This window comes from Cervus canadensis, chromosome 3, assembly GCF_019320065.1.
Source record: "Cervus canadensis isolate Bull #8, Minnesota chromosome 3, ASM1932006v1, whole genome shotgun sequence".
In the NCBI taxonomy this organism is placed as follows: Eukaryota; Metazoa; Chordata; class Mammalia; order Artiodactyla; family Cervidae; genus Cervus; species Cervus canadensis.
In genome coordinates, this window is record NC_057388.1 from 17,018,824 (window position 1) to 17,090,912 (window position 72,089).

Below are 72,089 nucleotides of genomic sequence, written 5' to 3' on the forward strand. Positions count from 1 at the left end.
AGGGCAGACAGAATGAAAAGCACAATCACAGAAAACTAACCAAACTTATTACCTGGATTACAGCCATGACTAACTCAATGAAGCTATGAGCCATGTGATATAGGGCCACACAAGACAGATAGGTCATGGTGAAGTATTCTGACAAAATGTGGTGCACTGGAGAAGGGAATGGCAAAGCACTTCAGCATTCTTGCCTTGAGAACCACATGAATAGTATGAAAAGTAAAAAGAAATGACATTTAAAGAGGAAATCCCCAGGTCAGTAGTTGCCCAACATGCTACTGGAAAACAGTGGAGAAATAGCTTCAGAAGGAATGAAGAGGTTGAGCCAAGGCAGAAACAACACCTGGTTGTGGATGTGTCTGGTGGTGAAAGTAAAGTCTGATGTTGTAAAGAACAATACTGCATAGGAACCTGGAATGTTAGGTCCGAATCAGGGTAATGGAAGTAGTCAAATAGGAGATGGCAAGAGTGAGCATCAACATTTTAGTAATCAGTGAACTTGAGTTTGAGCAAGTTCTAGGAGTTAGTGACAGACAGGGAACCCTGTTGTGCTGCAGTCCATGGGCTCTCAAAGAGTTGGACACGACTGAGTGAACTGAACTGGACCAGAATGGGCTAATTTAATTAAGATGATCATTGCATCTACTACTGTGGGCAAGAATCCTTTAGAAGAAATGGAGTAGCCCTCCTAGTTGACAAGAGAGTCCAAAATGCAGTACTTGGGTGCAATCTCAAAAATGACAGAATGATCTCGTTTTACTTCCAAGGCAAACCACTCAATATCATAGTAATCTAAGTCTATGCCCAACCACTAATGCCAAAGAAGCTGAAGTTAAACGGTTCTATGAAGACCTACAAGACCTTCTAGAACTAACAACCAAAAAAAAAAAAAAAAAATCATTTTCATTATAGGGGACTGGAATGCAAAAGTAGAAAGTCAAAAGATACCTGGAGTAACAGGCAAGTTTGGCCTTGGAGTACAAAATGAAGCAGGGCAAAGGCTAACAGAGCTTTGCCAAAAGAACATACTAGTCATAGCAAACAACACAAGAGACAGCTCTACACATGGAATCCCCAGATGGTCAGTACCAAAATGAGATTGATTCTATTCTTTGCAGCTGAAGATGGAGAAGCTCTATACAGTCAGCAAAAACAAGACTGGGAGCTGACTGTGGCTCAGATTATGAACTCTTTATTGCCAAATTCAGACATAAATTGAAGAAAGTAGGGAAAATGACTAGGCCATTCAGGTATGACCTAAATCAAATCCCTTATAATTACATGGTGGCAGTAACAAATAGATTCAAGGGGTTAGATCTGATGGACAGACTGCCTGATAAAATATAGAGGGAGGTTTATAAAACTGTACAGGAGGTGGTGATCATAACCATTCCCAAGGGGGAAAAAAATGCAAAATGGCAAAATGGTTGTCTGAGAAGTCCTTACAAATAGCTGAGAAAATCAGAGAAGTGAAAGGCAAAGGAGAAAAGGAAAGATATACCCATTTGAATGCAGAGTTCCAAAGAATAGCAAGAAGTGATAAGAAAGCCTTCTGCAATGAACAATGCAAAGAAGTAGAGGAAAATGATAGAATAGTAAAGACTGAGATCTCTTCAAGAAAATTAGGAATACCAAGGAAACATTTTATGCAAAGATGGGCACAATAAAGGACAGAAGTGGCATGGACCTAACAGAAGCAGAAGATATTAAGAAGAGGTGGCAAGAAACAGAAGAATTATACAAAAAAAATAACTTAATGATCTAGATAAACATGATGGTGTGATCAATCACCTAGAGCCAGACAGCTTGGAGTGAAAAGTCAAGTGGGCCTTAGGAAGCATCACTACAAACAAAGCTAGTGGAGGTGATGGAATTCCAGCTGAGCTATTTCAAATCCTGAAAGATGATGCTGTGAAAGTGCTGCACCCAATATGCCAGCAAATTTGGAAAATTCACCAGTGGTCACAGGACTGGAAAAGGCCAGTTTTCATTCCAATCCCAACGATGGGCAATGCCAAAGATTGTTCAAACTACCACACAATTGAACTCCTTTCACATGCTGGCAAAATAATGCTCAAAATTCTCCAAGCCAGGCTTCAACAGTGTGGGAACTGAGAGCTTTCAGATGTTCGAGCTGGATTTAGAAAAGGCAGAGGGCCAGAGATCAAATTGCCAACATCCACTGGATCATTGAAAAAGCAAGATAATTCCAGAAAAACATCTACTTCTGCTTTATTGACTATGCCAAATCCTTTGACTGGGTGGATCACAACAAACTGTCAAAAATTCTTAAAGAGGTGGGAATACCAGAACACCTGACCTGCCTTCTGTGAAACCTGTATGCAGGTCAAGAATCAACAGTTAGAACTTAACATGGAACAACAGACTGGTTCAAATTGGGAAATGAGTACCCCAAGGCTGTATATAGGCACCATGCTTATTTAACTTATATGCAGAGTACATCATATCAAATGCCGGGCTGGAGGAAGCACAAGCCAGAATCAAGGTTACCAGGAGAAATATAAATAACCTCAGGTATGTAAAGACACCAACCTTATGGCAGAAAGTGAAGAGGAACTGAAGAGCCTCCTGATGATGGTGAAAGAGGAGAGTAAAAAAGCTGGCTAAAAACTCAACATTCTAAGTTCATTTCTTGGCAAATAGATGGGGAAACAATGGAAACAGTGACAGACTTTATTTTCTTGGGCTCCAAAATCATAGTAAATGGTGACTGTAGCTATGAAATTAAAAGACACTTACTCCCCGGAAGAAATGCTATGACAAATCAAGACAGCATATTAAAAAGCAGAGACATTACTATGTTGACAAAGGTCCATCTAGTCAAAGCTATGGTTTTTCCAGTAGTCATGTATGAATGTGAGAATTGGATCATAAAGAAGGCTGAGCACCGATGAATAGATGCTATTTAACTGTGGTGCTGGAGAAGACTCTCGAGAGTCCCTTGGACTGCAAGGAGATTGACTGTCAGTCAATCTTAAAGGAAATCAATCCTGAATATTCATTGGAGGGACTGATGTTGAAGCTGAAGCTCCAATACTTTGACGACCTGATGTGAATAGTTGATTCACTGGAAAAGGCCCTGATCCTGGGAAAGATTGAAGGCAGGAAGAGAAGGGGATGACAGATGGTGAGATGGTTGGATGGCATCACCAACTCAATGGACATGAGTTTGAGCAAGCTCCGGGAGATGATGATGAAGAACAGGGTAGCCTGGCATGCTACAGTCCATGGGGTTGCAAAGAGTTGGACTTGACTGAGCTACTCAACAAGAACAACAATATTCCATTATAGGGGTTTCCCTGGTGGTTCATCAGTTAAGAATCTCCTTGCAATGCAGGATTCTTGGGTTTGATCCCTGGCTTAAGAAGATCCCCTGGAAAAGGACATGGCAACCCTCTCCAGGATTCCTGCCTAGGAAATTCCATGGACAGAGAAGCCTTGCAGGCTTCAGTCCATGGGTCATAAAAGAGTTGGATAGAACTTAGTGACTAAAGAGCAACAATAACAACAATTTTCTATTGTATGTATTGACCACATTTTCTTTATCCATTCATCTATCCATGAAAATGTAGGTGGCTTTCATATCTTATATATTGTAAATAATGCTGCAATCACCATTGGTGTCCATATATCATTTCTAATTGGTGTTGTTTTCTTCAGTTAAATACCCAGAATGGAAGTTACTGGGTCTATGGAAGTCCCATTTTTAATCTTTGAGGAAATTTCATACTCTTTTTCACAGTTGTTGCACCAATTACAAGCATTTCACAAGGATTTCCTTTTTCCCACATTGTTGTGAACACTTTTTATTTGTTGTCTTTTTAATGATAGCCATTTATGGTAAGTATTTTATAATAGTAGTTCTTACTATTTAAAATATGTACTATTCAATACAGAAAAGGATAGGTTTTAATAAAATAAAGTGGGTAAATCACTTATAACCAAGGTAGTTATATGCCCTGGCACTCATGGCTTTTAAAAGCAATGCTCTGCCATTCTTTCTGGCCACCTGAAAAGGAGATGGAAATTGATCTCTATCACTTAGGAAAGGATCAGAGTGACCATACGTGACCTTCCTTAATAAGAAAAGAAAAACAATTCTTAGCTTAGTGTGTTTTTGTTTGTCTTTTATGGGAAGAGGGCGTTCCAATTCGCAATGTGACAGGGAGAGTGACTGAGCTCTTTGATGAAATGAAGGAGGCTTCATTGGACATTCTTTAGTTCTCACTTCATTCTGAGCACACAGATTACATTTCCTAGATCCTTTGCATTTAGAGCGGATATGTGGGTTCTTGTAACCAGTGGTATTATCCATGAACTAAAGAATAAAAGAGAATATGCAAGATTCCTATGTGCTTATTATTTCTTTTGATGGCAATTGAAGAAGGCATGTGATTCCATGGTGTACAAATGTCATGGTGGTGACTGCAACAGCCTTGCATTTTGTGATTTCTGAAAAACAGGTATTTTCACACTAGCAGTGAATGATTGATGTAAACTCGAAGCAAATTATTTCTCTCTAAAAATAAAATAAAAGTAATGTTCTGGGTTGTAAGAGAAAGAGATTAGTCGTGCATGAACCAAACACATAAAATTTCATAGCACATGGAATTTTTATTGCTTCAGAGACTTTTTCCTGGGATTTTCATTGATCTATTTCAAGGAAAGGTCTTTTAAAAACAACATAGCATAGTGCTTGAAAACTTGGACTGTGGAATCGGAGAGCCTGAGTTCAAGTCTCAGCTCTGCCATTACTAGTCTGTCTTTCAGCTAGTTAATTTATCCTCACTTTACTTTCTTCATATTTAAAGTGGGGTTAATAGTAGTACCTACCCATAGTCTTATTGTATGAATTAATATTAATGTTTGTAAAAGACTTTTAATAGATCTAGGCACCCTCAGAGTGCTTGATTAATAAATAAATCTGATTCTAATGAATTTCTCTATATATATATGCGAGTATACAAGAAAACATTTTTTGAAGATGGTGGAGGATTAGGACAGGGAGACAACTTTCTCCCCCACTAATTAATCAAAAGATCACTTGAATGCTGAGCAACGTCCACAAAACAACTTCTGAATGCTGGCAGAGGACACCAGGCACCCAGAAAGGCAGCCCATTCTCTTTGAAAGGAGGTAGGACAAAATATAAAAGACAAAAAGAGAGACAAAAGATTTAGGAACAGAGACCTGTCCTGGGGAGGGAGTCGTGAAGCAGGAGAAGTTTCCAAACAGCAGGAAACCCTATCATCAGCAGGTCTGTGGGGAGTTTTGGAATCTCAAAAGGCAACATAACCAGGAAGGAAAAAAAAAAAAAAAAAACGCACAGAATACACTCCTAAATGCAACTCCCAGCAGAGAAGTAGCCCAGACACTCACGTCTGCCACCAGTGAGCAGGGGCTGGATAAGGAGAGGTGGGTTGCAATGCTTAGGGTAAGGACTAGTCCTGAATTCCCTGAGGACAATCTGAGGGCACTATTGTGAGATAACAACCCAAACTGTGGGATAGCCAGAGAGATTTAAAAAAGAGAGAGAGAGAGTATCACATTTGCTTCTAAATAACCAACAAAACACAGAAGAAATCAAAAAAGAAATCAAAATAGAAACAAATGAAAATGAAAGCATGACAATGCAAAATCTATGGGATTCATGAAAAGCAGTGCTAAGGGAAGGGTTCGTAGCAATACAAGCTGACCTCAAGAAACAAGAGAAAAATCAAATAAATAATGTAACTTTACACCTAAAGTAACTAGAAAAACAAGAAATGAAGAACCCCAGGGTTAGTGGAAGAAATCATAAAAATTAGGGCAGAAATAAATGAAAACAAAGGCCACTATAGCAAAAATCAACAAAACTAAAACTTGCTCTTTGAGAAGATAAATAAAATAAACAAACCATTAGCCAGACTCATCAAGAAAAAAAGGGAGAAGAATCAAATCAACAAAATTAGAAATGAAAATGAAGAAATCACAACAGACAACAGAGAAATACAAAGGATCATAAGATACTACTATCAGCAGCTGTATGACAATAAATTGGACAACTTGGAAAAAATGGACGAAATCTTAGAAAAGTATAACCTTCCAAAACTGAACCAGGAATAAATAGAATATCTTAACAGACCTATCACAAGCATGGAAATCAGAACTGTAATCAAAAATTTTCCAACAAACAAAACCCCAGGACCAGATGAATTCACATGTGAATTCTACAAAAAATTTAGAGAAGAGCTAACATTTATCCAGTCAAACTCTTCCAGAAAATTGTAGAGGAACTTAAACTGCCAAACTCATTCCATAAGGCCACATCACCCTAATACCAAAACCAGACAAAGATGCCACAAGAAAAGAAAATTACAGGCCAATAACACTGACGAACATAGATGCAAAAATCCTCAACAAAATTCTAGCAAACAGAATCTAACAACTTATTAAAAAGTTTATACATCATGACTAAGTGGGGTTTTTTTTTCTTTCTTCTTTTCATTTATTTTTATTAGTTGGAGGCTAATTACTTTACAATATGACTAAGTGGGTTTTATCCCAGGGTTGCAAGGATTCTTCAATATTTGCAAATCAATCAATGTGATACACCACATTAACAAATTGAAAGATAAAAACCATATGATTATCTAAATAGATACAGAGAAAGCCTTTGACAAAATTCAACACCCATTTATGATAAAAACCCTCAAAAAAGCAGGAATAGAAGGAACATAATAAAAGGCATATATGATAAACCCACAGCAAACATTATCCTCAATGGTGAAAAACTGAAAGCACTTCCCCCAAAGTCAGGAACAAGACAAGGGTGCCTACTCTCACCACTACTATTCAACATAGTTTTGGAAGTTTTAGCCACAGCAAACAGAGAAGAGAAAGAAATAAAGGGAATCCAGATTGGAAAAGAAGTAAAACTATCACTGTTTGGAGATGACACAATCCTCTACATAGAAAACCTTAAAGACAACACCAGAAAATTACTAGAGCTAATAAATGAATATAGTAAAGTTGTAGCATATGAAATTAACACAGAGAAATCCCTTGCATTCCTATACACTAACAATGAGAAAACAGAAAGAGAAATTAAGGAAACAATTATATTCACCATTGCAATGAAAAGAATAAAATACTTATGAATAAATCTACCTAAAGAAATAAAAGATCTATATGTAGAAAACTATAAAACACTGATGAGAGAAATCAAAGATGACACTAATAGATGGAGAAATATACCATGTTCATAGATAAGGAGAATCAATATAGTGAAAGTGAGTATACTACCCAAAGCAATCTATAGATTCAATGCAATCCATATCAAGCTACCAGTGGTATTTTTCACAGAACTAGAACAAGTAATTTCACTATGTGCATGGAAATGCAAAAAAAAAAAAAAACTCAAATAGCCAAAGCAATCTTGAGAAAGAAGAACTGAACTGGAGGAATTCCCCCTGTCTGACTTCAGACTATACTACAAAGCTACAGTCATCAGGACAGAATGGTACTGGCACAAAAACAGAAACATAGATCAATGGAACAAAATAGAAAGCCCAGAGATAAATCCGTGCACCTATGGACACCTTATCTTTGACAAAGGAGGCAACAATACATAATGGAGAAAAGACAATCTCTTTAACAAGTGGTACTGGGAAACCTGGTCAAACACTTGTAAAAGAATGAAACTAGAACACTTTCTAACACCATACACATAAATAAACTCAAAATGGATTAAAGATTTAAATGTAAGACAAGAAACTATAAAACTCTTAGAGGAAAGCATAGGCAAAACACTATCTGACATAAATCACATCAGGATCCTCTATGACCCACCTCCCAGAGTAACAGAAACAAAAACAAAAATAAATAAATAAATGGGACCTAATTAAACTTAAAAGCTTTTGCACAGTGAAGGAAATTATAAGCAAGGTGAAAAGACAGCCTTCAGAATGGGAGAAAATAATAACAAATGAAGAAACTGACAAAGAATTAATCTCAAAAATATACAAGCAGCTCATGCAGCTCAATTCCAGAAAAATAAATGACCCAATCATAAAATGGGCCAAAGAATTAAACAAACATTTCTCCAAAGAAGACATATAGATGGCTAACAAACACATGAAAAAAGGCTCAACATCACTTATTATCAAAGAAATGCAAATCAAAACCACAATGAGATGCCATCTTATGCCAGTCAGAATGGATGCTATCCAAAAGTCTACAAGCAATAAATGCTGGAGAGGGTGCAGAGGAAAGAGAACCCTCTTATACTGTTGGTGGGAATGCAAACTAATACAGCCACTATGGAGAACAGTGTGGAGATTCCTTAAAAGGGTAGAAATGGAACTGCCATATGACCCAGCAATCCCACTGCTGGGCTTACACACTGAGGAAACCAGAATTGAAAGAGACATGTGTACCCCAATGTTCATCTCAGCACTGTTTACAATAGCTAGGACATGGAAGCAACCTAGATGTCCATCAGCAGATGAATGGATAAGAAAGCTGTGGTACATATACACAATGGAATATTACTCAGCTATTAAAAAATGTATTTGAATCAGTTCTAATGAGATGGATGAAACTGGAGCCTATTATACAGAATGAAGCATGTCAAAAAGAAGAACACCAATACAGTGTATTAACACATATATATAGAATTTAGAAAGATGGTAATGACCCTATATGCAAGATAGCAAAAGAGACACAGATATAAAGAACAGATTTTTTAACTCTGTGGGAGAAGGTGAGGATGGAATGATTTGAGAGAATAGCATTGAAACATGTATGCTACCATATGTGAAACAGATCACCAGTCCAGATTAGAGCATGAGACAGGGTGCTCAGGGCCAGTGCACTGGGACAACCCTGAGGGATGGGATGGGGAGGGAGGTGAGAAGAGGATTCAGGATGGGGGACACACGTACACCCATGGCTGATTCATGTGAATGTATGGCAAAAACCACGACAATATTGTAAATTAATTAGCCTCCAATTAAAATAAACAAATTAATTAAAAAAAAATTTTTCAATCTATAACAGAAGCTAAAGCAATTATATATAATAAAGATAAAGAAGGATGGCCAGGTGGCTAAACCAATGGCGGATGATGAAATCTACACAGACAAAAACCTGAAGAAGGAAGATGGAGACAACAAATCAATTCTGTATCCTATATGCAGCTAATGTGCAAAATGTGTAAGCACAATCTTCTAACTTTCTTTAGTATGCATGAGCAGCAGTGGATGTTTGCAACTTATTTTAAAGTGTAAAATTTTAAACTGCTTTAGGATCTATAGGATCCTTTTTGAAAAGGAAAATTAATGAGCTGTTCCCATTCCAAGTGAAATATCAAATAAAATGTTGAAAAGGCTTCCTATCAAAGAAATGGTTTGTGCTATATTTTATACCTGGGTTAAAAAATAAAGAAGCATTTTCATGTTTGGAACACTAAGAAATTTAGATTTGCATTGAAGTAGGATAATTTTATAACAAAGTACAAAATGGCAAGCTTCAAGAGTTTGCCACCTACTATAATTACTTTTAAAAGAACACACTAAAAGAACATTTTGATAAACAAAATTCCATACAAAAGACCATAAACATAGACACAGTATTTAAAAATAAAATGAAGGGAGAATCACATTGAACAGAGAGGCATAATCATGAGTTCTACTAGCACGTTTGGTAGAAAATAGATGAAGAAGAGTGAGGATAAATCCAGGGAAGCCTGTGGAAAAGGGTGGCCTCAGTTTCCAGAAGGAAGAAGAAAAAGAAAAAAGGTTTGAATGGACATTAAGATTGCAAAGCTATGCATAATAGGGAGAAGTTGAGAAAAGGGATGTGTGTGTGTGTGCGTGTATGTGTGTGTGTTAAGTCGCTTCAGTTGTGTCTCTTTCCCACCCTATGGACTGTATACCACCAGGCTCCTCTGTTCATGAGATTCTCCAGGCAAGAACTAGAGTGGGTTGCCATACCCTCCTCCAGGGGATCTTCCCAACCCAGGGATCAAAACTGCATCTTTTATGTCTCCTGCAGGTGGGTTCTTTACCACTAGTTCTTTGGCAGACAGGTTCTTTACCACTAGTACCATCTGCAAGGCCCAAGAGAAAGGATATATATATATATTTATACATATAAATATACACATATCATGGATATGAGGCATTCATATGTAATTTAAAAGGCATAATTAATAAATGGAAGAATGCCCAGGATAGAATTCACACTAAATTTTAGATATAGGTTTTAATTATTTTTGAAAAAGATACAAATATACCAGCAAAGAAGATTAAATATAGGAGCTTAAAACCAAAAGAAACTTCATCATTTCCCAGTCAATCTTATCATTTTGGAGATTAGGGAAATGAGGTTCAGAAAAATGTTATGACTTGCTTCAATCCACAGAACTGGTTAGTAATGGAATCAGAGCTTGGATCCCATGTCTTGATTTACTGAGTCAGTGCTCTTCACAATATACCCACCCAACATACCACGGCAGAGGGCTGAATTTTTCCTCACCCAATTAACCTGAACAATGTTATTCCCAATAATTCAGACAAACAAGTAGATTCAAAATCGCCATGAATGTATATCAAAAAAAACAAAAAAAAATAATTCTCTGTGGTACATAGTACTAAACATACTTAAAAAGTAAGGAAAACATTTTTAAGTATAAATACTGTGACTGTTTATTGGTATGAAAATTAAGAGTCATTGAATTTGCTAAATGAGATTCCTAGAATCTAAGTATACATGTTGTAGCCGAAAATAATTGTAACCCCTCAATTTTCTGTGCATTCATTCAATTATATTTATTGAGCATTGCTACATGCCAGCCACTGTGCTGGAACCCAAGACTCAGTAATCAATACAGACCTTTTCCTTACCAGCCATGCACTGATTAATGACTAATAATTAACTTTCTAGGGAAACAAAATTTTGCTGTGTAGCACCTGCTAATCTCCATGGTATAAATACTCCACCATGACATGCTAAATTTTGTTAATTATCTAGCTCTCCCAACAGAAGATATACCAGGCAGTTCCATTGGTATGCTGGAGCCACTCATATTTGCTTATGTAAATGGCTGACCTTAAGCTACCAAAGTAACATCACTGAATATAAAATTAAAAAGAGATGTGCTGTAACAAACTATTATTTGGTGTTTACAGTATAACTGTCATCCTTTACAAGTAAATATGAGTTGGCTTTAGCATACCACTGGAACTTCATGGAGTATCTCCTGTTGGGAGAACCAGACAATCGACAAGCAAACCAAAAATTACATAAGATATTCCATACTGTAGTATAAGTATTGTGAAGGACAGACAAAGGGTAATGGCTCAGTGGGAGAGGATAGTTAAGGTGGAGTGGACGTGACTTTCTAAAGTGATGACATAAGCATTAACAGATAAAAATGATCTGAGGAATGAGCTTTCCATGTAGAAGGAAAGCTGGGGAATGCACAGGACAAGTATATTCTGGAAAGCAACCAGATTTCCTGTGAGTTAATCACTAATACACGCAGATTCCAGTAGATGGTTCAAAACATTTTACTCTGTTTATTCACCATTTAATTCCAAATTCATTGAGCTTGAACTCTTCCCCCAGCCCCAGGAACATCATTGATCTCTTTCTACTTTTCTGCCTTCTTTATGAGGGTTCTGAAGAAGTGGCACAATGTTCTTAATATTCTGAGTTCCCTCCAGATTCTTTTCCAGTAGACAGGGCAGAGCCCCACAGTGTATTTTAGAAGGAAGCTTGAAGTCTTTTGGACTACTCAGAACAGAATATCTACAAATCAAACCATTCTTTGTAATATACCATTACACCCAGGTGGCTCAGTGGTAAAGGACTCACCTGCCAATGCAGGATACACCAGAGATGTAGGTCCTATCCCTGGGTTGGGAAGATTCCCTGGAGCAAGAACTGGGAATCTGCTCAAATATTCTTGCCTGGAAAATCCCATGAACAGAGGAACCTGGTGGGCTACAGGCTATAGTCCATGGGGTCATAAAGAATCAGACACAACTGAGAGACTGAGCACATAGACAAACCACAAATACAACTTACATTTTACTCTTCTTTATCAAAGACCTCCCCCTGCCCAGCAATAATCTGTAGACAGGGGAGGAAAATAGGAAATATAAGAAAATTCTTTGCCTCCACATAATTTTTTAAAATTATTTCAAATTCATCATTTTAAGTAATTAAATAAGAACTTTATACTCTGTTGGCAGTCATTCACTTTCCTGTCTATGGTGCGAGATCAGGAAAAACTGAGACTGTATTAATAAAAAAGCAATAGAATTTATAGTACTGAATATCTCAAATCCTTTCAAGATGCCTTGTTTAATATTGCCACTGAAATGCACACATTGGTAATGCTACCTCATGCCTTCACCCTTTTAGCCATTTAATCTACACCCAAAGGTTTAACATATTTCCTTTTGAGCTAAGAAAATATCCTACAATTTCTAATTGAGTGAGATGCCAGGAAAACTAGGGACTTCCTTGCTGCTAACAGAAATTACACAGCACCAATGTGATTGCTTTGTCTATGAGAATTTGTACAGCAAATAAATCCAAGATAGTAGTGAAACTATATCACAAGGAAATTAGAAGAACGGGAGATTTTCTATACTACAGATTTAAATGAGTTTTTAAAAAGGGCTTTAGAAGTTCTGACAAATTTTTGTTGAAATTATTTCTATGGCTTTGATCAAAGTTTCCATAGTCAAGTCCCATCTATTCTCTACATTTGAATGAATAAAAATGAGCAATTATTTCATCAATTTTGTACTAAAATATAGAATAAGCATACTTTTGGTTTTCAAGGATAAGATTCTTAAATAAATACTTTATGGAAGAAAAAAATTATTTCAGTGTGTGCACTAAGAATTTAAAAAAAAAAAAAAAGGTATGCCCATGCTTCTAGAAAAAGACTATCAGTCATTAAAGCGGATCTGGCAGATCAGCTTTTAATCCCACTGAATCAATCAAAGTCAGTTTTATAACTTAGGACTGAATTTTAACCAATGTGATTAATCAAGGACATTGAGCTTTAGTGAATGGGCCTGTGTAAGACCAAGATCAGTATCAGCCTCAGGCTTTGAAGGTCAGCCAATAGGTGGCAGATTGAGTCCAATGAACACTTAAAGCTGTTTTAACATACGCTCTCTGGTCTATATAACACAATTTCAAAAGAACGCTTCCCCGCCAAATCCTGTATAAAATCAGTTATTTTGTTCAGAGACTAGGTCTAGTCAATATAGCTCTCTGTTACTTAGGTTAGTAATAAATTTAGCCATTTGGTTTCAGATATTGTGTAATTGTTTCATCTTTCTACCAAATTGATTGAAAGTCTCTGTTACGTGACTGAAAATCAAATATATTAATATTTTATGAGACTCTAACCCAAGGACACAACCCATACTCCAAAACTGTTAGGGCCCTATGCATTTCAAAATTCAGAACTGTTCAAATTTACAGAGGTAATACAGATGCATATACTATATATTCTAATATCTTCAGTGAAGTCTGGGTCTGATAGTCAGTCAACATGTCCACAACAAAACAGTGGTATAAATAAAAACTATTAACAGCCTCTCATCAGTTCAAGCATTCAGGTATGATTTTGCTACCAAAAGTTCACATCAGTTCAAGTTCTCCCATCAGATGACCAAAAAAAAAAGCTTTGGATTTTAAGAGCTGTTGTGGAACTTTCAATTTTGGAATTATAGATTAAAGATTATGGAGTTTATATACCTACTGACACAGAGATACAGAAATCATTAAGGCAGAGCTATTCTCTAGACACTCACATTTAATAAAAGATAAAACAGCAAAGCAGTAATTTAAAATATATTTCAGTTCAGTTCAGTCACTCAGTCATGTCCAACTCTTTACAATCCCATGGACTACAGCACTCCAGGCTTTCCTGTTCATCACTGACTCCTGGAGCTTACTCAAACTCATGTCCATCAAGTGGGTGATGTCATCCAACCATCTCATCCTCTGTTATCCCCTTCTCCTTCTGCCTTCAATCTTTCCCAGTCTCAGGGTCTTTTCAATTGAGTCAGTACTTCATATCAGGTGGTCAAAGTATTGGAGTTTCAGCTTCAGCATCAGTCCTTCCAATGAACATTCAGGACTGATTTCCTTTAGCATTGACGGGTTGGAGCTCCTTGCAGTCCAAGGATCCTTGCAAATGCAAGGATCTCCTTGAGTCTCAAGGACTCAATTAAAAATATATTTAGTAATTACTAAAAAGAAGTCCACAAGGGACTTCGCTGGCAGCCCAATGGTTAAGATTTCATGCTTCTATTGCAGGGGACACAGATTCAATCCCTGGTTGGGGAATTAAGATCCCTCATGCCACGTGATGTGACCAAAAACAAATTTTTTTTTAATCCACATGAGTGATAAAAGTTTCCTAATGGGGACAAAGGATGTGGAAGGTGTTAATCAGGGATGGCTTCCCAATGATGCCAAACTGTGTCCAGAGGAATAAGCGGATGTTAAACAACAACACACAAAAGGGAAGAACATTCTAGGCAAAGCAAAGAGAATGTTCTAAGGTGACAGATAATGAGGCTATCTTGGAGTATTCATATAATTCAGGTGAGTTGATGAGTAACTGAGTGTCAGGAAAGGAGGCTGGAGAAACAGAGACTGGTGCATGAAAATTAATATCACATACATTTAGGAAAGCAGGATAATAAACTGTGAAAATATGGTAAAAATACCAATATTGCATTGTTGTGTTACAACCCAAAATATTTTTTAAAATCCATGAGTTTATACTGCTACAATAATTTTTAATGGGAGAGAATAGACAATTTTTTGTGCAGAAAACTTCCATATTCTGAATAATTTGTGTGATGCTGCCCCTTAAAGGAGGTAGAGCATTAATTCCTACCCCTTAATTGTGGGCTGCACATAGTGATATTTTTCCAAGGGTACAGTATAGAATGATGGGGGAAAGAGTTACTTTACAGTATAGAAGCCTAAGAAAACACTACCTCCACTAGATGGTCAAGGTTAACACCAACAATGACATCGTGTTGATAGCAGGTATCCTTGATTTGATATGATGAGACTGGCTCTTTACCTCTGTGGCCTTACTCCCCAAACCAATAACCCCGGTCCAGTCATGAGGAAAACATCAGCAAAACCAAACTGAGGTGATCTACAATATTCCTGATTAGCACTCTTCAAGATTCTCAAAATCACCCAGACAAGGAAAGTCTGAGAAACTGTCACAGCCAAGAGGAGCCTAAGGAGACAAAGCAAATATAAGATCTGCATGGGATCTTGTGATGGGTTAAAAAAAAAAAAAAAACTAAGAGACTATGAATAAAATATGGACTTTTGTTAATAGTAATCCATCAATATTGGCTCATTAGTTGTGACAAAAGTACTATTCCAATGTAAGATGCTACCAGTAGGGGAAGTTTGGTAATGGGTACAAGGGGATTTTCTGTATCACCTCGGGATTTTTCTTTGCCCCTTATCATATCAAGAAATTTTCTCAGTCCCATTCAGTATTTCGTATAAAAAGAGTTCCTTAACCAGACTGCCCAAAAGTTGGAAATAGCCTGTCTTTGAACTTCCCCTTCAGAGGTGCTACTGGGATTCTGTCAATGTGAGATCCTTCCTTCCTACAATAATCAATAAATTCGTCTTTGCCTGAGCAATGGGCTATATGTGACTTTTTTTAGGAAGTCTGCAATCAACATCATGCAACATTCATGTAAGCAATAATTTTGACCTAAAATTCCTCTGGTGTAAGAGGATCTAATGTATTTTGGTAACTGATCATATGCTTCCCTGATAGTTCAATTGGTAAAGAATCCACCTGCAATGCAGGAGACCCCAGTTCGATTCCTGGGTTGGGAAGATCCACTGGAGAAGGGATAGGCTACCCACCCCAGTATACTTGCACTTCCCATGTGCCTCAGCTGGTAAAGAATCTGCCTGCAATGTGGGAGACCCAGGTTCAATCCCAGTGTTGGGGAGAGCCCCTGGAGTAGGGAAAGGCTATCCACTCCAGTATTGTGGCCTGGAGATTTTCATATATATCCCCTACCCTTGATACTCTTCCCATTCACATTAGTTCTCTGAGGGTCATGGGTTCTTTTCTGAATTGTAATATAAAACTTCTCTCCTTACTGCTTCCAGACCTCATACTCCTGAAATCATGCATATAAGAAGAAAAGAATCAAGAGTTTCCTATGTCATGTTCCAATTATGAAAGACAATCATGACAGTTAAATTATAGTGACCATTAACTACTCTATTATTTTATTCTTTAAATAATCTTTAAATGATTCTTTAAAATATTATTAAACAATATTTATGAGAGAATACACAAATACCAAAGAGTGAGGAAAAAGAAAGCAAAAGAGAATATTTTAAATTTCTATTCATCTAGAAGTAGAAATGGGAAAATCATAACTAATTATTAAATCAAATCATGTTAACACGAGATTATAGTAACTGCTTAGTAATTTGCTCTCCTAACAATGCAGCCGTTACCTAATGATGGCAGCTATTTACCCAGATGGAAAGTCACAAGAAATTGGAACTACTGCCACACCACACAGCATTAATCAGAACAGCCATCGTTAATGGCCCCTTCAGTGTATCAAATCAGTCATGATTAGTAGGGGTGGTTCAAGTTCAAAGAGTTGAGAAGTTAGACAGAATGCTTCTTGGTCCCAGTACCAGGACTCTGCTGTTCACCAATCTGTTTGCCTCAGAGTTTTATGAGCTGGTTAGAACATGGTTCAAGGGATGCATAGCCCTATATGGGCTAGGTAGCCTTGCCCTTCTCAGCTATCTTAAGCCATAGTAGAAAATTTTGAAATGGCTATTTTTTAACTCAGCTAACCTGTTCCAAAATATAAAACACATCAGTCCTCACTGTTAATGCACTCTTTTCCCCAACATTGACCCTCAACTCATCTCCAAAGAGCAAAACTTTTCTATTTCTTATTCCATCCCTGAACAATATACCAACTATAAATATAATGCATGTCTTATCTCAACTCTCATCTTCTTGAGCAAATATCAGAGACTGAGAAATAAACTGTTACACATGTTAATATTTCATAGAAATATAAAAAATTAAGTCTCATAATTTATTTCAAAGTTATGTCAAAGTGTTCCTGCATGTGAAAATTCTAGGCATCAAATGGTTAAGCCAAGAAACTCATCAAGATGTAATATTTCCATTACTATAGGGAACCATTGTTTATAAAGGATTAAATGAAATGTAGAGAAATGTAATACAAAATACAGATTATAGCCTCTACTCTTGATGCTTCAGAATGATTTTAGTCTATGAAAGAGGGCACTTTTTTTAATTAGAAATGACATGAACAGGTCTCTAAGTGAGTTGCTATGACAACAGAAATGATCCAGCGGTCTGTGGCTCAGGCGAATAGGATGAATTAATATTCATAATCTATTACTCAGAAGGTTGGGAGTCCCCACAGAAAGAAATGGGAAAAGGTATGAAACAAGACAGTTAGAAATGCCTCATTGATTCTTTTCAATGAGAGAAAAGCTCAGCAGACGGAGTAACTCTTGGAGATACAAGTAAGAGGAAACATCTACATTCAAAGATTTTAGAAGAGTTGGTTCTAAGTAACACTACAATGAGGATGAAGAATCTTAAGCTAGTATTAAAGAGTTGTTATTGCTTTAACTGTAACTCTTAATTTAAACCAGGATATTCAAGGTTGCCTGAAGTTGTCCCAAGTCAGAGGTAAATCCTGGATGTCAGCAGAAGTAGGCAAAAATAACCTCCACAGGAAGATGAAAATCTGATCTCATAACCAAAGGGTAATCTAACATATTAGGAGGTAAGTCAGCATGAGTAAAAGTCAGGAGAAAAAAAGTAAACAATCGATTTAGATCCTAAGTATAACTAACTGTCTGACTTAGAATATAAAGTATTATCTGTTTCTGCTATTTAAATTAAAATCAAATAAAATTTAAAATTTGGTTGTTCGGTCACACTAGCTATATTTCAAGTGTTTAATAGCCACATGTAGCTAGTGGCCATTGTATTGGACAGCACAGATATAAACTTTTTTTAATGGCAGAAAATTCTGTTGGACAGTGTTGGTTTAGAATATTTATAGCTATAATACATAGGATAAAAAAGAAAAGCATATAGTAATAGACGTGTCAGAAATTATTAGATTTTGGTACATTGACATGAATACATTTCAATGTGATTTAGCAAATAATGTGTTATGTTATTAAAATAAAAACCAACTTACAAAGTGTTTCTATCCCCCATACAAGTGCACTTGTGCTCATTTGAAGTTTATCCCTTAACCCGTAGCCCCATAGTAACCATTGTCTATTTTCTATTTCTAACGTGTAACACAGTAATTTGTGGGGATTTTTCCCCAGAAATTCACATTAATGGCATTGCATGGTATAGAGTCTTTTGTATTTGGCTGCTTTCATCTGTCATAATGCTTTTGAAATACTTCTTTGTTGTCTTATGCATCAGTACTTCATTTTCTTCCACTGCTGAATGGCATTTCATTGTACAAAATTACCATGACTTGTTTATTGATTCACTAGTTGATTGAAATTTGAATTGTCTCCAGTTGTGCGTAATTATTAGTAAATCTACAATGACCATTCACATATATATGTTTGTGTGGATATATATGTTCATTTCTCTTGTGTTAATATATTGGAGTGAAATGACCAAACTGTTTTTCCAAAGTGACTGCATCATCTTGAACGCCCACAAGCAACAGCAATATGTAACAATTTGAGTCACTCCACACTACCGTCAGCGCAGGTATTGTCTGTCTTTTTCATTTTAGCCACTCTAGTAGATTTGCGGTAGTAACTTGATGTGGTATTATTAGCTTGCATTCCTAGAAGAAGTATTGATATTGAGCATGTTCTTCTATGCTTATTTACCACTCACTTACCCTCTTTGGAAAAGTTTCTGTTCAAAAATTTTGCCTGTTTATTTCAAAAAATTGAGCTGTTAATTTTTGGTTTTCAGATAAAAAGGTTATTTATATGTTCTAATTCTTGATCAGGTATTTTGAAAGTATTTTCTCAAATGTATGCCTTGCCTTTTCAGTTTCTTAACTGCTTCAAAAAGCAGAAGTTTTCAAAAAAAAAAAAACAACAGGATTTTAATTATAATTTATAAACTTTTTCCTTCTATGATTCATGCTTTAGTGTTTTCTTCACTAATAAATCTCAAATAATCAAAAGTGTTGTAGACATTTTTTCCTATATTTTCCTCAAAATTTTTATAGTTTTAGCTCATTTGTTTACATATATGACATGTTTTGAGTTAATTTTTCTATATGGTATGAATTGAGGTAAAAGGATAATTTTCCCATGGATATGAATTGTTTTAAGATTATTTAAAACATTTCTTCCCCATTCAATTATAATACCAATTTATTTTTCAAAAATCAATTGACCGTGTTTTTGTAAGCTGATTTCTGGACTACCTTGTCTAATGCACTAAATTATAATTATATTCACTCCAATACACCACATTGTTTTGATTACTGTAACTTTATAGTATGTTTTAATATCTGGTTGTATAAGTATTTCAAAACTATTGTTTTTCTAGCTCATTTGCATTTCCATATAAGTTTAGAATCAACCTGTAAGTTTTATAGCAACATAAACAAAATAGCCAGATGGGAATTTGAAAGAAGTTATATTGGGTTTATAGACAAATCTGCAGAAAAGTACTCAATTCAACAATATTAAGTCTTGCACTAAATGAACATGATCTATCAATGCATTTATCAGATATTTTTACACATATTTCAGCAGTTTTTGCACAGTTTTATAAATTTATCCTAATTAAAATCTCAGTTACCATGGGACCGTACAAAAAATATACTTCCTATTTGTATGAGTTTCTTGGAAGATGACACCATGCAAAATGAGGACAATCTGTATTTCATGTGTCTTTATGCTGTTGTAAAGGTTATTTTTATTTCAATTTTCAAATTTTTGTTGCTGTCATATAAAAATCCAGTTGCTTTTCTTATATTCCAAAATCACTGTAAACTGACTCACTAGTTTAATCCTTTTTTATGTCTTTACCTTTGAGTTTCTGCAAACATTTTCAGGGAATAAAACAGTTCCACTTTTTCTATTCAGTTTTGGGTCTTTTATTTCTTTTCCTTACCTTATTTCACTAGCTGAAACATCCAGTACAATTTTGGGTACAGATGATGAAAAGAGATATTCCTGTTTAAAGCCTAATATTAGAGAAAAATCATCTTGTTTTAATCATTAAGTGTAATATTAGCTGTAAATTTTTTATAGTGATTTTTTGCCAGATTGAGGAAATTTCCTTTTATTTAATTTGTTAAAGCTGTATTAAGATCTACTTTTTAGTTTTTATTCTCATTTGTTTCTATTTTTGTTTCCCTTTCTTGCCTTCTTTTGAAATATATGAATATTACTTTTAATTCTATTTCAATTTTATCTATTTTTTAGCTATACATTTTTGTTACTTCATTATCTTTTTTTTTCATTTATTTTTATTAGTTGGAGGCTAATTACTTTACAATATTGTAGTGGTTTTTGTCATACATTGACATGAATCAACCATAGATTTACATGTGTTCCCCATCCCGATCCCCCCTCCCACCTCCCTCTCCACCTGATTCCTCTGGGTCTTTCCAGTGCACCAGGCCCAAGCACTTGTCTCGTGCATCCAGCCTGGGCTGGTGATCTGTTTCACCATAGATAATATACATGTTTTGATGCTGTTCTCTCGAAACATCCCACCCTCGCCTTCTCCCACAGAGTCCAGAAGTCTGTTCTGTACATCTGTGTCTCTTTTTCTGTTTTGCATATAGGGTTATCGTTACCATCTTTTAAAATTCCATATGTATGCATTAGTATACTGTATTCGTCTTTATCTTTCCAGCTTACTTCACTCTGTATAATGGGCTCCAGTTTCATCCATCTCATTAGAACTGATTCAAATGAATTCTTTTTAATGGCTGAGTAATATTCTGTGGTGTATATGTACCACAGCTTCCTTATCCATTCGTCTGCTGATGGGCATCTAGGTTGCTTCCTACAAAGCCCCAGTCATCAAGACAGTATGGTACTGGCACAAAGACAGAAATATAGATCAATGGAACAGAATAGAAAGCCCAGAGATAAATCCACGAACTTATGGACACCTTATCTTTGACAAAGGAGGCAAGGATATACAATGGAAGAAAGACAACCTCTTTAACAAGTGGTGCTGGGAAGACTGGTCAACCACTTGTAAAAGAATGAAACTAGAACACTTTCTAACACCATACACAAAAATAAACTCAAAATGGATTAAAGATCTAAATGTAAGACCAGAAACTATAAAACTCCTAGAGGAGAACATAGGCAAAACACTATCTGACATAAATCACAGCAGGATCCTCTATGACCCACCTCCCAGAATATTGGAAATAAAAGCAAAAATAAACTTCATTATCTTTTTAAAGATATTAAATTAAAACTATAAATTTAAAGATTTTAAATTAAAGAAATTAAATTAGAAAAAGAAACTAAAACTAGAACATTAAAGAAAATTAAAACTAGAAATTTTATATTAACTTAAAGAAATTAAAACTAGAAAAAGTATATTCTATATTATTCACATATTTACCATTCTTGGAACTCCTTATTCTCTTGCTTTCTCTTTTGCTCTTGTGCTCTCCCTCTCCCTCCATCTGTTCACCCCCTTTTATCTGTCACTTTCATTTCAAGTTTCAAATTCTAGCTGCCTCATTTTGATCTCTGTCTTCTCAGCTCAACTAGGCTTTGTGATGGTTCCTCTCCTTGCACTGTAATCAGGAAATTACCTACAGTCAGTAACCTAGGTCAACTTTAGGGCCCATTTCATTTGCTTCTTTTCTCTCAGACATCACAGTTCTGGCAGTCTTCCTACTGTCCGTTGTCTGAAAACCATTATTTCACTTAATTTTCCAGTTTTCTAGTTGTTTCCAGTGAACAGTAATTGCTATGGCAATTAATCCTTCATGGGCAGAAGTTGAAATTCATTTTTTACTTTTAGACCTGTCTTCTATCTTATCTAATATTAACAGTAGGATTCTGACTTTCACTTTTGTCTTAGACAGTTCTAGTATACAGTTCAAAGTTGTCTTTTTCATTGTGATCTACCCTGAAATTGTCATTTAATAGATAAGTTGAGATAATTTACTTAAATGACAAATACCTTTGATTTTAGCAATTTGGTTTCATTTAATTGGTTTTGTTTGCATAGTTTAATCATTCTTTTTCATGTTGATTTATTTCTTTGCATCTTTACGTATATGTATATGTAATTCTTATGTTTATAAAGCATTGTTGCTGTTGTTCTAGCTTGACTAGATTTATAGTTTTACATTATGCTGTTAGCACTCTATTTATAAAATATTAATTTTGTACTGTGAGCAATATTAAAATTACCTTATTTCTTTTCTCTTTCTCCACACTCTCTTCTTCAACAATATACATTAGCCAATAAGATTTTCTTTCTAATTTAGAACCCTTGAAATATCAAAGATGCTTATGTTTATATTTGATCTGTTAAAATAAAATAATATACTTTGGATTCTAGCTATATACTAGAAGTGAGGCAATCTGAGAAAGGACTTAATCTTTAACTTGGTTACCCCTGTTAAATTAATTAAACAATGGGACAGTTAGATGGCAGTGGCTCCAATGTCAAAGAAGTCTAAATAAGCAAACCAAAAATCTAAGCCTGTAAAGGCCTTATGGTTACAAAATTGAAACCTAAGGACAACCAATTACAAACAGCCAACTAGGTTTGAAGCTATAGCCTACCAAATAATTTCCTGTCTTTATTATCACATCTTCCGTATATAAGTCTTTTCCATGGCTTCTGTCAGCAGAGTGCTTTTAACCAGTTCCAGTTTGGTACGGCCCCCAATTGAATCTATTTTTGCTCAAATAAATTAAAATGTTTTAATATGCCTCAGCTTATCTTTTAACATGCTTCTCCTTACCACATGTGATGAGATATGTCCTCTCTACTTCTTCTACATACATTTACATCCTATTCTATTCTCCTAATCTACCCATTATAGTTGTAATCTATAGTTAAATATTTTTAATTTTCATTGCCAGTCCTTTAACCTTGGTTTCCCCACTCATCTCTTAGCCATAGAAATTCTGTCTTGTAGCATTTTCTCAAGGAAGGCTCACATAAAAAATTTCCCTAAATCTTACATGTTCAAAGTAGCATGACTAGGATTGATATAGCTGAAGTGCAATTTCACATATTTTTACTCTTCAGAACATGTATGTATGTTTGTCATTGAGTGCTGATGTTGAATATTGGTGAAAAGAAATGCAAAGTCAATTTGATATTTTGCCCTTATAAGAGATTTGGTATTTCCCCTTGGAAGCATAAAGTATCCTCTTATCCCAGGGTCCCATAATTTTACTAGGATATGTCATGCAGCTAATCTGGATCAATTTTTCCTAGCCATATCTTTTCTCACTATGTAAATTTAGCTCTTTTATTTCAAGACAGCCTTCTGTTGAATAATGTATTTAACATTGCATTTAATGTTTGTTCTATTTCATTCCTTTGCAATTCTTTGAAGTATTATCCAGGATCTAGTCTGGTTTCTATAGGGGTAAGACTGGTGAATAGAGGTATAGAGCTATTATAGGGATGAACACCCACTCATCCTTTAAACCTCTGAGTGTGACACTGATTTCCATGCCTAAACCCTAGATGCAATTTTGTTTTGATTTACTATCCTGGCCAGAGGTGGTTCAATTCCAGAAGCTTTTACTTGGCCTTCCATACTATGATGGTTCCTACCATGCAAGCCAAAGGCCCAAAATGGGGTTTGTGCCAACTATCTAGTATGTCCACCCCAATGATATATTCAGACATCAGAGGAAAACAATCACAGAATAACTACAATAGGTTCACTGTGAATTGGACCATGGCCAAGACCCTCCATTTCCTAGTTCCCACATGCTCCGTTTTAATAAAAATATGATGGCAACTATTATTTAAGTTCTCAAAATATTCCCCTTTCTCCAGTATACAGTTAGTTACTGATGTAAATCATTGTAGATTCCTTTGTGGAAGAACATGAAGGTTTATTACCATGTATGCTTGTCATTGTATTGCAGAGTCCTTTTCCTGGGGATTTAGCCTTTTCTTCAATAAATAAATTACAGGTCTGGAAATTGACTGGAATTTGGAAACTGGACAGAGATGATAGCTTTTTACCCAGTTAGTAATGGTCTCTCCTACCATCATACCTGAGCAACAGAGGAGAATAGTGATTGAACTTCTTGGTGATTCTATGCCTTTCTTATCAGAGCTAGCCTTATGATATTAATAAATGGTGCGTTCCCTGGACATTTCCATAGAACACAGCAATATGGCAGGTCTTCCAACATTACAGTATTTCACTTCAGCATGCAAACTTCTCTGAGATTTTTCATCCTGCTTCTGTTGTCTGACATAAACAATTCAGCACTTTAACTTCACTTAAAATGGCTACAGCATGCTTGTCCACATCTCTGTGATCTTTGGCAGGATATTAAATCTTGAATTTCGGGAGAGTGCTTCAAAATCAATAACCTCTCCCTTATTTGATTTGTGTACTGACCCCTTTCATAAAGCATCCTCAGGATTCAGTCCCACACATAATCCCCCAGCCCCAGAGACTAGTTCTTGTAGTCCCTTTGTGGTAGAAGGCCTTTACTCCCTTGTTCTTTTTTATCCCTGGTTCTGACTCAGTTATGCTATGAATTAATCCTAGTTATAATATTGGGGAAAGTAGGGATATATCCCAAGAACCAGCATAGTTGTCTCATTGAGGAAAGAAATTTGCATGACTTTTTGAAAAAGTGCTGCTACAATCCTGAGAATTCTCTCAACAACTTGTTCACTACTGTATGATTTAAGCCCTATATATGCTGCTTCTGATAAACATTATAGGTAAGAATTTTTGTCTGTTTACTTGTTTGATTTTTTTAATTCTTCTCTGGGCTCCTGAATATATTCCATAGAGAGCAACTGAAGATTCTGGTTTATGCAAACATTTTCAATTTAAAGTTCAACATACTTTTAATATAATAACTTGGCTTTAGGCAATTCAGTACAATTTGAAAAGTATGCATTTGTACAGATATTTGTATATTTCCATGTAATGCCCATGATTATTGATGTTAGAAACTTTTTTTTAGATTTGGAAATTATAGCTGGATCCTCTGGAATTTATAATAGAACAAGAAGCCCAGGGGTTCTTGATGATCTTTGCAAATTTAAAGATAAACATTTTATTTTATAATCTTTTGGAAAATAATCCCTCATTATCTTTTAAAAGTAGAGGTACACAAAGCCTTTGACCTGGTAATCCCTTCCTTTTGGGGATTCTACTATATACAAAATATATATTCATACAATGTATTTACTGAAGCATCTTTTTGATTGCAAACATCTGGAATCAATTATAATACCCATCAATAAGAGAAGAGAATGATTTAATAAATGGCAGTATGTCCATGAGAAATAACATGCAGCTTTAAATAAGAGGTACTTTTATAACCCTGGAAAGAAGAGTGACCATGCTATCACATTAACTGAAAAAAAGCAAATTATACAGTAGTAGGCAATATAATTCTGGTTTGTATAAATATATGTAGAGAAAATTGTTTAAGGCCATGTAGAATAAAGAGAAGCATACTGGGCTGCATTATAGAATCATATAGGGATATAAATGGATGAAACTCATTTTTGCTTTATACATCTTGAAATTAATTTACTCATCACAGCTGCTGCTGCTGCTAAGTCACTTCGTCATGTCTGACTCTGTGAGACCCCATAGATGGCAGCCCACAAGTCTCTCCCATCCCTGGGATTCCCCAGGCAAGAACACTGGAGTGGGTCGCCATTTCCTTCTCCAATGCATGAAAGTGAAAAGTGAAAGTGAAGTCGCTCAGTTGTGTCTGACTCTTTGCGATTCCATGGACTGTAGCCTACCAGGCTCCTCTGTCCATGGGATTTTCCGGGCAAGAGTACTGGAGTGAGTTGCCATTTCCTGCTCCACTCATCACAGCAAGTATGCATTATTTCTCCAACTAAAAAAAGCAATACAGAAAATGTGTAGGATGAAAAAGTACAAGAAATATTCTAGGACCATTCAGAAAACACTCAAGTACCTACTTCTGGAAGTATAACAAGACATGAACAAAATTAGAGGAAAAAACAGTAAATTGGCTTTAAATCTCAAACCACTTTGTCCACATTTTCTATTTTTTATGCTATTGTCTGCATCTATTAATACCCATCAATTAATTTCTTCAGCAATCAGTCATGATTATTTGGAATCATTTAAAACCAAAGAGTGCAACTTGTATAATTGATTTTGTGACTAGGCCTGTATATTTAAATGGTTTCTTATTCTTATAAGATATTAAGCAAGAATGTTAACATTCTTGATAACACTGCATGTTAAGAAAGTTCTTGCAATGTTAACATATTAATTTAGTCATTGGTTGTGAATGAAGTTTCCCACCTCCTTTATGAACTTTGAGAAACATTCCAATTCTAATATATTCTCATTTACATACCATCAACTTATACAATTTTTACAATCAATCCTACCCCTCTTCAAGTTTTATGTGCTGTAAACAGAGTGTCAAAAAAAAAAAAAAAAGTCCCTCCTATTATGGAATTTAAGTGGAAAGAGATACAGATTAATTTATAGAGTAAAATGTCAGGAAAAGATGAGTACAGTGACAGAAAACAAACCAAAGTAAGCAGACAGAGAATGAATTAGTGTGTTCTTTGGAAGGGTGGTCAGGGAAGATCTTCCTCTTAGAAATGAGCATTTGAGAAGAGCCCCAAAGGAAAAATTATAGCAATTCACGGGAATATTTGTAGAAATAGCTTTTGGAAAGAAGATGCCATGAAGTACAAATGCCCTAACTAGAATGGATGAACCACTCTAATCATATAGAAAACCCAGGCTCTATAGGATGAGGAAATGGCAGGAATTAGCATGCCAAAGTCTCATTGCCAAGCTGAGTGAAGTGGCTAGAGTGGGACCTGAGGCAAGGTGAGGGCTGAGTCAGAGGTACTGACACAAAGAACTCCCTCAAGTTTAGTCCCAACCTGGGGTCAACCAAGGTTTGGCTTCTAATTGAAACACTATTACCATTCTAGGAAGTATTTTTAAGCTTTCCCACTTGTAAACTAGAAAAATGATAACCCAATATTCTGACTGCTTCAGAGACATGTTTAGAGTTCCTATCCTTTAAAAGAACTGAGAAGTTAATGGAGTATACTGATCAGAGTGCTCACATATATAATGTTCACGCTCAATTGCCCAGCTGTGTCTGACTGTCTGTGACCCCAGGGACTGTAGCCCACCAGGATCCTCTGTCCATGGAATTTTCTAGGCAAGAATACTGGAGTAGGTTGTCATTTCCTACTCCAGGGGATCGTTCTGTAGGAGCATTCCCAGTGGCACAGTGGTAAAGAATCTACCTGTCAATAAATAGATAAAGCAAATGCTAATAGAACTAAACGGAGAAATAAATCTCAAGAAAATAATAGTTGGTAACTGAAATATTTCACTATCAAAAAATGGCTAGATCTTTTAGATAGATAGTTAATAAAGAAAGAGAAGATTTGAATAACACCATAATCCAAATGGTTATACAGACATATACAAAACATTCCATCCAACAGCAACCTAAGACATATTTTTCAAGCACACATGGAACATTTTCTAGGATAGATCATATATTAGGCCATAAAAGAAGTTCAAGAAGATAGAAATTATATTAAGTGCCTTTCCAAACTACTGTATTATTAAACTGGAAACAATAACCAGAGGAAAGCTGGAAAATTGACAAATACGTAAAAACTAAGCAACACATTCCTAAACAACCATGGATCCAAGAAGAAATAAAAAGCGGAATTAAAAAGTGCCTTGAGACAAATGAAATAGAAACACAATATAGAAAAACTTATTGGATGCAGCAAAAGCAATTCTAAAAGGAAAATTTACAGCAACAAATACCTACATAGTTAAAAATTATATGCTGAAAATTATGATATTGATGAAGAAATTGAAGAAGATACCAACAAATCACTCCTTTTAGATACAAATTCCTTTACATCTTCCAAGGTTCTGTGACTCTAAATATTCCTTCTCCATCTCAGAGGAAAAGGTTTGGCTCAGGCACTGCCTTAAAAAATTGGAGACAGTTCTCTTAATTTACAACAATTTCCATAAGAGACGTGTCAGCGCTACCCAGCCTCTTTCTGGTAAATTATCCTCTCCCTTCAACTTAAATAATATGGGTAGAGTCTCCAATCACAGTACCCTACCTCTAAAGAGAGGAGCTATGACCCATGATGGAGCAAATCATAATTCTTTATGGCATTTTTCCAAACTGAAAGAAAAAGCATTCTATAGTTTGGGAATGGCAACCCACTCCAGTACGCTTGCCTGGAGAATTCCATGGGCAGAGGAGCCTGGTGGGCTACAGTCCATGGGGTCACAAAGAGTTGGAACAACTGAAGCGACTAACACGCAAGTATCTGGTACATGAGCTCCCAAATCTTCCCTGGTCATGGTTTTCACACAATAGCTGGTTTGTGAGCCCAAAGTTGACACATAGACACAGGAGCAGGAAACAGGAGAAAGAGAAGAAAACCCTGAACAAGTTGGAATCTCTGTTTTCATTTTCTTTCCAACTCTTCCTATTTTCCTAGTTTGGTTATTAGAGTTAATAAATACCCTTTTCAACCTAAGCTAACTCAAATGTGACTTGCTTCTAAACAAGAGAATAAGGAAAATATGTTGTAATATCACTACAGTGATTATATTATAAGACAAAAGTTCAAAGGATTTTGCAGATGCATTTAAGGTCCCTAATCAACTGATTTTAAATTGATCAATGAGGAGATTCTCTTTAGTGGGTTTGACTTAATTAATATGCTCTTTAAAGTGGGTCTAGAGGTCGGAGCTGAATGAAATAAAAAACAAATTCTTCCCCCTTTCCTTTAGCCTTAAAGAAGCAAGGCACCATGAAATCTGCAGCTACAAGGAACTGATTTCTGCCAACTACAACATGAACTTGCAAGAGGATTCTGAGCTTCAATAAGAAACTCAGACTGGCTGACATCTTGAATGCAGCTTTGTGAACTCTGAGCAGGGGATTCAAGTAAAGTGTGCCTGTATTCCTGACCCAGTGAAAAAGTAACATAAGAAAGACAAATTTGGTATTTTTAAGCTGATAAGATTGTGGCAGTTTGCTTTTACTCAGCAATAGAAAACTAACACTATTTTGTTACATACTAAGTACAAAAGTAAATACTAAATTGAGGGTATTTTGCAAAAGAAATTTGGGGATTCGGTTTCAAAAGAAGGCACAGGATTGGGGATTCTAAGGCAAGAATATGACACATTCTCTACTCTGCCTTCTGTGGGCAAGGATGGAATCGTAATCACAAAGAACAATGGCTAACAGCAGGCAGTATAAGTCTACCAAGAGAGATTAAGAGTCATTAGCTGTAGTGGCATTTTTACTTCATCAAGATTTTTTGAAAAACCAAGTTTGTCCTCAAGACCTTAAATCTTTGAGTTTAAATCTTTAAAAAAAAAATAGAACAGGAAGTTCTTGGCATAGGGACTGCATTTTTCATGTCACCATAATAAAAGATTCTACTTCTAATTCAATGCTATCTGTAATGTAAACTATCAATTCATGCTAATCAACACCAGCTACATCATGGAAACTTTATAAGCTGGAGAGCCTCCCAAGAAACTTAAAGTTGATAATTCTCAGCACAAACTCAAGAAAACAGCACACTAGATAAACTGTCCTTGGGTGCCCTTGGTTATTCAGAGGTCCTGAGAGTCCAAGGGCTATACCACAGAAGATAGCTTGGTTATAAGAAAAACAAGAACTTACTTAATGCACAATACACACAGTTTCTATGCTGTGCTCCTTACAAACTCATTCTTTCCTCAAAACCATGGGAGAAAAATATTACCTGCTCTATTTTAGGCACAGAAATCACACAATTGTGAAATGAAAGAATGATGATTGAAAGCCAGATTTTTTAGTATTTGCTTTAGCCTCTACAATACTCCCTCATATAGGATGCATATGTGTTATAAGTGGTACTTGTAAACTATGTTGAGAAAAATACAAACTCAAGCCAGATTCTCTTATGTGAGTGTTGAGTTAAACTTCTTTTTCAGGAGACCCTTTTTGAAAGTTGAAGTTATGCTACATTGTTTTCCCATTTTGGTAACCACCCAGGTGATGATTTGGTAATCATTCAGTTATATGTTGTAAACACATGATATAGTGACTTAGAGAAATTTCCACTCATCCTTTGAGGTAAAGAATTGAAACCTTTATAGAAGAAACTAATAATATTAAAAATCATTGCCCAAGACATTCATATCAAAGAAGCCACCTACTAGAAATTGCTGTCTACTTGCTATCCTTTCCTTTAAGCGCTCTCAGAGTTCTACTTCCCTGGGAAATTGAAAGTCACTCAGTCATGTCTGACTCTTTGCGACTCCATGGACCATAGTCTTCCAGGCTCCTCTGTCCATGGACTTCTCCAGGCCAGAATACTGGAGTGGGTAGCCATTCCCTTCTCCAGGGGATCTTCCCAACCCAGGGATCGAACCCAGGTCTCCCACATTGCAGGCAGATTCTTTACCAGCTCAGCTACCAGGGAAGCCCAAGAATACTGGAATGGGTAGCCTATCTCTTCTCCAGGGGATCTTCCCAGCCCAGGAATCAAACCGCGGTCTCCTGAGTTACCAAGGAAGCCCTACCAAGAGAATTCAGATAAAGAGCCTCAGAATTAGTCTCAGACCTTTTTCCACTCTCAGTCTCAACCTATTGTCAATCTTGGCCCATCAACTGCTAAGTCATTTGCTTTGTGAATGTAAAAACTCTCTATTTAGGTAGACTCTCTAGACTGAAGGCATCAATTATAGGCAGATAACTCTTCAGTATACCTTCAGTTCCAATCAATCTCCAAGATCTACCATGATGTATTTAATTTCCTGAGCACTGTCTTATACATATGACGCTTGCTTCGTTACATTATCTGGCTAACTGAGGCCCCTAGCCTCTCCCTAAAGTACTTTCTTTAAAATGTTTTCCATTAGATTATAATTCAAGCTTGAACATTCAAAAATGTTTACTCTCTCATATCAATCGTCTATAATTTTATTATTTATAATCTCCCACATGAATCTCTTTCCCAATTTTCACTGCCACTCTTTTCTCATAAACACTTACTAGTGGATCACCTTTTTTAAAAAAGCTCAAAAAAAAAAAAAAAAAAAAGGCTTGCAAGTAGATACCCTGGCTCCAGACTTTCTTTTATATATAATCGTCCTAAAATGACTGCTAGATTAATTCCTGAGTGGCATTTTGATCATAAGACTTACATTTTCTAGGGTTTAAAACTTAACTATCTTTTGAATTTTATTTCAAAACCAAAAGTTTCCTTACCATTCACAACCCTTCCTGAAACTATTGCTTAGTTTCCTAACACTTTCTTGCTCATGTGCTAAGTTTCACACAAAAAAACTATCCTATAAACATACCTTCTATATAACAAGTGCTCCAGCATCTCTTTCTCTAGTTTGCTTAATACTGGACTGATAGAAATTGAAGTCTTTTCCTCTTCCAGTAGGAAGAGGAAACATCAAACCAACTTCCTAGGATTAGATACTTCTTCCCACTGTTCCTTGTGGCTCAGCTAGTAAAGAATCCGCCTGCAATGCGGGAGACCAGGATTTGATCCCTGGGTTGGGAAGATCCCTTGGAGAAGGGAAAGGCTACCCACGCCAGTATTCTGGCCTGGATAATTTCAGGGACTGTATAGTCCATGGAGTCACAAAGAGTTGGACCCAACTGAGCGACTTTCACTTTCACTTCAGTTTTCCACCAGTAGGAGGAACTACCGTATTCTAAGCTGCTGAAATCTCAAAGTATGCACAGATGACTCTCCCAGTACTCCCAAAATTGTTGGCATTTAATCTTTGAATCTAAAGGCTGAGCCCTAAGTATGTATTCCTATTTATAAGGTTATATTCATGCTTTTGTGCTTAAAGAAAATAGAACAGTAGAGTGGACAGGAACTCTCCTGAAGCACAATCATGGTGCATTCATGTGTCTGACATATGTTCCTTTCAAAATGATTCCAAGGAATTAGGGGTGCACTGCCCCGTGACATTTGTCCCCACCAATAAGTAGGTTCCCAGCTTAAATACCATTATACCATAAACTCTGCCCTCACCCATCTCTCTAAACACACCTACTTTTGCTTCTATAATGTCCTCAAACTTAAATATGCTCTTCAAAGCAAAGTTCTGCCTTGTCTTAAGTCATTTTCAAATCTTATTTATTCCATATCTTATTCCCCTTGTTCTCTAATCAGAAGAAGTTTTTCTTTGTTGAATTCCAAAGCAGTAAGCACTTTTCCTACACTGCTTTTTATTTTTATGCTGACAATATCGTTTGCATGTTTTTATCCAGATTCAGAAACAATGATAAGAGTTTACTGTCTTTCCTAAATTCCTGCATCAGTTCAGTTCAGTTCAGTTCAGTCTCTCAGTCATGTCCAACTCTTTGTGACCCCATGAATCGCAGCATGCTAGGCCTCCCTGTCCATCACCAACTCCTGGAGTTTACTCAAACTGATATCCATCGAGTTGGTGATGCCATCAAGCCATATCATCCTCTGTCGTCCTCTTCTCCTCCTGCCCTCAATCCCTCCCAGCATCAGGGTCTTTTCCAATGAGTCAACTCTTCGCATGAGGTGGCCAAAGTATTGGAGTTTCAGCTTCAGCATCAGTCCTTCCAATGAACACCCAGGACTGATCTCCTTTAGGATGGACAAAATTCCTGCATATCAGCATACAATCTCTCACAGTTTATTCTCCATGTTGCAAGTAATAACTAAAGAAAATACAGGAATAATTTCTTCCCTGAAACAAATGAAACTGAAATCTACTGGTTCAAGCTATCTGAAGTATCACTGGTTGGTCCACTAAAAAAAAAAATTGACTGATGATGTCTAACAATCTGACCTAATCCAGATGCTTCAGTTCTGCCTGGGTTGGTCAAGATGATACAGTTATAATTTAAGTACTGTTTTTATGAATTTGAGAACTGTTTATTTTATCAAAGTCTCAATTCATTATAATATTCTTATTATTACTTTTAAACACTTAGGGTATTTAGGATGGACTTGTACAACTCAGATGTCTAAATATATAAGACAATATTGACTGAGTTTGAAAAATATGATAAAGCAAATATATCCAGATTATTTTTATGATTCTGTTCATTTAACTAAAAACAGGAACAGACTTCCAAAGCCTTTGATTATTTTAATAGAAATCAGTGAATTTTATTCCATCTGGTTCTACACATGAAAAAATCAGCACAAAATTCGAACCAATTTTACAGAGAGAAGAGCATAAAAGGCAAATTCTTATGATCTTTCAGGAGAAAATGCACTTGAAATACTGTGAGAAAGGCAGTCTTATGATATTTCTCATTATAAAAGGTCATTGCTCTACTCATTTATCACTATTTTATGGAAGGAGCAGAGTAGATTGTGTCTAGGTGGGAGCACTGTTGCTCAAAAGAGTTTAAAAAATTACCTGGTGTTAGGACAGACAGAGAAATTACTTGGCATATTGCAAACCAGAGTTTGGAAATATATTGCTAGCGCTAAACATCAGAAATATTTTAAGATGTGAGAGTAGAAAGAGAAATCTACACTGAAAGGGCTATTCTCTTCTTTATAAACATCCCCTCTTACCATAAAGGGGGAATATTCACGAGTTTAAAAAAAAAAAAAAAGATACTCCCTGGGCATTTAGGTTTCAATTCTCTATTACAGGTCACTGGAGAATAATTATGTGTAATAATAGATACTGATATAGGGGAAAAAATGTACATAGAAATATTCCAACACCTCAGATAAAGTAAAATAGACTTCTTAAAAACTCTACATAAATGCTAATATAACAGATTCTATCCCTGGGTCAGGAAGATCCCCTGGAGAAGGAAATGGCAACCCACTCCAGTATTCTTGCCTGGGAAATCCCATGGACAGAGAAGCCTGGTGGGCTACAGCCCATGGGATCGCAAAGAGTCAGACAGGACCGAGCATTTGAGCACTCACACCCACTGTATTCATTACTATTAGAAATGGTAAGTGGGCTAAGATCTCATAAACAGCCGTTTTAAAAGCAAAATATACAAAACCATTCTTGCTAACTCCTCAAAAAAAAAAAATGTTGTGTACAAGTTACTTTACCTTTCTATTATATGCTTTCTATCATGTGAAAGAGGGAAAACTGTAAACCTATCTTGTGTAATTCATTCATTAAGAGTCATGAATATAATATGAATGATTGCAACTAAATGTGAAAATATAAAGCACATATGGTGTCAGTATCATTTCAAGAACAGTTCTACACAATGATAATGAGCAGATAAAAAATGCATCTGGCAAAATAAAGGAAAACAATTTAGCACTATTATTGATATTTACATTAACGGGAAAAGAAAGTAAAAATACAGTCTAATCAATGATTTCATGTTAATATATAAGAAACAATATTGGACAAATTCAGGTTTAAATTTAAAAATGAAATTCATTTAAAAAGCCATATTATTGTCAGTCATATAAAAATTAACTTCACAAAGTTTTAGCCTGATTTTTCTGTGTGTGAGAAGAGTGAGCTGATCTTCCCTTCACTTAGACAGTTTCTAAATTTGCATAAGTATTTTAGAAGAATGTGCTTTCATTAATAAAAGCTGGATTCTACTACAAAAAGAAAAAAGTCTTGACAATGTCTGCTTGAGTGCATCTGGCAAGGGAGCCACAAATTTAACTTCTGAGCATTTATAAGGCAATGTGGTTCTTGAATAGGACTTTTGTTGGAGAACATAAGTAGGCATAATGAGCAGCCAATCATGAATTTCTCTTCTTTCACAGTTAGGAAATAAAATAAAGAAAATATACAATAATATTATACTGTTTTAATTGGACATATTTACATTCCTATAGTCCTAACTGAAATCTCTACCATAGTGTGGATGTATTCTACATATTAGTGATTCTTATTGTTAGGGAGTTTATGAAGCCAAAGAAGGCTTAATTTTTCTTGGAAATCTTAAATTTTCTTATGTAAGTTTAGAATTCTTTATACTATGATGCCTCTCTCTTTTCACCAGTCAATTTTGCGTAAGCAGCTAAAATTTTGATTAGAAAATCTGTAGTCTCCTGTTTTGGAGAACCAGAGACAATTCTAACAAAGGAGAGAGTCACTGAGGTGCAGTCCCAATTCTACATGCGAGCTTGGCCTAAATGGCTGCCCCCTAAACCACACTTGCATAAGGCAGGCCCCAAGCAGCACAAAGTTCAATAACAGTTGAGATTTAATGTGCTACCCAATGCAAGAAACACAAAGCTTGCAGTTTTTGTTTAGACAGGTTAAGTTATAGCTTTTAAAAAGGTGGAGGTTGGGGGAGTAAATAAAAATTCTCAAAGAAATATAACAGAATCTAGATTGTCTACAATATGCCAGTCACAATGTCAAGGACACAATTTAAAGCAGATGGGTGTATGGAAAATCCAGGAAAATGCAATCCTTTCTCAAGTGAAATATAGTCAACAGAGATAAACCTCAAGATGATCCAGATGGATGTTCCAGTTCAAGATGGAGCAGATGGACATGTACTCATCTCCTCCAGCAAGAGCATCAAAATCACAACTAGCTATTGAATAACCATTCACAGGATGTTGCAGGAATTTACAGAAAAAAAAAAAAAAAACCCACGTCCAAAGACAAAGAAGCTGCAGCCAGATGGTAGGAGGAGAACACTCATCAAAGCCCATACCTTGGGTGGGTGACCCACAAAGTGGAAAACAATAATGCCAAATAAGTTTTCCCATTATTGTGAAGGTTTGGGACCCCTCATCAGGCTTCCCAGCCTGGGGATGTGACAAAGGGACTGGGAATCCCCAGGGAATCTGACCTTGAAGGCCAGAGGGATTTGATTACAAGGCTTCCACAGCACTGGGAGAAATAGAGACTCCAGTCCTGGAGGACACAAACAAAACTTTGTGTGCACACCTCGACTCAGAAGAAAGGAGCAGTGACTCCACAGGAAACTGAACCAAAACTACCTGCTAGTGTTGGAGGGTCTTCTGTGAAGGCATGGGTCAGCAGGGGCTCACCCCGAGGATGGGGGGACTGGCAGCAGCTGTCTGGGAAGGTGGCCTTTGGTGTAAAACTTCTTGGGGTTTGCCATTAATCCAAACATAGAGCCCTTAGATCCAAGAGCCAGGTCGCCTCAAGCCAAAAACTACCAAGGAGGGAATGCAACCCTACCCATCAGCAGATAATTGGGTTAAAGCTTTATTGAGCAAGGCCCTGCCCACCAGAGCAAGACTCAGTATTTCCCACCAAAAGTCCCTCCCATCAGGAAGCTTACACAAGCCTCTTAGCCTCCTCCAACAGAGAGCAAACAAAAGAAGCAATAACGACAGTCCCACAGTGACTAAAACAAAAACCACATTACAGAGTTAATCAGCACAAAAAAGCAGAGTTACATCCCAGATGGAGGACAAGATAAAACCCCAGGAAAAAATAAATAAATAAAAACTAAAGTGGAGATAGCCAACCTTCTAAATGCAGACTTCCAAAGACTAGCAAGGAGAGAAAGCCTTCTAAGTACTCAATGCAAAGATACAGAGGAAAAGAATAGAGTGGGAAAGACTAGAGATCTCTTCAAGAGTGATACCAAGGAAACATTTCATTCAAAGATGGGCACAACCAAGGGCAAAAATGGTATGAACTTAACAGAAGCAGAAGATATTAAGAAGATATTAAGAATACACAGAAGAACTATACAAAAAACATCTTCATGACCCAGATAACCACGATGGTGTGCTCACTCACCTAGAGCCAGACATCCTGGAATGCAAAGTCAAGTGAGCCTTAGGAAGCATTACTACAAACAAAGCTCGTGGAGGTGATGGAATTCCAGCTGAACTACTTCAAATCCTAAAAGATGATGTTGTGAAGGTGCCGCACTCAATATGCCAGCAAATTTGAAAAATTCAGCAGTGGCCACAGGACTGGAAAAGATCAGTTTTCATTCCAATCCCAAAGAAAGGCAATTTCAAAGAATGTTCAAACTATCACACAATTACACTCATCTCACACACTAGCAAAGCAATGCTCAAAATTCTCCAAGGGAGGCTTCAACACTATGGGAACTGAGAACTTCCAGATGTTCAAGCTGTATTTAGAAAAGGCAGAGGAACCAGAGATCAAATTGCCAATTATGATCTATGCCAATTGGATCACAGAAAAAACAGGAGAATTCCAGAAGAACATCTACTTCTGCGTCATTGACTATGCTAAAGTCTTTGTATGGATCACAACAAATCTGTATGCAGATCAAGAACCAACAGCTAGAAATAGACATGGAACATCGACTGGTTCCAAATTAGGGAACGAGTATGTCAAGGCTGAATATTGTCACCCTGCTTACTTAATTTATATGCAGAGTGCACACACTCCTTAATCCTCAATAGAGTCCTATCCTCACCACCCTACAGGAATTTATATTTTAAAACATAGCAGCTCTTTTCTATTCAGTTTTCAGTTCTCTGAACTCAATTTCATTTAACTTTATAGCATGTATCACTACTATCTTCATCTTCTTCATTCATTTCATTCTTTTTCTTCTGTAGATATCCATGCTGATTGATTCTTTTACCCCTTAATTCTCCTTTTATATTCCTTCTAGCTCATTCTAACTCCCAAATACATGAGTTTCTCAAATTTCCTTTCTTGGCTGCCTTTCTCCACTGTCTTCTTTACTTTCTTCTTCCTTGGCCATCACTCCATCAGTCTAGGCTCAATTATCTCTTTAGTGTAGTGACTGTGAAATTGAAATCTCTAGACTGGTACTTCATTCAAGATATTTTTTTAAGGTCAAATATGCTACATATGCATTCAACATCAGAAGGCTATATAATTCATTTTGTTAAGAAACATGCAATAAATTATTAAAAATTCATTTTTTTCATCTACCAGATTAATATTCCCAAAGTCTAGTCTTTGATATGTTCTTCCTTTACTCAGAAACCTTTGATAGTTTCCCACTGGGCACCAAGACAAGCCCAATGTGTCTGGCATCACCATCTAAGACCTCTTTAAGAGATATGACAGGTTGGCTAACTCGATGCTTCTCTCACCACTTTTAGTGCAATTTCCAGTCAGAGCTTACAAAAGAAAGATAACGTGCCTCAAATTTTCTGGCAGCTGAGGTCTCTGCATATAACTTAGCTTCAAGAAATAGACACCCTTTAGGAACTTAAGGGGAAAATGGGAGAGAAAATGGGAACATCAAATGGTAGGCACAAAGCTCTTCAGTAAATTACAGATTTAGCTGCATGTTTAAGTTGTCTAAGAATGACTCCTGCCCAGTCAATTCTTATTTGGGGGGTACTGAGCTGCAGTGGAACCTCCTTTTCAATCATTCTCTTGCCCAATTATGTCAAAGGAGGCAACGTTGCTTCTTGTGGTGACCACAATGTATTTTTCTCCTTGCTAAGCCAATTTTGTATACAGTTCTGAGACTATGTGGTAATTCTGAAAGCTCAGCTCAGAACACCTCCCCTATACTTTCCAATGATGCTGTATGATATGGCATCATCTGCTTAATTCTCTTTTGGTTTAAACTAGCTAGAGTGGATTATACCATCTACAACTGAATCCTGGCAAATATACCCCCACAAAATCTATAGCTAACCTACCCACAGGACCATATCCATTGTTACAAACTCATATCTAACTCATACACCAGGAAAATTTAGCAACTTGTTATTCCTCTTTTTAGCTCTCTGTTTCTATCTTTGCCCTCTGCAATATCTCTGCTTCAACAATTGCTTCTATATGTCTGGCTTAACTATCTCTTCCTCTGATTCCCATGTATTCTAAAGCTCCCCATTCTTACAAAGCTTACCCCTCCTGTGCGTGGGCATGCTCAATCGCTTCAGTCATGTCCAACTCTGCGACCCTATGGACTGTAGCCCACCCAGCTCCTCTGTCCATGGGGGTTCTCCAGGCAAGAATACTGAAGTGGGTGGCCATACCCTCTTCCAGGGGATCTTCCTGACCCAGGGATCAGGCCCACATCTCTTCTGTCTCCTGCATTGGCAGGCGAGATCTTTATCACTAGCACCACTTGGGGAAGTCCTACCTCCTCCTTAAAGCTTCACTAATATCCCCAGACAGAATAGTACCTTTCTTTCAACTTTTCACAGTATTTTACTTGCAAATTATTTAACCCACTCAGTTAGGTATTGTCTGCACTTAACTGTGAATGTCTGAGGGCTTCCCAGGTAGGGCAGTGGTAAAGAACCTGCCTGCCAATGCAGGAGACAGAGACACAAGAGACGTGGGTTTGATCCCTGGGTCAAGAAAACCCCCAGGAGTAGGAAATGGAAACCTGCTCCAGTATTCTTGCCCAGAAAATTCCATGGGGAAAGAAGCCTGGCAGCCTAAATTCCATGGGTCTCAAAGAGTCAGACATGAGGCTATAAATGTTTTAGAGGCAATACAATCTAATTTCTGATTGTATTACAATTTTTTAAATCACCTAAAGACCCAGAGGAAAGGGGTGGAGAGGGAGGTGAGAGGGGGGATCGGGATGGGGAATACATGTAACTCCATGGCTGATTCATGTCAATGTATGACAAAACCGACTGCAATGTTGTGAAGTAATTAGCCTCCAACTAATAAAAAGAAATGAAAAAATAAAAATTTAAAAATTTAAAAAAAAAAATCACCTAACAAACCATTCCACTTGTTTTGCCAAGCAGTGCGCCACATGGCCCCAGGTAACTCAGGTCTTTTCCTCCAGGCTGAAGTCCTAGCAAGAGACAACTTTGTCCTTTCTTCTATGTTTAATAGCAACTGGAAGAGCCACTGTAGATTCTGTGTGAACACCTAATGAATAGTTAGCTGGAATTACTTGAATAACAGCTTTTCAACTCTGTGTGAATATTTCCCTAATCAAAGAAATAGTTATCATAGAAATTACAAGTCAAAGATACTTCAGCTTGCTATCCATTTCTTGCCTTTCTGGCTATTGGATGCTACATTCTTTGATAATCATGCAGCAAACATCACAAAAATGGGAGTTTAGTTGGAACATTGATAATCTGCAAAAATCTGAATTAATTTTTGCTGAGGGGTACAGTATTTCTGGTATAATAAATCTCTTTTTGCTTGAGTAATGTATTTTCTTGTTTAAGAAAAAGATGGGTTTGGATTTGTTGCTTTTGCTTGCAGAGAAAAAGTGAACCCACAACATGTTCTATAGTGACAAGTACTAAGAGTTGGACTCAATACCTTAGCTAGTCCATGACCAGAAATGCAGTGAATTGTGTCAAATTAGACTTCAGTAAATATTTGGAGACTGAATGCATGTGTGATTTTGTTTGTTTGTTTGTTTTTTGTGATGAATTTTCAAGAATTAAACAGGCTAGTGAGGGAGATTTTAGAGAGCAAAGCACACCAATGAAGAGACTTTGATCTGCCTGGACACTGTCTTGACCCTTCATCAGGATAAATCAATGCAGCAAAATAAATTATCATGGCTTTGATTCAGAACTAGTTTTGAAATGCCCAGAATGAAACAGATCAAATGAGAGAATCAAAGGAGATGAGGTCTGTGAAAGCACAAAGAACATTATCAAACACAACACAAATGTTTAAAAGTCTATAATTGAAATAAAAGTAGGCTAGGAATGCCAGGAAAGAAGTTTTCAATTATTTTCATTTTGTCACCAGCCAATGTGATTTAACATTGGACAAGATGCTGTGACAAGCCATCTTCTTTGGTAGTTTAGATGTGGCCCAATAATTTGATGAAGTTTTTTACATGAACCTTCATAGAAAGCTTTATTCATTTATTTGTACATTTAAAAAACTTTCCTTAGATCAAAGCAAACTTTTTTTGTTCATGTGAAAATTCCTATTTTGAGAGAACTTGGTTCAGACAGCAAAAGTATCAACACTTTCTTTTCAAAAAATAGTATTGATACCTGGGGCAATGTATGTTATGCAAAATATTCACTTTAGCAGCTGAAATGAGAATCCTCATTTTAATATAGTTTCCAGAGGCTTAGACCATGGTTTGAACCGTAATTACCTGCAGGGAAAAATTTAAAGATCAAAAATGTCCATTTGCTTCCTTAACCCAAATCTAGTATTTTCTCTGTTGGAAACTGACTTTGATTTCTTCTGAAAAAATATTTAAGTTTCAGTGTACTGCTTAGAATTGCTAAAGAAAGTAAGATGGTATAAAATGCTTTAAAAATGCAATGTTATTGAAACAATAGTTTATATGTAGGAAAAATTACTGTTCTTGTGAATTAATGAATAATTGTAACTCATATTTTCTTGGAATTCTTATTGTCTTATTGGAAGACATGCTTTCAAGTGAATTTTATTATTTATACAATATGTGAAGCTGAGAAATTTGGGGTTTTGTTAGCTTTGGTGTACATCAATAGAGTTTTACTTACTTGCTTAAGGAGTGTCCCTGTGAACTCAAAATATTAAGACTCCATGAAGCTCACCTAAAATATAGCTCAGATTGAAATACATTTGAGCATATGATGTTTCTGTACTTATAATTTGAGTAGCTATAAGCCATTTGCTAGAAAAATAACGTTCTCTATATCTGATTCTTATTCCACTACTGAATAAACCGTCTCTAACCAAAACTGTGATAGAGGTAATAGGATGATGGAAATTAAATAAATCCTTTTTGAAAAACATTACTCTCCTTGATTAAATATGTCTTGCTTCCCCATTTATCTTGGTCTCCTTGGTATTTGCTAGGTTAATCTTTTTCTTTTTGTAAATCATTCAGTTAGCTTTCTAACCTAAGATTTTTTTTTAATCTAGGTATAAAATACTAACAGCAATATAACATTCATATTTATATGTCTCATCTACACCTTTTTCATTCTATGTCCTTGCAAAATCTATTAATTCTAAAATATTTTTTGAATTTTTAACAAAAGTGTATTACTAAAGTATGGTTTTAGAACTCTAAGTTCTTTAAAAAACCCTTTGGTGTGTATATATCATTATTATGTGAAATTTATAGGTAATGTAGTAAGCAAATTATCAGAAAGTATAAAATAATGGTAAATTAAACTGGTAATTGAATAAATAACTGTGTTTTAGTTAAAATGTATTTTATTAAGAGGTAGACAAAAATCTGAGGTAGAAAAAATGTAAAAATAAGAATAAAATTATTAGAGTGGTGGAAAAAAAGAACTAGGTTGATTTTATAATTATTGATATCTAGAAGCTGTAATAAAAAAAAATAGAAGATTCTTTTCATGGATGCATAAAATTATTCTCCAAGCTATGTTTCAACAGTACATGAACCAAGAACTTCCAGGTGTTCAAGCTGGATTTAGAAAAGGCAAAGGAACCAGAGATTAAATTACCAACATCCACTGGATCACAGATAAAGCAAGAACATTCCAGAAAACCATCTACTTCTGCTTCATTGACTATGCTAAAGTCAATGAAGTCTTTGACTGTGTGGATCACAACAAACTGTAGAAAATTCTTAAAGAGATGGGACTACTAGACCACCTTACCTGCTCCCTGAGAAATCTGTATGCAGGTCAAGAAGCAACAACTAGAGATGAACTTGGAACAACAGACTGGTTCCAAATTGGGAAAGGTGTAGGTCAAGACTGTATACTGTCACCCTGCTTACTTAACTTATATGCAGAGCATATCATGCGAAATGCCAGACTGGATGAAACACAAGCTGAAATCAAGATTGCCAGGAGAAACATCAATAACCTCAGATATGCAGATGATATTATCCTAATGGCAGAAAGGGAAGAGCTATTAAACAGCCTCTTGATTAAGGTGAAAGATGAGAGTGAAAAAGTTGGCATAAAACTCATCATTCAAAAAAATAAGATCATAGCATCTGGTCCCATCATTTCATGGCAAATAGATGGGGAAACAATGGAGACAGTAAGAGACTTTATTTTCTTGGGCTCCAGAATCACTGCAGATGATGACTGCAGCCATGAAATTAAAAAGTGTTTGCTCCTTGGAAGAAAAACTATGACCAACCCAGGCAGCATATTCAAAGGACATTACTTTGCTGACAAAGGTCCATAGAGTCAAAGCTCTGGTTTTTCCAACAGTCATGTCTGAATGTGAGAGTTGGACCATAAAGAAAGCTGAGCACTGAAGAATTGATGCTTTTGAACTGTGGTGTTGGAGAAGACTCTTGAGAGTCCCTTGGACTACAAGGAGATCCAACCAGTCTATCCTAAAGGAAATCGGTCCTGAATACTCATTGGAAGGAATGATGCTGAAACTGAAGCTCCAGTACTTTGGACAGTTGATACAAAGACCTGACTTACTGGGAAAGACCCTGATGCTGGGAAAGATTGAAGGCAGGAGGAGAAGGGGATGACAGAGGATGAGTGGTTGGATGGCATCACTGACTCAATGGACATGAGTTTGAGCAAGCTCCGGGTATTGGTAATAGGCAGGGAAGCTGGCATACTGCAGTCCACGGGGGTCATAAAGAGTCGGACATGACTGAGTGAATGAACTGAGACTATTGTCAGGAAGGACTCTGTAGGTTCTAAAGTGATATTACAAGGCACCAAAATATTCACTATATTATGAAAATCAAAATATCATCCTGAGAGTTGATCCTTTCCTACTCATGGGCAAAAAAGTTTGAAAGTGAGAAAATTAGAAAATCACCTTTAATATTAGGAAATCAAATACCCAAAAGCTTTTGTTTTCTAGTAATGAGCATTTCAAAGCTCAAGACCATTTAGTAGTAGTCTGCAATGAGAGAAGCATTTTAAACGCAGTATCTGTGACTCAAAACTCGTTATCTTACAGAAAGTGATACATATATATATGGGTAAAGCAAGGCAAAGAACTGTGATAAGTGTCAGTTGACTTGACAGATCTAACTACAAGCTGATCATCCTTGTGTATTTGTTTTACTAGCATTAGTTAGTAATCTCTAGCATACCATGGAAAGTAAATGGTGAGGGAAGAGACTGGAATCAGGAAAAAATATCTATTAGGAATCTAGAGCAGAGAACTGGTGGATGAAATGGAGAGCAAAAATGTGATGGGATATGATGGAAAGGAAAGGAAAGGCTGAGTGAATATAGAGACAAGTTATAAGAGATGGTGTCTTATCAGTTTAGCCTCCTCCCAAAGCAGGCCTGAGGAAGAATTTAGCTGTAGAGAAGGTTAGGGAGGCAAAGCAGGAATGGAGGATATGCTTATGATCATGTTACAGAATTCACTTCTCAGTCGGTGCTAGTAGTAAAGAACCTGCCTGCCAATGCAAGAGACATAAGAGATGCTAGTTCAATTCCTAGGCCAGGAAGATCCTCCAGAGAAGGAAATGGCAACCCACTCCAGTATTCTTGCCTGGAGAATCCCATGGACAGAGGGACCTGGCAGGCTCTAGTCCATAGGATCACAAAGAGTTAGACACGGCTGAAGCTACTTAGCAAGCACCAACAAGAACACTCTAAGTAATGCAAATTCCCCTTTAGAATCATTTCACTGTAGGTGGAAAATGGAGCATTTAGCCATCAAATTCTACTCTGTATTTGTTGAGGGTTAATCTCAAGAGAACTAAATAATTCCCTCTAACATATCTATCTGTATTTGGCTTGGACAAACTCCCCTGGCCCCTGAGAAAGCCTCAAGGCAGAGGGTGCTTAATGTCAGCACTTTGAAAATGGTCCTCTGAAGCAGCAGGGGAGCTCAGAGTTAAGCAGAGCAATTTGGGGCAGGACATCAAGCTCTACTGGGCTTTTCTGGTGGCTCAGCCGTAAAGAATTCACCTGCAATGCAGGAGACGTGGGCTCAATCTCTGAATTGGGAAGATTCTCCAGAGAAGGAAACATCCTCTGGAGAAAGAAATGGCAACCCACTCCAGTATTCTTGCCTGGGAAATCCCATGGACAGAGGAGTCTGGCAGCCTACAGTCTATGGGTCACAAAAGAGTCAGACATGACTTAACAGCTAAACAACACCAACAATCAAGGCCTACTGAAGATGGAAAGTGCGATGCTCTCCTTACTGGCAGCTGAAGTACATCATTATGTGTACCCTAGATTCCAGCTGACTGATAGCTCTCTTCAACAGACTCGTTCCGTGTACTACTTATCCCTTTCCACCAGGATCCCTTCCCTTCTACTCTGCCAAGTGAGCCTCTACCATTGCTCATTCATTTAGGAAGATCAGGCAGGGCTCTTCCCCTCACGCTAATCCTCCATGCAGCACACTGCTTAAGGCCTTCAGTTTTTTCTTCCATCCCAGTAGGGGGATGTCACTAATGTAAAATAATAATAAAGACTATCCCACAATAGCGTATCTGAGTTATGCTTTGAACGTGGTCAGTAATAGGCAAGAGAACATTACCTTTCACCATGTGGTGGCTCAGACAGTAAAGAATCTGCCTGTAATGTGGGAGACCTGGGTTCAATCCCTGGGTTAGGAAGATCCCCCGGAGAAGGGACTAGCTACCCAAACCAGTATTCTGGCCTAGAGAATTCCATGGACAGAGGAGCCTGGTAGGCTACAGTCCATTGAGTCACAAAGGGTTGGACACGACTGAGTAACTTTCACTTTCATGATGTTTCATTCAGGAAAATCAGAAAGTTTTAAAAGGTCAGACCACATATATGTCATCCCATATTTGCCTTTGTCTGTCCAGTATAGAAGAAGATAATGGAGAGAGGGCAGAAGAGACCCAGGGGAGCTTCAGTTCAGTTAAGTTCAGTCGCTCAGTTGTGCCCAACTCTTTGCAACCCTGTGAACTGCAGCATAACAGGCTTCCCTGACCTTCACCAACTCCTGGAGCCTACTCAAACTCATGTCCATCACATAGGTGATGCCATCCAACCATCTCATCCTCTGTCATCCCCTTCTCCTCCCACCTTCAACCTTTCCCAGGATCAGGTTCTCTTCCAACAAGTTGGTTCTTCGCATCAAGTGGCCAAAGTATTGGAGTTTTAGTTTCAGTATCAATCCTTCCAATGAATATTCAGGATTGATTTTCTTTAGGATAGACTGGTTGGATCTCCTTGCAGTCCAAGGGACTCTCAAGAGTCTTCTCCAACACCATAGTTCAAAAGCATCAGTTCTTCGGTGCTCAGCTTTCTTTATGGTCCAACTCTCACATCCATACATGACTGTTGGAAAAACCATAGCTTTGACTAGACAGGACCTTTGTCAGCAAAGTAATGTCTCTGCTTTTCATTATGCTGTCTAGGTTGGTCATAGTTTTTCTTTCAAGGAGCAAGCATCTTTTAATATCATGGCTGCAGTCACCAATTGCAGAGATTTTGGAGCCCAGGAAAATTAAATCTCTCACTGTTTCCATTGTTTCCCCATCTATTTGCCATGAAGTGATGGGACCTGATGCCATGATCTTAGTTTTCTGAATGTTGAGTTTTATGCCAACTTTTTCACTCTCCTCTTTCACTTTCATCAAGAGGCTCTTTAGTTCTTCTTCACTTTCTGCCATGAGTGTGGTGTCACCTGCATATCTGAGGTTATAGATATTTCTCCCGCAATCTTGATTTCAGCTTGTGCTTCATCCAGTCCAGCATTTCGAATGATGTACTCTGCATATTTCTCCCAGTAATCTTGATTCCAGCTTGTGCTTCTTCCAGCCCAGCATTTCTCATGATGTTCTCTGCATATAAGTTAAATAAGCAGGGTGACAATAAACATCCTTGACGTACTCCTTTTCCTATTTGGAACCAGTCTGCTGTTCCATGTCCAGTTCTAACTGTTGCTTCCTGACCTGCATGCAGATTTCTCAGGAGGCAGGTCAGGTGGTCTGGCATTCCCATCTCTTTAAGAATTTTCCAGTTTATTGTGATCCACACAGTCAAAGGCTTTGGTGTAGTCAATAAAACTAAAGTGGATGTTTTTCTGGAACTCTCTTGCTTTTTCGATGTTCCAGCAGATGCTGGCAATTTGATCTCTGATTCCTCTGCCTTTTCCAAATCCAGCTTGAACAGCTGAAAGTCCACAGTTCACATACTGTTGAAGCCTGGCTTGGAGAATTTTGAGCATTACTTTGCTAGCGTGGGAGATGAGTGCAATTGTGCAGTAGTGTGAACATTCTTTGGCATTGCCTTTCTTTGACTTTCTTTGGGGAGTTTAGGGAGGAAGAAGAAGAGATCACAAACCATGAAGGGAACTCATGGAAGCTTATCCAAGATAGACCCTACATCATTACTGGAGACTTGATAGAGGTGGGAAAGATACATTTTGTAGCTGACCCCGAACTCTGTATACATGAATTATTGTCTAGGAAATTGTCCCCTTCACTTTCCCAGGTATCATGGGCACCCAGAGTGTTACCCATGCACATAACTAATTTTTTATAATGCGTGTCCTACGTGCCCAGTGCTGTGCTGTGTTATATGCTGGTGACACTAGTGAATAAATAAGCATAGTCCCCGCCTTCATGGCATTTAGAGTCATAAGATGTTAGAGAACACCCCATCGATGATTTCTTTTTCTGCTTCCCCTAGCTCACATATGTCCTATTTCCCTCTTGAGTCATCTTTTACATCCTGCCTTACTTGTGGGCAGGGCTGGTCTCATCTAACGGATTAAGAGCTCCCTGAGGGTACAGACTGTTTCTTTTCCCACACAAATACTAACTGACTCTGATTGATGGGCAGATGAGTGATGGTCTCATTTAGTGTCCGGCAGAAGTCTTGATTTGAGCATTTCAAGCCTACAGTGTGTTTGACATAATCTGCTCGGCTGTATGCACAACTGTGGAGAAGGTCCTTTGCCTGAAGGAGTCTTCCTCCTCTTACTTTTTATCTTCAAAGCAACATACTGAGTGATTAAAGCCATATGTGTTACACTTATTCTGGAAACAACATTGAAGCTTGAGCTTTAAAAATGATGGGAAAAACTTCAACTTTTGGCCACTGCTTTTAGGTTTCTGGGAATGAATATTCAAAGTGATATTCTTTAACAGAGTGTTTTGAAGTTTCCACCAGTGTGTGATTACATACAAGTTATAATATTAGGGAATAGCCCAAAGACTGAAGTGGAACAACATGGTGAAAAGGACAAGGACTTTAGATTGAGAATCAGTAGTCATTTATTAACTGTATGAATTTGAACAAGTAAATTAATCTCTCAGGATCTCAGTTTCATGTTTAAAATAGGATGTTAATACCTCTATAAAAGATTTATAAGGATTAAATGAGAAAATTCATGTGTAGTACCTCACATACTATAACATATAGTTGTCACAAAATATGCCTATTTATTGCTAAGGTAGATATGAGAAATGTTTGCCAAGTGTCCCTGTTTAATTCATGACCAGTTAGGTGTGTTACGTGCTGGGATAAGTTGCTCAGTCATGTCTGACTCTTTGCGACCACACGGCCTGTAGTCCACCAGGTTCCTCTGTCCATGGTATTCTCCAGGCACAAATACTGGACTGGGTGGCCTTGCCCTCCTCCAGACCTTCCTGAACTAGGGATTGAATCACATTTCTTTTTTTCCCCATTTATTTTTATTAGTTGGAGGCTAATTACTTTACAATATTGTAGTGGTTTTTGCCATACATTGACATGTTATGTCTACTGCATTGGCAGGCAAATTCCTTACCACTAGCGCCACCTGGGAAGCCCAACTAGGTAATGGAATGCTTTTGAAAAACTAATGCTTTATAGCAGCTGCAAAATTAAATAATAAAACATAGCAAGGAACCATGAGTGATAATAGGGAAAAGGACAAAATATAGTTAAAATATTCTTATTCCTGAAGGGTAAAGAAGACAATATTCTTGTGGCAAAATGCCAAAAGTATATTATTATTTATTAAAAGTATATTATATTATTATTATTTTAAAATGCCAAAATGTTTACTTAAATCAATGTAAAGGGCTTAAAAAATTCAACTTTCAAAACTCCTTAGAAGAAGAACCATAATAGTACTGCCTCTATGAGGGAAATTAACAAGAAAACAGTAATCATATAACTTCTTCCTAGCTCCTCTTGAAATAAATCAGAAAAAGTGACATACTAATTTCTCCTCTGTCTGATTCACCATAAAATCCATCAAGCCATCTTTCTTGCTAGATGTGTGGTTTTCAGATCAAGCAGAAACAAATCCCAGTATCATATGTGGGAAGTATTAATGTATACATAAAAAACACAGGATTGGTGTTCTAAGTCCACAGATGCATGCATCTACTCAAATATGACAAAATGAACATGCTAGGATGCTACAAAATGGAAACACACACAGACACACATGCACACACACATATTTTTAAGCTCTCATAGTACTTTGTAACCCTCTGAGGACACTCATTAAAAAAAATTTATATTTCAACCAAGCATACATTTTTCATCTGCATTTTAGATTATAAACTACTTGAACATAAAGACTATGCCTTGTTTATTTTTTTCACTGTTTTATTTCCTGTAGTGCCAACAGGAACCAATTTTCTGACACAGCTCAAGAAAATAAAGAAAATCAATTTTGTGAGTGTTTAATATGTGGCAGACACTAAAGCTTGGAGTTTCTTATAAAATACCTCTTTGAGTACATTACTGAATTCAATTTTTTGATATAATGTGAGTCTTCCTGGCCTCTTGTAAAAACCAAGGTGATGCCTCTTTGCTTTATCCAAAACAGCTTCAAAGGCAACAAGTTATCACACAGTAGTAATTTAAAGGCATAGCTGTGAGCCACATATTTCTATCTTCTCCAACGTAAAGTCTGAACTACAGACCAACTCAAGTGAAAATATTCATTCTAATTAAAGATTTTCTCTTTCAAGCTATAAATCTGAACATTTAGCATAAAGGAAATGTCTAAGAAATAAATCTTACTAAAATAATGAGTCAGTAAGAATCATTAAGTGTCAGCTTCCAGATACTATTTTCTTTTCTAACTCACAGGTTATGTGTGACTGTGGAAAAGGAAACTGGTACGATTCTTTGATAATCAGGAAATAAAATTTAAATTAGAGGCTTACAAATGTTCAAAGGTATAATATAATCCACAGATAAAATGCAGATCTCTCTTTCCCTCCTCCAAAGATAATAATTGAGAGTATTTCTAAACAAGCAGTGGTGTTCAACAAATTTTCACGTGCCTGTTGACCCCTTGTACGCCTTTTTTATAGATAGGTCTAAATACAATATTCAACTTGTAAAAGTTACTTATATGAGGCTATACATAAATTGAAAAATAAGTAAAGCTTTTTTTAAATGTTCCCATTGAACAAGGCACACTAAAGCAGTTGCCTCATGCATTTGCAAGCAGTTTTTAAAGGAGTCAAAGAATCTCTTTTATAATTTTACACATAGTCTCAGAAGGGGAAAAATTAGTTTCACTTTTACTCAGCAGTTGACTCACATAAGATGAACTGAGATCAGAAAGACAAAATTGACACTGGAAAAGGAAAAGTTAAATGCAGGATTCTGAGTTCTGTTCAGAATGGAGAACAGCAATGGGAGACTAAAGCTCTCTCGTTACTGAAGCAGCAGTGTGAAGTACTCTTGTGTAGTATAATAGAATAATTGACCCAATTAGGGCCCTATTCATCAGAAATTAGATTTCTGCAGGTGCCAAGCACAAAGGCTTTTAAGGGCCTTCTTGGCTTCTCACTAGCAACATTGGGAAATTGCAGGCACAACAAAACTGCAAAATCTGCAATTTAATATCTTTCCTCAAGGTATCTGCTGAACCTCACTTTAATTTTAGAGACTAATGAAAGGGACGCAGCTTTAGAGTCTGTTCCCTTGCCAAGACAGCCCTTTTCTGGTAAGCCTATGGCCGGCCATCCTCTTTAACTTGGCTTTAAAGACACGCTTTTAAAAGCAACAACCATAGCCTATGGTTGAATATTCACCTTTCAGAGTATCTCATTCCAAAGTCTGTCCAATTAAGATCATTTTGGGGGGATTCATATTGTATTCACCATTTAAGTTTGTAGAATCCAGAATGTGCTCAACCAAGTCCTGTAGATGATGTTTCTTCAGATACAATTCACATTACATAGTTGAAAAATCTTAAATTGGGCCTGAGATTCTTAAAGAGAAACTGATGGTATGTCAAGTGTTCCTGGGTGTACGGGATAGAAAAGAGGTAAGAAAAAGCCACTCTCTGAAGATCAAGGGATTCCTGAATAAAGTTCAACTCTGATTTTTTTAATAAAATGTTCTCATTAGCTGATAAGAAATGAAGAAATTAACTCCCCTAACTTCCCCAGGTTTACCACTTGGAATACATACACAATCACTCTGATTTTCTATACTTCTCAATTTTCTTTCTAGCATTGATGATTATTTGAATTATGTTTAGATGAGTGTATTTACTTATCCTGATTTCTGTATCTTCCTTTAAAATGTGTGTTCCAGGGGAGCAAAGACAGTGTCCCACTTATTTACTGTTTTGTCCCCTATCCCTAGTGCCTAGAGAAGTACAGTCAGCCCTCCCAACCCATAGACACAGATGCAGAGGGCCAAATGTACGTGGTCATTTTACATAAAGAACTTGAGCATCCAGGGATTTTGGTATCTGTGAGGGTCATTGAATCATCCCCCCAAGAGACTGAGTGATGGCTATACAAGACACACAGTAGAGTCTCAATGTTTCTTGAATGAATGAATAAATAAATTTATTTTCTTTAGAGAAATTTAAAATCAGCACATTAAAGGTGAACCAATATTAAGGGAAATAACAGCCCTGGCTTTCTTCATGAGTTAAAGCAGAATATATAAGATCTGGAAACTATACAGTATAAGGGTGAGTTAGCTTTAAGCTGGATTGTGGCCAGACCCATTTCCAGTGCTAGAGATGCTATATATCAAACTGTCTACTAGACTTCATGACAACTGAGGGGAAATACACCCAAAAATAAGGATTATATCCCCTTCCTTCCTCCAGCTCTCTTCCGATTACAACCCAATTTTTCCCACTATGTTGTGTTACACTTTACTAGTTATGCTTAACTGATAGCCCAAAACCTACCTAAACTTTAAATTCTCAGACCAACATGCAGGCATCAAATCCTACCAGTGCCACTTCTTAAACATCTCTCCAATATCTCTATCATTTTACCTTCATCCACCTCTTAGATCATTTATTTTTGCTGATTATTGAGAGAGTATCATAACTGGTCTCCTCATTTCAGTTTTCCTTTTCTTCCCAACCATCCTTCATATTTTTATTCATGTATTTTTAAAGTACAAGTCTGATCATATGCCTTCAATATATCTAATTACCTACTCAATATAGTATAACATTCTTAGTAGGACATAAAAGACTATTTGTTCCATGGTTTGCCTGTTTTCCAGCCTCATCTCCTGTTGCTTCCTATAGTCACCCTCTTACTTTCATGGTAACCTCTGCTCTTTGGCTATTCATTTCTAATAGCAACAATGTACTCCATCCCCCCATTCCTCTTCCATCAGGAAAGTCCTTCTAAAACTCAGGATTGAGCACAAGTGCCAGCATACTTCTCTGGGGACAGACGTAGGGACCTGGAGAGAAACGAGTAGCCCATCTGCTCTGGTTCAACATCATCTTCTTGAATGCCATCTATCTTATTATTACAAATGTTTGTGCATTTGTTTCTCTCACACTAGAATGGGACCTCTTTTAAAGCAGAGCATTGTACAGAGTATGGACATGCTTGCACAATGAATAACAGAATGGCCCCTTCCCACTGCATATTAGTATCCTTTTCATGATCAGCCTAGGTACCTCTCTGAACCCAAGAAGGGCTCAGGTCCTCTTTTAAAAGGCCCATTGCTTTAGGTCAGGTCCATCCAGGATAAGCTCTCTTTTGATTAACTCAAAATCCACTCATTATGGACCTTAATTATATCTACAAATCCCTTCACCTTTGCCTTATAAAGTAACATAAGCATGAGTGGCACTTCATTGTAGTCACAGGTTCCAAATACACTCCAGAGAAGGGACTATGTAAGGGAATGAGTTATTGGGAGTCACTTTACAATTCTGTCTATCAGAGCTGGGAACCTCTAGACTAACTAATGGTCCTCAGTCCTCAACTCACATCACTAGGGTGATCTGAGAAATTTCTGAAATTGGAGGGAGCCAGCCAAATGAACTTAGGAGTATGGAGATATCTCTGGGTTTATTCGCCAACAAAGAGCTTGCCAAGTTATTTTCTAAATACCGGTCTTATTCTTTAAAGTTCATGTGTGGATGGTTAGGTAAATGATAGATTTGCATGTGTATGCCATTTTTTTAATGAATTAACAGGATTTTTAAAAAAACTTTCAGAATGCTTATTTATCTCTATATCTATATTCATAGATATAGTGTGAACCTTGTGAAGGCAATGCTGACGCTGCTGCTAAATCACTTCAGTCGTGTCCGACTCTGTGCGACCCCATAGATGGCAGCCCACCAGGCTCCCCCATCCCCAGGATTCTCCAGGCAAGAACACTGAAGTGGGTTGCCATTTCCTTCTCCAATGCATGAAAGTAAAAAGTGAAAGTGAAGTCGCTCAGTCGTGTCTGACTCTTCGTGACCCCATGCACAGCAGCCCACCAGGCTCTTCCATCCATGGGATTTTCCAGGCAAGAGTACTGGAGTGGGGTGCCATTGCCTTCTCCATGTGAGGGCAATGAGAATACCATATTCATGTTTATATTCCAAGTGCCTATATCTCAATATTTAATCAGGACCCACCCAAGTAAGCAGTTCTTTCTAATTCTTCTTAAGTTAGATCCTTTGTCTTGTTTGACCTTTGGCTTGCCTATGTTCCTTATGAGATAAGAGATGAGAAGGACGTTTGCTGTTTGCTTAAAATACTGTACGAATGTATACATAATTAAGTTCCTTGTTGTTGTTCAGCTGCTAAGTTGTGTTCGACTCTTTGTGACCCCATAGACTGCAGCACACCAGGTTTCCCTATCGTTCACTCTCTACCAAAGTTTGCTCAAATGCCATCCATTGAGTCACTGAAGTCTTTTCTAAAAAGAATGTTCTAGCTCTTTGGCAGACAAAAGGAAGTATGTGTGAGCCTCAGCTCTCACAGCTCAAAAATGTCTTGGAAGTTACCATTTCTTCAAACCCAATTCAGGTCAGTGATTTCACAGAGCTATTCCTGAAGACTTTTCCTTCTTCAGCAAAATCAGGCAGACAAAGGCCTGTGAAATAACACACCCCCTCTACCAGTGGAGAAATCTGGGCTCAGCCCTGTGTGTGCTCAGGCTTTCTATCCCTCTGGGCAGCAGACCTGGCCTAATTCAAACTCCCCACAAGACATTCTCACTCAGAATGCTGCCAGTGCAGGCCCCATGTCAGAGGGAAGAGAAGAGCAAAAAGAGAGAAGGGACGTGACACGTAAGACACTATCAGTGCCCCACGTCTACACAGGCGGTGGCTTCAATAATGAACTTGTTCAATCTTCAGTGATGCATGAAGGAAAAAGAGACACACAAAAGCAAACTCATGGGAATTCCTCAGATTCTCATATAGTAGAAGGCAGCTGGTGATTGATTCAGCCACATTTTTGTCATCTGAAGCCAGCTTAGTGTTAGAAACATCTTTGCAGATCAAGGCTTTAACCTAAGGAATGTGGATTGCTTCAGAGAGCCCAAGAATCCCCTGAAATAAAAGGGAAAAGGATTTTCCAGAACATGCATGTAACACAAATGGCATTTGGGATTTTCTCTGCCCTTAGAGGCTCAGAGAATTTTCACCTAAACATCAGATTCAGGCTGTTGGGGCACTTAGAAGCCCCACCCACTGTGTGTGTGCCTTACTGTGTCTTTCTGTCTTAATCTGGGATCAGGGAAGCCTACTTTGGGACCAGAAGTGAAGCTCTATCTTTCTCACTTGCCTTCCAGAGAAATTCCAATCATAGTAAACACATCGGGACTTTTACAGAGGTATCAACATTTGTGAGGTCATGAAGAAGCAGCTAGTAAGAGTTCCCTGGATTTTTTTCACTTCCTTCTTTGTCCTTGTAGTTCATGTCCACACTTGCTCACCTTTCGAAACCTATGTTTATCACATAGACCCTTCCTGTACCATAAAGAGGGCTTCCCTCACAGCTCAGTTGGTAAAGAATCTGCCTGCAATGCAGGAGATCCTGGTTCGATTCCTGGGTCAGGAACTTCCACTGGAGAAGGGATAGGCTACCCATTCCAGTATTCTTGGGCTTCCCTTGTGGCTCAGCTGGTAAAGAATCCGCCTGCAATGGGGGAGATGTGGGTTTGATCCCTGGATTGGGAAGATCCTCTGGAGAAGGGAAAGGCTACCCACTCCTGTGTTCTGGCCTGGAGAATTCCATGGACTAGACAGTTCATGGGTTCACAAAGAGTCAGGATCCTTGAGAAATATCATCCAGTCCCTGCTGCCTTATAGGATCCTTCCAAATATGCCTTCCTCAGTTTTCTGCATTTGGGGGAAATAAACATTTTCTGTCCATGCTTATGCCTAGGTGCTTTTGTTCCCTAGAGAAAAAGTGAAAACTTTTAACCATATTTTCAAAAAGTGTCCATGATCCAAAGTGAATAAGAACAATATCCATAGAGGAAGTGTTTGGAAGTCACACTTCACTGCCAAGAGAGATGAATGGTACAACACACATAAGCCCCTGATAAGACTAGAGTGTTCATCTTCTCTCTGTGCCCTCAAGGCAGCAAAGCTCTAACTATAGGTTCTCTTCAGAGCAAGGTGACTGTACTTCACATCCCAGTCAGCAGCCCACTCCTCTGGGCCACCTCCTTGCCTGTCCCCACTGCTCCTCGCCACTTTCAACTCTGCCCAGTATACGCTGTGGACTTGCCTAACATTGTTAATAAATACATTTTCTTTACAACCTCTTATTAGAATATTCTATCTCCAGAGTGGTACTACGGCCTAACAGTTTAAGAGTTTGAATCTGAAATTAGTCTTTCTGTTTTCAAATCTTTGCTCTATTATTGGCTAACACTTGTGAATTTGGGGAACTTCATATTTCATCGATAACATGGAATAATAATAGTCCTCATGGAATATTGTGAAGGTTAAATGAGTAAATATCCCCCGGAGAAGGGAAAGACTACCCACTCCAGTATTCTGGCCTGGAGAAGTCCAGGGACTGTATAGTCCATGGGGTCTCAAAGAGTCAGACATGACTGAGTGATTTTCACTTCACTTTCACTAGACTTATATATAGTGTATATATAAATACAGATCTATATATAAACATAGAGCTATAAATCTGTAAATATAATATAGAACTTAGAACACAGCAAGTCTGCAGAAAGAGTTAGCTGTCTTTGTTATCTTTTTTTATGTGATCATCCATCATCATTAAATTCCACATAAAAGATCTACCATGAAAATTCCATTTCTCAGGGAGCTTCTCTAGTGGAGTCCTTCATTTTCCACATGCTCCAAACCAAAGGCCTGGGTAGAGAAACTGGCAAAATGCCAACTCATCAACCAATTTACACATCCATGTCCAACCCAAACCACTAAATGGAAGATAGTTTTATTATTTATTAGCTTAAAAAGAAAAGTGAACTTTAGTAGGATGACAGGTTTAGCTAACACTGGAAAATATGGAAAACTGCCCCGGAATGAAATAGTTATTTGAGGACATAGCAGAGTCCCCGTCTTGAACATATTAACAGAAGTTGTGTGCCTTCCCCCTTTCTCTGATGTTAGAAGAAGGATTACTGCCTGAAGAGGGACTTTGGATTTCATTTTTAAAATCCCTTTCAAAATAAAATCCTGCGAATCCTGGATCTCCATGGAATTTGTTCATATGCCAAGGAGCACACATGAAAAATGTCGGTAGTTTCATATGGGTAACACAGTTTGGGTTAATTGGGGGTAGGGGGCACACAGTGCTTTTGGTTACTAGGCCTATACTCTGCTTGGCTCTTCAACTCACTTGTGTGACCTTGAAGAGGTCACTGCATCTCTATCAGAGAAGGAGAAAGAGTACGTGGCACCCATGGCTCTCACAAGCTTTTCAACTGTAAAATTCTTTTTACTACTGAAAGCCCACGGAGAATCTCTATATGTAGCAGAAATAAACTCCCAGCAGGAAAGATTTCAGTAGGGATGATAGGGGACTAACCAATTCCCTGCCTCCCCACAACCTCATATCTCTAGGGTCGGCCCTTCATGTGGCTTCACACACCTTCAAAGATTGCTCAGAATCAGCTTTCAAAACAAACCAACCAACCTGAGTGAAGTGGCTTCTCCAGTCTTTTCACCTCTGAGATTTACTTTGTTTATCTATATCTTTGAAATTAGCCATGTTTTATCCCTGTTCAAAATTTCTCTTGTTTGATACTAACAGTCAGCTAAGATCAAAGGAGTTTAGCATTGAGTTGGCATTGTTTTATGGCTTCTTTTAATATTACTCAGGAAGACAAGAAAGAATACATTGATCTTGTGGTCATTTGCTTTCTTATTTACATTTTAAGAGGATATAAGAATTTTTGTACTCTTAATATGAAGCTACATTCTTTTTACAAATATATGCATTTTCAGATATAGTATATATTTCATATTGATAGCAAATGTTATATTTGTGTGTGTATACACACACAAATGCACACACACACGCATACACACACACACGAGCTTCCCCGGTGGCTCAGCAGTAAAGAATTCACTTGCAATGCAAGAGATGCAGGTTCAATCCCCGAGTCAAGAAGTCTCCTGGAGAAGGAAATGGCGGTCCACTCCAGTATTCTTGCCTGGGAAATCCCATGGACAGAGGAGCCTGGCAGTCTACTGTCCATGGAGTCACAAAGAGTCAGACATGACTTAGCAACTAAACAACAACAACAATATGTATCTATATATATATGCCACATCCAAAAAATTTTTTTCATAAGTGAAAAATCCAGGGAAATATTTTTTAGCTGCTTTCAACCTCATTTAAAGACATCAACAGTTTTCAAGTAGTAATATAAAATAAATATGCAAATAGTACTTCTAAGAAAAGAGAACTGAACATAATATTTTGACTATGATTAACTTCTGGGATTTAAAGGAACTCTAATATGGGTATCAAATATTTCAATATACAGTTTAGCAGTGAAATGTTATGTTCATGACCAAGGATAAGATCTTCAGCTAAAGATAAATCAAGTGGAAGAAAAGATTTTCTAGTTTTTATTCTTGGCTGGAAATGAAACTCTAAAACTTAACTTGTAACCCAGTAAAGGAGAAATGAAATTAAAACAGTCACTATTATAGGTAGAAAAAAAATAAGATACAGATTAAAACAAGCAATAACAAGAAACAGTAAGGTACTGATGAAAACAAGTAATTACAGGACACACATCATTTTCTATGATAAAACTGATATTTCTTAAATGCTATCATCACAATGTAGTTAGCACTAGTCAAGACTTTATTAAAATACTCAATCTTGTTTAGAGTGAACAAATTAAGTTATCTATAGGATTACAGACAAAGCCCTGAAGAAAGTTACAAATATATATCACTAACGAACTAGAATGTGTCTTAAGACATAGTATTTTAAGGATTTTGGCCTGTTCCCTCATTTGACCAGAGGCTCATTATTGCATTAACATCTGTAATCCCATATTATCAAATTCTTAAAAGTGGATCCTAAGAGAAAAGAGAAAAGTTAATGATCCTTATCGTTAACACTGATATTGATGCATTTGCTACTTCAATGGGAAACAGTAAACAAGGGCGTTCAGTCACCAAACACTCCTCCGAAAAATGACCTCAGACAGGAAGAAAGAAAAACAGTCCTCCTCGTCTGTTCCTTTGTCTCTTTCACCCCCTTCATCAACCAGTGACTGGAAAGAGTGGTCTGCACGCCGCCTGAGCTCCCTCAGCGGCTGCTCCTGCCTTGTTGCTGTTTAGTTTCTAAGTCATGCCCCACTCTTTGGGGACCCCATGGACTGTAGCCTGCCAAGTTCCTCTGTCTATGGGATTTCCCAGGAAATAATACTGGAGTGGGATGCCTTTTCCTTCTCCAGGGAGTCTTCCCAAACCAAGAATTGAACCCACATCTTCTGCATTGGCAGGTGGATTTTTTACCAATGAGCCACATTTGAAGTCCCTGTTACGTGCTTTAGCCTTTTGTAATCTGACATTTTTCCTTCAACATTCAACTAAAAAACTCCTCACTTCAGATTACAGTGGACTTCCAGTGGCAAATTCAATAGCATTTTTAAAATTATATAAAACTTGATTGTGCTCCCATATTTGAATATCATTTGCTTGCAATTTCGATGCTTCTTTTCTCATCTGGTTCAGTTTTTATCCCTCTGGGTATTATTTTCAACATTTTGACTGTTTTCCCTCTCGCTGTTTGCCACTAAATGTTAGTGTGCCTCAAGGTTTCATGCAAGGCCCCCATCTCTCTGCACCTGTTTTCACTGGGCAAACCCCTCAACTCCTGTGGTTTCAACTCTCCTGCATGTCACAAATGTCCAGGTTGCCCTGTTCCAGCACTTGCTGTCAATCTATCTTCCTATTACCTACCATTTTTACCTTTCAACTATCAAAATAGTATTTCTCCACTTGGATCTTCCAAAGGCATCCAAAATAAAGAATCCCCAAAATGGAACTCACACTTCTACTTACAGTTAATTTTCTCATGCTTTTACCAGGTGCCTAAATTAAAAATTTTGAACGCTTCTCAAATCTTCCATCTACTCTGCCTTTAGTTCCCACACCCCCACTGAGTACTAAACACTAATGATCTTCCCAAGTTAATGTTTTTACAATTCTTTCTTCTGTCCGTCTCCCTCAGCCTTTTGTTGTTCAGTTACTCAGTTATGTCTGACTCTTTGTGACGCAGCACACCAGGCTTCCCTGTCCTTCACCATCTCCCAGAACTTTCTCAAACTCATGTCCATTGAGCAGGTGATGCCATTCAAACATCTTGTGCTCTGTCATTCCCTTCTCCTCCTGCCTCCAATCTTTCCCAGCATCAGGCTCTTTTCCAATGAGTCAGCTCTTCACATCAGGTAGCCAAAGTATTGGAGCTTCAGCTTCAGCATCAGTCCTTCCAATAAATGAAGTGAAGTGAAGTGAAAGTTAATCAGTCACGTCTGACTCTTTGCGACCCCATGGACTATACAGTCCATGGATTTCTCCAGGCCAGAATACTGGAGTAGGTAGTCTTTCCCTTCTCCAGGGTATCTTTCCAACCCAGGAATCGAACCCAGGCCTCCTGCATTGCAGGTGGACTCTTTACCAGTTCAGCCACAAGGGAAGACCAAGAATACTGGGATGGGTAACATATCCATTCTCCAGAGGATCTTTCTGACCCAGAAATCGAACCTGGGTTTCCTGCATTGCAGGCAGATTCTTTAACAACTGAGCTATCAGGAGAGCTCTTCCAATGAATATTTAGGACTGATTTCCTTTAGGATTGACTGGTTTGATCTCCTTGCAGTCCAAGGGACTCTCAACAGTCTTCTCAAGCACCATGGTTTTAAGGCATCGATTCTTCAGTGTTCAGCCTTTTTTATTGTCCAGCTCTCATACCTGTAAATGACTACTGAAAAACCCATAGCTTTGACTATATGGGCCTTTATCAGCAAAGTAATGTCTCTACTTTTTAATACACTGTCTAGGTTTGTCATAGCTTTTCTTCCAAGCAGCAAGCATCTTTTAATTGCATGGCTGCAGTCATCATCCACAGTGATTTTGGAGCCCATGAAAATAGTCTGTCACTGTTTCCATTGTTTCCCCATCTATTTGCCATGAAGTGATGGGACCAGATGCCATGTTCTTAGTTTTTTGAATGTTGAGGTTTAAGCCAGCTTTTTCACTTTCACCTTCATCTAGAGTCTCTTATTCCTCTTCATCTGCATATCTGAGGTTATTGATATTTCTCCCGCAACATTGATTCTGGCTTGTGCTTCATCCAGCCTGGTATTTTGCATGATGTACTCTGCATTATAAGTTAAATAAGCAGGGTGACAATATACAGCCTTAAAGTACTCCTTTGCCAATTTTGAACCAGTCCATTGTTTCATGTTGCTTCTTGACCTGCATACAGGTTTCGCAGTAGGCAGGTAAGGTGGTCTGATATTCCCATCTCTTTAAGAATTTTCCACAGTCTGTTGTGATCTACACAGTCAAAGGTTATAGCCTAGTCCATGAAACATAAGCAGATTTTTTCTGGAATTCTTTTGCTTTTTCTATGATCCAGTGAATATTGTCAATTTCATTTCATTTCCTCTGACTTTTCTAAATCCAGCTTGAACATCTGGAAATTCTCAGTTCACACACTATTGACGCCTAGCTTGAAGGCTTTTAGCATCTTACTAGCATGTGAAATGTGTGCAATTGTGCAGTAGTTTGAACATTCTTTGGCATTGCCCCTCTTTGGGACTTGAATGAAAACTGAACTTTTCCAGTCCTGTGGCCACTGTTAAGTTTTCCAAATTAGCTGACATATTGAGTGCAGCACTTCAACAGCATCATCTTTTAGGATCTGAATTACTTATTGGACATCTTTATCTAACAACCTCATCCTATTTCAAACTCAGTATGTCCACAAACTGACTCACTGACCCAAACTGACTCAAATCTAGGTAGCAGTATCAAAGTCATTCATCATCATATGAAAAACCAAAATCTGAAAACCCCCCAAACTCTAATAAAATTACTCCCACTTTCTCTCCACCATCATTACCACACAAAGTAGGTTTCCAAGGCCTATCAATACTGCCTATTAAATATCATAGCATTCACTATCTGAACCATCCCCTTTGCCTTTCTCTCATTTAGGTCAGTGTACAGTCTAAATTCTAAATTTAATTTCTAAATACCAAGTTCTCAGTCACAATTCTCATGAATTACATAAGATAGAAAATGAAAACAAATACATTGTATATGAACAATCAAGTTTATGAAATAAAAGGGTACACCCTCTTATTTAAATATATCATAATTTTAGAGCTGAGAAAAATTTAGACATAATTCAAGGTTCTCAAATAATACTGAAATGGAGAAAGAACTAAAAGACTGTTCTGGTTAGAAAAACCAATAAATAAAGAATAAACTATATTCTTTGCTTAAAAATTCTTTTTTCTTCTCTTGCTCTGGATGAAATGTTGAGTAAAAAAATGTTATATTGAAAATACTATTACCCATATATGGATATGACCCATGTTTGTAATGGATCATTATTAATTTCAGGCTTCCCATGAAGAGTTAATAGACTTGACTTCTTTTCAAGGTGGACTGAGCCGAGAATCTCTGTTAATGTCTGTATTAGAAGACAAATGCTACAGACTGATGCTTATGTCCTCCCAAAATTCATATATTAAAATTCTAATTTCCAATGTGATAGTATTTGATGTGAGGGCTTTGAAATATAATTAAATTCAAACAATGTCATGAAGGTAGAGTCCTCATGATGACACCACTACCCCAGAAAAGTAGAGACACCAGAGCTCTCTCTCTTTCTCCCATGAGGACGTAGCAAGAACAAGGTCATCTGCAAGCCAGGGAGAGAGTTCTCACCAGGAATGGAAATAGCTTGCACCTTGACCTTGTACTTCCAAGACTCCAGAACAGCGAGAAATAAAACTCTGTTGTCAATGATATTTTGTTATAGCAGCTGGAACTGACAACAGATTTATTCCATTTTGGACTGCCAAAATAACTGTATGCTATGAAAGCAATCCACTTTTTGCTAACATCTCATTCTTGTCTTATCTCTACAGGAAATTCCTGTTGAACAAAACAATTATTCATCAATGAGCCATATGTGCAATTCCTTTGTGACTATATAAATTTATTATGTAATTTATTTACTTTCCAGGTCTAAAAGGGCATATAGGAACCAGCTCTCATAAGCCAATATACCCCACATTCTTGTTTATTTTTTAAATAAAAAAATCCCATGAATTGCTGTATCCATTATTGAAAGGAAATAACCAAATATATTAATCAGAAATAACTTTGGAAAAAGTAAAAAATAACATGACTAAGAATAGATAACGAAAATAAGGAATATGAAATTAGGCATTGATTTACCAATTCAGTGATATCAAGAACAGTATCTCTGTGAATATCTATGATTTCAAAATGGCTGCGCTAACTCCAGTCATTGGATCTAAATCCAAGCATAAGGAAGGAAGGGAGGTGTCTACTATAGCTATTCTCTTTACCAAGACAGTGAAAGATTTCCCAGATACATCCCTAAGAGGCTACCTTTTATATACAATTAAACAGAACTATATCACTTAGCCATTCATCACATAAAGAGAGATTGTGAAAGGAATCATGCAACTTTCTCAGCCCATGGGGTAGAGGCAAGGAAGAGAGAAGGGGATTGGGAACAAGTTTGGGGCCAGTCTACCAATAGTATCTGCTATTCCAACTATCTACCAATTGACCCAGAATTTTTTTCAAAAAAATGAAGCTAAGCAGATTTGTAAAATGCCTCAACTATCAGAAACATAATATTTAAATTTTCATTTCGTGGAGAGACGTTCTTTCTATCCTTAAATACTTTTCACAGTATTAGGCCAAGTCATGGTGCCCTGTCTCCTTAACAGATCAAGAAACAGCAAAGCAAGCAGATTCATAAGTCTTTGCAGACATCTTAGGCCTATGAATTTTTTAAAAGGTTACTGTATTTGTACATCAGCCCAGGTTCCCTGTGTGCCCTTCATAGGAATTAATTCATCATTGGAATCCAGAGCTGGTTTCCTCAAACAAAACCAACAAGAGACCTGGAGCATGAGTTCAGAAGCAATGAGGTAGAGTGAGTAAGAGTTTGGCAGCTGTTTCAAGTACAAATAAGTTCCATTCATGGTTCCACCTTGCTACCCATGTGATTGGGTGAGTTATTTAGCCTGCCTAAACCTCCACTCCCTCATCTGTAAGAAGAGAATGTTAACAATATCTACCTTGTAAGACATGAACAGGAAAATGCATGCAAATTTGGCCATGAGATAAGTGTTCAGCGTTGTTGAACAGACTGCTAGTTACCTAACCAATAGCCATTTCCTCTTAATATGGGGATATGTGTAGAAAGACCCCACCTCCATTGAAAATAAGGGTAGGCATCTGACAATATTGCAGTCAGTGATATATAAGCATTGGGGTGTCTGAGAATGTGTCTTTCTAAAACCATGCTGTATAGTTGGCACATTTTACTCTTATCCTTTTTTCTTGACTGATGCCTAGTGTCCAGCTACCATCTCATGACTAGAAAAGGTATAATTCAAAAAAAAATGTCTGGTCGTTTCTTGAAATTGCTTGCAAAATGTTTTCAATACTATGCTGTTCTATTTTGGAATACAATGGAAAATTAGATACTCATTTCTTGGATTGCAACTTCAGTGTCACAGAGATTGTCAGCAAAAGCATTAATACAAATATGGGGAACCACAGCAAATTGAAAAAAGAACTCACTATATTTACTACCCTAGGAGAAAAAAAATAAATAAAAACATCACTTTCCTCTGAAATGATATAGAAAAAGAAGGAAGGATCTCATCTATTTGTTCTGTTCCAATGAAATCTGTCTTATAACCATGTAATAAATTATGAAATAAAACAAAAAATGTCATATTCCCTCCTCATACCTGCTATATCATTTTCTCAATGAAAATTTCACAACTGATATTCTTTGAGCATAGTACCAACTACAATGTGGACAACATTAGAAGAGTTCATCTTTGCTCAAAGCTTTCAGGCAACATGTTAATAATTGTCCATCCTTAAAAAAAAAATGGAAAGTGACTTCCAGGCCAAGAACCACATATAATAAGTAGATTTAGGCCCAAAGAAGTTAATTCAAATATCCTAAACTGAATACATTGACTCTAAGTGAAATGCCTCCTTAAAAATCTCGTTTTGTGTGATATTTTAAATAATATTTACGATATTATTGGAAAACCTACAAAGTATGAAGAAAAAAACTTTTGAGTTACAGATGGAAAATACCAATGCATTTTCAACTTACACTTTTTTCATACCACTTCCTTTGATATTCAGATATTAATGTTTGCTATTTTTTACGGCAAATTACTTAAAATGGCAAAAAGATTTTCTTTAAAAAAACAACAAGAAAGTGAACAAACATAAAAACTTGATCTTCATTCTGTATGAAGCTCTACAGCAGAACAAATCAAGTACTGCTTGCTTCATTTCTTTAAGTGAAAACCTTCAGATTTGTGCCTTTAGATAGATGCCATTCATCCTGTTTCGATCATTATGCTTCCTGTTGAGGGGTATCATTAGTATGGCAATAGCCGAAGCCAGAGGAATGAGTGAACTCCTTGAAGGAGAAGGCAAAGAGGGAAAAAAGTAGGGAAGAGCCGGATCCATGTTGTAAGCAACAGTTACAGATAGTGGGAAGAAGGCTGTGGGAGAAAAAAAGGGATCATTGAAACAGAAGAGATAAGTGACATGGGTCAGAGCACCAGGATTTCTGAATGCTGCAGAAACCAATGGAGGACAGGAGTGACCTTCTCTGTGAAAATATCTGAGAGACTGAAGATAATAGAACTGAAAAAAGTGTCATTGATTCTAGCAATAATCTGGATAACTTTGACCTCAGGAAAACGAATCTCAGTGGTTAAGACAGTACGATGACATGTAGGTGATATATCAGCAAAGATATATAAGATCCAAGCTAAAATAGCCTTTAGTGTCAGGAAGAAAGGGTAATTTTTCTTTTACAATATGGCAGTCTTCTCTGTTGTTTTAATATGTTTGTCTTGTTTCACTTCCCTTCTTGTTATTGCTAATTCACCTGTCTCTAAGAATATCCTCATGCACTTTCTAAAATTTTATTAAAGACACACAGGAATTGGGTTCATTGTATATTCATTCTGGGTATAATTGTTTATAAACATTAAGTATTTGTGTTGGATGGACAAGTGGCTCTGGTCCAGTATTAAAGTACATGTTGAGTTTATTTTTGACCTTGTAAGATAATTGTCTGCTTATTATTTGTCTGTGTTCTTTGTCCTCAAGGTTATCAGATAAGTAGTATCTGAATGACTAAATCATTCCTATACATAAGACTTCTATGTTTTCCTGAAAGATCTATGATATAGGCCCTTGAGATATCACCCTGGATAAAGGCTGGAAAGTGAAAGTCACAGAGGATTGCTCCTGGAAGCTTACCAGTGTGAACCACTGAGAACCCCTGAAATAATCCCTAAGAATCTTCCTCATTTTAGCCCTTTGACTAGAAACAAATATTTTAAGAGCTTTAAATAACTAATTGTTTACTTCTTAATCAAATCTATAGGTGAAATGGTTTGCATCATTTAAAACAAATCCTACAACTGTACACAGTATATGAAATGATTTCTATTTTACATGATGAAAATGGTTTAAATACTGGCTCTAGGTTCAACAACCTTCAGTTTGCAGAAACTGGATACGTATTGCTCAAATATATTCCTGTTTTAAAATATACACTATAGATGCCAAAAAGGCTGGCAGTTTTTGTTTTTTCTTTTTTATAATAGACATACTACTATTTCATCAATCATATATCGTTAATGCAGCTGCTGGAAGTGGCATTTTTAATTTTATATCTATTCATTTGAAATATGTATCCAAAGCTTTTAAAAACATCATAAGAGAATAGTACTTATTACACAGATTTGGTAGTATCTGTTGCAATGCTCCCTATTTAAAAATTAAATAGTTAAACACTGATTCATTACTTAATCCAACAAAAAAGAACATATCTATGACTTTGGATTTCTTTGCAGAGAGATAAGCCTATTCCTATGATTGCTTTAAATTCATTCTGAGTTTAACAGATAGAGTGGCACAAGAAAAGAATGGCATTTTCTGATATGCTTATTAACATTTTCTAAGGATTAAAAATAAAAATCTATAATAATGACAGCTAGAAGCTATTTCTATGTGTATTTTATTAAAAAGCACTGTTATTAGTAATAGACACCACTTAAATGGCTAGTTTCTTTGTGTAGATAAGACTTATAGGGTTTGAAGGTTAATCTGAAGTTTCTCTAAACCAATTCTTCAAGCAAATTTGACTGAACATTTCACAAACTCAGCTCTTTTGCCTTCTTTGTAATTTGTTTGTTTCAGGTTGTGCTAAAATAAGGTTTTTGTCCTGAAGCATACAAATATTTATAAGAATAAAAGGGGAACACTAGAAGAAAAACTTTAAATATTATTATTCTCACTCACTGTTTTTGTTGTGACATAAAAAATGCAAAGCAATAAGATGTCAAGGTAGAACCATACCGCAGTGTATATATAAAGTCATTTCTTAAAAGTAAAATTTAGTGGTCAAAAATTAGAATGATCAAAAAGTTGTCTATATCTAAGTACCACTAAGGGAAAGGAACAGCATAATTATTTTGCTGGGATGCCAAGAACAAACTAGTCAGTTCTAAACAAACTGAGACCTAAGATATATGGTCAACTGAGTCACAGTTTAAAAGAAGGCAAGATAAATTGTGGTCTTGATGACAGAAAAAAAAATATGAATGAGAATCTAAAATGAGAACAAAGAGATGGGAAGCAATGCTGAAAGAAGAAACACAAGAGACCTATAGCTTGCATTCAGATAATGAAATTCCCAAGATAGAATATACAGGGGAATAAATGGTAGTGGTTTATTGGGAAATTCAGGACTCTTAAACATTTTGTTTAGAAAATATAGTACCCTCAAATAAAGTATAGTATTGGAAAGGTAAAAGTAAATCCTGGAGGCAGTGAATTAAAGTCTTCCATATAATACCCTGGACAAAAATGAGAGAGAACCAGTCTGTGTAGGTAGATGATGCTACCCTCAGGAATGTAACAGAATCCAAATAAATATCTGCTGGACCATGAATGAATTCCTGTCGGTCACGAGGAATTGGAATGAGTGCTTCGGTAGCACAGTGAACTCAATCTATGCAACAGAGAATATATATGAGAACTATCCAGTTGAACAAAGTGTAAAACCAATGATTTTATAGCCACTTATTTTCTACTGGTCATGAGTTTATGTTTAAGAAGGAGAAATGAGAAAGTTAAACATAAAATTTATTTTAAAAAGCTTGAAAAAAAAATTGGACCTCTTTAGCGAACATTCAGAGAAGTAATCTCTTTCTAAATATGTTACAAAGACATAAATATTTAGAAAACTACTTGTAATCACAAAAGACATAGTTATTTGAAGTAGCAGGAGACAGACATCCAAAAGGAGAGAACAGGAAAAAAAAAAATTTAAATACCAGAATAAATGTAAAGACACTAAGATAAGTAAGGTTAAAATAACTAACAACAACAAAAAGATAACATTCCCTACTACAGTCTGTACAAATGAAAAAAAAAAAAAGAAAACAAATAGAAATTTTCTCAGGATTCAGAGAAAAATTCAAAGAACCTAAAATAATGCAAGAGAAGATAAAACATATGAGAATATACAAGGCTCCTATGTGAGAAATGGACATGTTCCTAAGGAATAAATGAAAAAAATTAAAATAGAAAGACTAGTAAAAGATATAAAAATATTTTTTTTCTGATTAAAGGGAGAATTGACTTCCAAATGGCAGACTAGCTTGTTTCAGAATAATTGTACCACAGAGAACAATTATAAAGATAAATAGATTTTTTTAAACTGCTTGAAAGAATGGAGGTGTTACCAAATCAGAGGAGACCTGCATGACAATATTCTAGAGAGAAGAGCAGCTATGAGAAATGTCTTGCAGATTTAGATAAATTAAGTTCATTGGTTGGGTTAGGTATGTCCTATCATCTTGAATTGGCAATAAATCCATTTATGGAGAAAGGATCATTAGGTACAACTCTCTAGGTATAGAGGCTACGGAAGTATCTTGAGCATAATGAACACAAGTTGAAACAGAAAATATTGGTTGACTCTGTGCTGCGATTAGTCTCTCAGTCATGTCTGACTCCTTGTGACCCTATGGATTGTAGCTCACCAGGCTCCTCAGTCCATGGGGATTCTTCAGTCAAGAATGCTAGAGTTGGTTCCCATGCCTTCCTCCAGGGAATCTTCCCAACCCAGAGATCAAACCCAGGTCCCCAGCTTTGGTTGATTCTAGATTGATTATTATGTGAACCCTGAGGAAAACTGGAGAGCTTCAGAGCAATAAATAGATCGTTGAAGAAAAAGAACATACAAACATTGAAGCTTTATTTAGTCAGATATAACAGTAATCAATAAAAATACAGAATAATAGAATTTACAAACATTAAGAGAAATTAATTTTAAAACATTGTACTGAATTACAAATATTTTAACATACAGAGCATAATCATCATATTCTATACAAATAAAAGACTATATTACTCTCCAACAGTTGAAAGCTGTATTTACTTTAAATTTCCTATCTTTATTTATTCAAGTGCCATAAACAAAAGAAGTTCACGTATTTTACAAATGTGAAAAGGTTATCAGGAATCACACTGATCAATACTCACAGAAACACGTCCTGTCAAGGTCAAATGATAACCTCAGACTATGCAAAGTAAAAACAGCCGGCAGCTGCTATTTCAAGAACTGACTTTTGTTTTACGACAACTCTGGCATTGTTTCATTTTCTAATGGTGACGCTGCAGTTGTAGCTGCAGTAATCTCAGAGCATGACAGATGCTCTTATAGGCTAATTTTTCTTCAAATGACTTATTTAAAACCTTGAAATGTGTATACAGATGCACACTGTACAAGTACCGTCACTATCCTATCTGCTCTCAAAAATTCATGAAAAAAATGACATGTTAATTTATGTTGTAAATGAATGAAGAAAAACATTTCAAATAGCATGGAGAGAGGCAATAATCTATTAAAATCAAGTCAAGGAAAAAAATTAAAAGGTGCCATCAACTCAGCTATTTATTTATTCAAAGACAGTGTCTAAATGAGCCATAGCTGACACCAGAGACATTTAGCTACATATTTTAATGTCATATCAAATTTACTGGCGTTCTAAGTGTATAAACAATATATTTGCATCATATTAGTGACAAATGTCATGTTAATACCATAGCAAAATGACTACAAGGGGATTTCATAACTTACTTACAGAATGTATTTCTAGGTACAAGAATTCATTTAGAATTGTCAAGCAACCAGAGAATTATAGAAAGTTTTATTTTATAGCACATATGCCATTGATATTTCTAGTGTAATAAATTCTAGATGTTCTTCCTGTGTTTTGTAGAGTCAACTATTTTTTTTTTTTGAGTCAACTATTTTTATGAGGTTTCTTTTAGCATTTCTAGATAAGAGCTGACTTTTGAACCTATATTTCTCAATCCCATTTATCAATGCCCCCAAGATCTCCTCTAAATGGTTAATGATTTCTTTTTTACTAAAGTCTCCTCTTAAGAAAAGTCAGGTCACCAGAAATACTTCAGTTCTTGGAACATGGTTATCTTTCCTACTTGAGGATAAATCTTTTCTCTTTTCTGACCTTCCTGAGTTTCCCATTATCTATCTGTGCCATTGAAACCTAGGAATTATCAGGCCACTGTGCACCATGAAATACAAGTTCTTGTCCCATGAGAAATGGTTTTGTAATGTCTCCTGTATCAAGCTGCTTCCCAAATTGTTAAAAGTTACACATCTTTTGAAACAAGCATTAATGGGATGACTATATTTTAAAATATATTAAAAAGTATTAAGCTGTTTTAAAGAGAATAGATTTAAAAGAAGTTTTTATCTTTATAGATAATTAAAGCAACCATTTGGTTAGCTGATTCACTGTCAGCAATGATAGTATAGTCCTATCCCCAAGTGGCTTGATGGTAAACAATCTGCCTGCCAGTGCAGGAGATGTAGGACATGTGGGTTTGACCCCTGCATCCGGAAGATCCCCTGGAGAATTGAATGGCAACTCACTCTGGTGCTTTGTCTGGAGAACTTCATGGACAGAGCAGCCTGGTGACTACAGTCCATGAAGTCGCAAAGAATCAGACATGACTGGCCACACACACACACACCTATCTGATAGAACAAATCCACAGAGAAATGTAATTATTAAACCCATGTTAACTTGGACATGACTTAGCAACTGAACAACAAAAAAGTGCCTCTCTTACATGAAAATAATTCTGAAAATATGAGGCTAAAGGACCACCATGCACTTGTCTTAAAATTTACTTTCAAGTTATACTAAACTCTAAAAAAAAGTATGTGACATGAAGAGAAGTGAAGTTGCTCAGTTGTGTCCGACTCTTTGCAACCCAATGGACTGTAGCCTACCAGGCTCCTCTGTCCATGGGATTTTCCAGTACCCAGGCAAGCGTACTGGAGTGGGTTGCCATTGCTTTCTCCAGGCATTTTGGACTGAGAACCTTGCAAATTCCCACCCTGTCTTTATGAGCACCGCTTCTTAAACAGTTCTCAGGGCAAAAGGCCAAGCGGCCATTTATCACTGAAGCACACATCCCTGAGAGCTGACAATAACTACATTGCATTTTCTGTGTGTCTCCAGTCCGGCCATAATTCCTGACCTCCCCAGGCACTGCAAGGCTCCGGGCTGGGTGGGGGCTGAACGTGGCTGAGGAGCACATTCAGGCATCCTTTCCCGTCCCCTGCAGTATCTGTCACTGGCCTGGGTACAGCATGAGTGTGGGACAGAACACTTTTCTTTAACCATAAATGTGCTGCCTATGGCTTTACACACTGTAATGTAGTTTCATTACGCCCGTAATTCTTTGGGTTTGATCAAATAGCCTGGGTCATTCTGCTCTGCCTCACACAGGTGGCTGTGTTTGGGCCCTGTCCTCAGCCCACAAAGCAGAATGCCAGTGGTCCAATCTCAGACCCACAGAACAGGAGAGACAATTCAGGCTCCTGGCTGTCAAAGTCATCAAGCAGCAGAAACTCTTCCTTAAATGAAACCACAT